Here is a 72089-nt window from a genome sequence, read left to right as displayed (position 1 = left end):
CTCTTTTCCTGCCTGAAAGTACGCCAGAAATATTGGGCATTACTTTCTTTTCAGTCTCTTACAATCGTTTTCACCTAGTGGATAGTACGCACAACGCCTTCCATTTGTGACTTTTTATTATCATGTCAAATCCACGTCGGTCTGGTTCGTATAAATAGGGAAAGAACGTTTGTATTCCCGGTACGGTCGCAAGTTGTCATCACCGATTTCTGTTTTTCCCAATGGGATCCTGCGTTGACACTGAGCAAGGGCTGCTAATGGCTTCACCACGCGAGAGCGCCCTCCGTTCTTTGCTGCCCTATGTATGTGCTTTTCTGGCGGAAGATAATCATGTACACTAATAGATGTAATATTGTTGCACAGTAACAGGAGATTGAGATGTAAACAACAAGCCCTCTGGTGGATCCTAAAGCGTAAAGTGGTTCAGCTTCTTTTTTTTTCACATGTTGATTTTCTTTGTGTAGGATTGAGGAGGGAAGGGCAGAGGTAGTTTATGCTAAATAATTTTGTAATGTGCACAGTCCCAGTATCAGTTTATCACTTCTTTTTCACTTTGTTTCTAATACGTAACATATACCGGGTCCTCAGATTACGAGAGACAAGCTGAAAAATTTTCCTACACGTTACAATAACACAGCCGATTTATCAACTCTTGCACTTCTCTTCACTAAGTGAGTTTTTTTATTGGTTTAGGTAGTAAGGTAAGCATCACTATTAGCCAAAACTCAAAGAGTTTCTCCCAATAAATTCTTCGATGGAGCTGTTTAGTTATTAGTTATTGCTCACATACTTGGTCATTTAAAATGGCTACTGTATATTCAGGTTTTTTTTATTTTCAAAGAATGCCTCGAAAGTCTTGAACAGGCGAAATTTCAAAAAGAGCGGAATCAGTCAATTTATTGGAAAATGACATTAGCGCCCTAAAGCAGTCAACAAACGAAATACGGATATTGCACTAAGACAGATTACCAAGTTGGTCGAATTCGCTCAATGCGCAAACGGATTTTCTGTACCTTTGCATGAGTTAGCTGAAGAGCTCTATAAAGAATGACAAAGAACCCTTGAGGCACTCTGAGTTCAAGGCTGTGGTGATGATTTCTTACTCGTCTTTGGATGATTTCTTAAATATGTTGTTTCCTTGTAGCCGCTTATCGTTTCAGTGATGACAGTATGAAAGAAGCCCCAATGTGTATGTTGATTGTCATAGTGATGCTTTTTGTCGTTATCACTTCAATAAATACAAGGACGTACTACCCCGTCTAAAAGAATATACTAAAGAACGCAATATCAGCGCAATGTTGCATGAATGAAGTGATTTAAACCCCTGGCAACTAACACAGCCCACTAACACGGCCAACGTAGACTTGGGCAATATGAGGTGCTTATAAAACTTCCGGATTCACTTCATTAAATGGCTGGCATACACCGATGCATACGAAATGGATGTGCCACTCGGCGTATGCGCTTCTCTTGGCAGTGTCAGTATTACTCCAATCACAGTAACGTTTAAGAAAGGTTACAACGGCAAGTAAATTATATTTTATAAGTTACCCGGCTGTTACAACAATTTCAATTTTGTATTTTTTTCATTTTCCTAGGTTACAATGAGACTAGCATTCCAATTTAAAAGGTAAAGCACCAAGCTGGGAATCGTAACCTTTATGTCGTAGCTATAAAAGCACGATGACTCATCCTTCAAGGGATGAGTCATGAAGGGTATGAGTCACTATGAAACGTAAGTTTATTGATCAGTGTTTCAAATCACGCTCTTTCTTGTTAAAGGATGACTTTAGTAATTGAACAGTAGATAATGTATATAACGTGTCTTGAGAGCACATAAGCAAATCACTGTTACAGCAACTTACGCTGTTACAATGATTTTACGGGAGACTGTGGCAAGTGATGGTGGGGCATACATTAAAAATGGAGTTGAATAAAATTAGCCCGCTTCCAAAATCCGTAAATAAAGAAGTGGCATATATTTTATAGAGACATGGGCTGCTACCCTTGTTCACAAGAACAAAACACCTTTTTATGTTAGCGAAGTACTTTTCAAAAACAACTCCTCAAGTTGCTCTCATATTCATTTTGCTTTCAGGCCGTTGGTCTATATTCGCCCTCGGGAAGCTTGGCTAATAACGGAGAAGATACGGCAGATGTGCAATGGTGACACGATAAAAAAATACTCTGATCACACAAAAACCAACAAATAGTAAACTAAGGATGCGATCGAAGAATCATTCTGTGGTGCAAGAAAATTACAGTACAAGACTCAAAATACAATTTATCCGAATTTCCTTGTAGTCTTGTGTAGCAGTTTTTTCGCGTGATACTTTGCTGGCCGTAAAGTACAGCTAACGTCACGCCATAGCATTGCACCGTACACGCCTAACCGTTATCAATTTGCCAACAGAGGAAAAAGTTGTTGCTGAGTTCACAAAATCCACTCCAGTAAATGCGCATATAGAGAGATGCGTGAAATTGCGGTGAGTCACAGATGAGGTGTCTTTCAACCCCACTTCGACTTATCGAAGGAGGGGTGGCATTATCTCTACAAGTCTTTACACAGCTTGAGGTGCATGCCGGGAGGAGAATTCGAATGCGAGGCTGTTGGTGTGGTGGTTGCAGTTGCGCTTAGGTGCTGCTTTTTGTTTCATTGATTTAAGCAGCTTTTACGCTACGTACGTACTTTATAGGCGTGCGTGGCCTAATCATCTTTTGTACGTGAGTTGTGTCACTGTTGACAGAGTAAGCAAAGACATCCGTGAAAGTGCCTCCGCAACCGAGCCACGAGACAATACAACGGGAACGTAATTCAGGAGGCTGCGCGGCCATTACAACGAGTGGTCTTGCTGATTCTTCACCTGTTTAAGAATCAATCGCAATTATCGAGCACCCCGCCGCGGTGGTCTAGTGGCTAAGGTACTCGGCTGCTGACCCGCAGGTCGCGGGATCAAATCCCTGCTGCGGCGGCTGCATTTCCGATGGAGGCGGAAATGTCGTAGGCCCGTGTACTCAGATTTGGGTGCACGTTAAAGAACCCCAGGTGGTCAAAATTTCCGGAGCCCTCCACTACGGCGTCTCTCATAATCATATGGTGGTTTTGGGACGTTAAACCCCACAAATCAATCAATTATTGAGCGTGTTGCATCTATCGTTACGTGTATCATTAGGGTGTGTCACGTGGTGTTTTTCTGCGCGTCTGCTAATATTTGCATGGCTTCTAACATGACTGAGATTACGCCCAAAACGGTAACTAACCGAAGCAGCTTGAAGCACACACGTGCCTGTGCGGTACGGTCTAGTCAACCTTCACAGAAATTTCATGAGTTTTTCCAATTTTGGCTGGTGTCTACACCAAACGTCGGCGGAGGACGACATCACCGCCAAAATTGACTGCTGTAGGGAGCACATAACAGCCTACGCTGCAAAAGTATTCCTTGAACCGCTTAGCGAAACATTTTACGCCTGCACCAGCTTTCCAAAATGTTTACTTCTGGCCCACAGTTTTCGTACCCAAAAGGTACGTTTTTTTAATAATATTTTTTAATCAAGGAACATCACTGATCTGGCTGCAAGAAAGCCTCTCGCATTTTTCTACGCGGGGAAGTCGTGTGAATGCGTCAAGAGGGGTTGGGGTGTCGCGTGAATGCTGCGTAATTTGACATGGTTTGGGAACGCCAAATTGTTATTTCGTCTTTATTATTCTGATTCGCTGAATGAAGGAGAAGCGTTGCCTTCCACGATTGGTGTTGGGCACGCTGATGTTGGGTTGCGCCCAACATCGGCGGCTGGCTAAAGCCGGATACTGTTGCTTCCCTCGCATCTACTTGAGTCAAGCAAAGCTTCAAGTCAAGTGAAAGCTAAGAAAATGCGCCCTTGACGGAAATCCGAACGCATTATCCAGTGCTTACATATACGGGGTGGCCAGTGAATGAGGATAGGCTGTCTGCGTCGGCTTTGCGAGGTGAGAGAGGGGAAAGAAGTGGCAGTTGGCACTAGACGCGAGACGGGGGCATCGGCAGTGGGGGTGTGGACGGCGCCACTGACGCGGGATCCGCGACCTTGTGCGACTAAGAAAGGCTCTGCTTTAAACAAAAATTTGAAAAATAAAACTGGTGCTTGTGTGAAGGCCTCCCCACGATTTCTTTGCTCTCAACTCAAGTGCTTTTAACCCTTGAACTCACTTAAAGTATAGGCTTCAAACGCAGTTCTGAAATGCGTCAGCTGTCCTTACGCTTTCGTAACTGACAAACAAATGGTGGGCGTTTGGTTTGTGTTCCACAGTCTCTGTCCTCAGCGGCATTGACGAAAGACTCGAGTGTGCTTCCGGTGAAAGGTTTGGGACTAAATAAAAAAAATCTGTGCAAGGTTGCTTGACCTTAGGAAACTTTGGAAATAAGGCATAAAAGCACCATTATCTATGGTACTATACGCAATGCCACTACTTATGAACACCACCCGCCAACAGCTGGTTTTGACGTCTGCGAAACATTAAAAGCGAAAGAAATAAACATTGAACATGTCGTCTTCACAGTGCCCGGCTTGGGTAAGCACATGCGGCATGCTTTCTCTCTTTGCGCGAGGTAAATAATGCTCAGATTTAGCATTTATTCTAGATGGCACCCGTTTCTTACCCTCTTGCTTTTCAAATGGTGCGAGTAAGGCGCACTTTCTTCCGTAAAATAGATCACTGATGCACTCTAGAAAATGAGAGAGTGCTGGGAACTCTTTGGCAGGGTACTTTTTCGTCCCAGATTTCCCCCTCTTTTCCAGAGTACATCACCTCTTGTTGAGGCAGAGTACAGTGATTCTCTCTCAACGGATCAAAGCATTCCCCCCTCAACAAAGTGACATAGCGGTGCCCGAAGCAGAGTAACATGACCCCATCGAAGAGAGTAGCAGTATACTTCACGCAAAAAAATAGAAGAACATGAGCCTAAATCAGGCTTGTTGACTGTTTTTTTACGGACTTCCTCACGCGCTCATGGTTAGGATGGCTAAATACGAGCAATACGACAAACAAAAGTGAAGGAAAGGGTTCAAAAAATGACCGAGTGTGAAATAAACCTTTGATCTATAGACGCACTTCACATTAAACCACTACACCACTTTGAAAGGCGGTACATTAGCGTATGATTCTTCTTGTCCTAAGAAATGTTTGTGATCTCTCTGCATTCTTTGTTTAGAAAAGCACATTTAAGTCTCTCAGCACTTCTCAAAACCAGCCTTACTAGGTAACGTGTTTATTGTGTTTTTTTGTGCTTCGTGAGATAAGACCGCGTATCTGGCGCGTTTTATGCAGTAGAAAAACGACTAGTGCAACCAATTATGTGAACGGACTTTTAGCCCCACCACGGTGGTCTAGTGGCTAAGGTACTCGGCTGCTGACCCGCAGGTCGCGGGATCAAATCCCGGCTGTGGCGGCTGCATTTCCGATGGAGGCGGAAATGTTGTAGGCCCGTGTACTCAGATTTGGGTGCACGTTAAAGAACCCCAGGTGGTCGAAATTTCCGGAGCCCTCCACTACGGCGTCTCTCATAATCAAATGGTGGTTTTGGGACGTTAAACCCCACAAATCAATCATCAAATCAACGGACTTTGAGCTGACTCGATAAGGGGTTAGTCTTTTATCCGTGCGAAATATTGCGCTTCTATAAATGTGCAAACAACAATATAGTTTTTTTTTCACCTTTTTAGGCATATTTTCTGTCATTCTTGTTCACGTTCCAGTTAACGTTCTTCGACTAAAGCCACAAAACTTTCCTATAACCATACCATACGTTAGGCTTCCAGCAGCATTCCCCGCGTGTGATGGTCGTAGCGAAACACATGGACTATATGGATAATGTCATAGCCGTTCGCGTTGAGTTTTGATTGTGATCGATTGAAGAAGATATAATTCACTTATTTCACTACACAGGTCTGAAGCTTTAAGCGTGGATATTAAGAGTTCCATGTGCTTTTCTGTGCGCTGAAATTCACTGGCACGCGCTGGACACGCTGTTCATTTTAGTAATGGTCTATAACGTCTCATCAAACTAATGCCGTATACGTCCACTGCATACAGGTGTGGTTATTGGTGATATATGTGTGGTTATATGTGTGCCAATCAGTGGTGGTGTGCCGACGCATCTAAGTGTAATGAAAAACAGGACTATATCCTCGTATCACTCTTTCATGCCTGAAGAGTATATGGGCATTCCACTCTCTCAGAGAGAGGTAGAGAAAAAGAAGTTACACTCTCTCATTTCATACAGAGGGAAAATGACTTTCAGTCTATCTGAGGCTTTGTGAGAGCGGAAGAACACTCTCAAGAGTAACTTGGCCTTTTTACTCTGGTGATACCCTCCACAGTTCTTAGAGTGTGGCAATGAAAATGTTGTAGACCATTACACGAATCAATTTTTGTTCCTCTGTTCACCATGTGCTAGCAGCAAATGCTGGTAGAATTAATACCAGTTTTTCATCTTCAAAAAAGAAACGTGAATAGATAGCTTTCCGCGACCGCGTGCATTCATTACTCATGTTTTTTTTTTTTTTATACAGACTCAGTCCTTGCATTTTTTTTTGTTGTAAGGTCTAACGCCCCTAAACCACCATATGATTGTGAGAGACGCCGTAGCGGAGGGCTCCAGAAATTTCGACCAACTGTGGTTCTTTAACGTATACCAAAATTTGACCACACGGGCCTCAAACATTTTCGCCTCAATCGAAACAAACCCGGTCATTCTGAAGATAAGCTCGGCACATTATTCTTCTCTGCTGCAATGCGTATGCGAATGCGAAAGAACGTGACCCCCAATTATATAGTTCTCTTGAGAGCTTGGAGCTCTTAGGCACTGGGGAGCTCACCTCTTCCAGCTTTTCCGCCGCCCGCAGATTGCCTCCCAGTATGAAGGCCCCCAACTCGCCGTAGCCGGAGTGGCTCTCTATATATAGTGGCTCAGGAGGAGAAATAATGCTTATTTCTGCAAGGAGGAGATAAGCGTTCACAAATGCGTTCCCCTCCCCTCCTCCCCATTTACGTGCGCTCACATCATGCAACCTCACCTGCCCATGCACTGTGGGGGCATGTGAGCGCGAGGAAGCTGTATACTTCTCGGCTTACTCTCGCGCCCACAGTGCACAGCACACGAGGCACGATAAGGCATAATCGCAGTTGTACTTTAAACAAATGTTCATGGCAAAATCCAAAATTAGAACGCTTTGTGACATGGTTCTTTAAATGTACTTAGCGATGCGACGTAACCGCAGGATCAAAACTTGCGGTTAATGTTCCCTTAATGGCAGATGGTCGATAATATTTCGCTAACTCAAATAGTATATAAAGATAGAAGTTACTATGAGAAATTTGAGTGCTCTAGCACACGTTTTGCCCGTTCTCTTTTATTTTTCCATCTTCTAAGGCAGTATGTATTTCTTCTTCCTAATGATGACAAAAGGAATGTCGAGTTATCTAAAATTTATGCATTAGATTCACTGCGCAAGCTGTTATAAGGACACAAAGTACTTTACACGCTTTCATAGTGCACGTGCGACAACATGCTTTGATCAGCGGTGGTTGACTTCAACATGTAGGTTAATAAGCAAATAAAGCTACGAACCTTACATAGTGTTGGTAATGCGTTGTCCTCGCTGGGTACTTAATAATGTTCTTTGCCTGCCTGCCTGTCCTCGATATTGTATTGCCGTTCGAGCAGTGACGAGTTGAGCGGACTTGCTTCGTCGAGAGTTGTTTCACGCGTTTTTTTTCTCCAGTTTTGCAATATCGACTGTGTTCGAATGTATGCCGACGGGATCCGTTCTCCTGCACCTGCTTTGTCGTCCCTGTATTTTCTTTTATCTTTACGGCTTCGCACGAATTTGCAGATGACAGCTGGTGGACATGCACAGCAGGGAGGCTACACTGGGAAAACGTTAATGAATCAGGGAAGCGTAAAAGTGTTCACTGCAGAATACTGCAAACGTGCTGCTTTAAATGCTTTTCATGGCGAGATAGCCGTGTTGACTCTACTGTCTGTCATCTATCTTTTTGGGCGAATCGGCCACGCTTGGATAAACTAGCGATGACCTTCAAACTCAGTCTTCACCGTGAGCGAAGATAACAATTACGGTCAGCCTGACAAATCCAGACGAGGCGTCAGGTGGAGCCTAAGGGCTGTAAACGATAGCGCAATGCGGCTTTCTTTCAATCTCTTTTTGCAACATCATCCGCCAATGGTTTTAGACCCAGCATCTATGCTTTTGTCTGTCTTTGCTAGTAAAATCTTTTATCGCAGCGATGTTTTACACTTCACTCTCTTCGAAGAAGCGCTGACGACGTTTGTGTGTGTTCCTGAATTTTTTATTTGGTCTTCATTGTTGCCTAAGACATTTGAAGGAACAGCTCTTTTCAGTGCTAAATGACGTAAAAAAAGTTCTCTGAGGGTGCGTTTTGTTCTCTATACTTTTTTAAAATAACTTTCTTAAAAGATCCATTTTGCTCGATGACGAGTAAGTGTAAGCGCCTTAGGATCAACGAAAAGCGATGTTCGCTGTACGCCTGCATGGCACTAACTTCTTTTTCTTCGTCTGTGAAATCATTGCCTAAAATGTTCAGCAACTGTTCATTTTTTGTTGCGAAACCCTGAGCGCCAGTCATCGTACGTATTCGACCATTGAAATAAACAGAGAGGGAAGTCGTAAAGAAATCCTCGGCTGCCATTTCAGCTTTATTACTTCAAAAGTGGCGCGACTTTGTTTTTTTTTAAGCAAACAACGTCACATAGGTAATCCACACAGTTTTTTCTGAAGCTGCTAGAAGGTGGGGGGAGGTAAATGCCCTATTACTGAAACCTATCAACCGCACCTAATTCGAAGAAACATGAGACCCATTTTTCTTGCCGGCTTCCGTCGACTTGTTTCTTCGTCCCCAACGGAAGAGAGCGCTCTGTTCGGTCGATCTTCCGCTTGGTCATCGGCAGACTTCAGTTTGTTTAGCGCCTCAATAGCACAAAAACAAGAAACAGTAGTCCAAGAAAAAAACAAGAAATACTACGCCATACCCGGCTCTCCAACGAGGCTAGAAACGAGAGTATACGCGTGGCGCCGCAAGAAACGCCGTAGACCGGAGACAAAGCAATAGCCAAACCTCCGCCGAGCCATGGTGAGAGGCTGAAGAAACGTCCGGGAGCGCTGATAAATGGTGCAGCAGCCGTCAGCCTGCTCGTGGTTATTGCTGCCGTTCATCCCGCTACGCGGGGCCCTGGTGCGTTCCAGCGGCTCTCCCGAGGACGATTCCCGACTCGGGATGAGCGGCCTCCATCGGACAGAAAGCATGGCATGGCGCGCTCGCAACCACAGCTGTTGTTCGAACGCTGGAGTGACAAAGTGGCGTACGAGAAACACCCGAGAGTTCTTCTCACTTGGCCTTGCCGGGACACCTTCGCGCAACGCACCCGTCCATATCTTCCAACTAGGGTCGAGCTATGCGTCGCCATATTTTAGACGTAATCACGCGTCTCAGCTATTGGTAGCCCTGCTAAATTGAGCTGTCGTTCGTAGCTCTATTCAGCTCACGTGCTACTGGCCTCGTAGCAAACCGAGTGTCGTTAACAAAATACTCGCCCTCTTAAGGCGAAAAAAAAATTAACAAATTCTCTGCGACCAACGACTCATGCAGCAGCGAAAACAAGGAAGGAAAACTGGATTGGCTGTTAGCGGTGCTTGCTACTGCATAGAGAACGCGAGAAATATACGGCGAGAAAGAGTGTGTAATAACTGCTTCAAGTGCCAGCTATGTGACCGATACCAAAATAAATGTGCACACACTTTCCTGTTAGATATCGCGTGAGAGTGGAGTTCTTAGGTCACCTCGCACATTTAGCCTATATGGTAGCCCTACGTATCTGGGATGTATGGTGTGTAAATCAGACCCCAAAATGCCCCATCAAAGCACAGTCAATTTAGGAGTATGTCCTTTTAGCATGCCCATTAAAGCTGGTTGTTGTCCGCGTCAGAGACAAGAGTTGAAAACATAAAGTGTAATCTCAGTTAAAGCAGCACCAACATCTCACCTTGTTAACAAGTACAAAAAACAGTGGACAAATAATGCTCCTGCCAATTTAGGCTTTTAGCGATTGTCTGAATTCTATGGAGGTACGCATCAAGGTCATCATTCGATTCTCTCATCAAACGTCACGAGTAGCTTGCTGGGGTTTCAAGGGGATTTATCATCCTCTGCCCTTTCAAGGCGCTCAACTCTAGCTTGGACAGCAGCTTCTATTCACTCTTGCAAATAGTCATTTGAATTCTATCTCGTGCTACCATCGCCTTTCTCTCTCAGCCATATCAGCTTTCATCTCTCTCTCCAGTGCCTATATATATTTCTCCCTTGGCTTTTGTTTTCCTCCTTTTTTGGACCACAAATTTTTGTAGTTGGGCTTCAGAAAGACCCATATTAACTAACTTATTGAGATCTCTAATGCCTGTCAAAGAAAACATAGCCGCGTGCCCAACAATCTCTGCCTAACTTTATTACTCCAAAATTATGAACCATCTCCCCGAAGGAAACCCTGAAGGAATGCGAAGCAGCAGCGGTGCGCATGGCATTGACCTGGTCGAAACGGGCATCGACGCGGGTGCTGAAAGAATGGTTTGAAACAAAATTCGATGTAGCGTTTACTCGAGCGAACATTTGTTGAAAACGCAATGACATGGGAGGCGGGTTGAGTTCTTTGTCAGTTTCGTCGCACAGAAAATCGGTTCGCTCGGTGTGCGCTCCAACTTTGTGAGCGGTGGAGAGGGTGAAGTGAGCGAGATTACACGCGGCGTGCGGCGACCATCCAGAGTGAGAGTGGCATCAACGCGCGCTCACTGCGAGCGAAGGCGTAACCTACTGGGTATCGTCCCAACACCTGCGGCCAGAGAAGCGTGGGGCGAACGGAGGGACAGGATTACACAGGCTAGTCGAAGAGCTGCTTTTGTTATAGTTTAACGTCATGTTAGAGTTTAACGTCTTAAAACAATTTCATTATGAGGGACACCATACTGGTTGATTCTGAAAATTTAGACCCCCTGGGCTTTTTTAGCGTGCGCCTAAATATAAGTATTTCTTACTCTAGCATTTTTCCTCTATTTAAATTCAGCTGGCATTGCCGGAATACGATCCTGCAACTTTCAGGTCAGCCGTCACGCGTCACAACCACTCCACCACCGCGGTGGGTTGCCTAGCTTTCACGATATATATGTCGTATGGTATTATCACAATACCATACGCACATAAGTTAGTGAGAATTGGGAGTGACACAGAAAATTGTTATGATGACAATGTAAATAAATTGAGGACCTTTCTCCCTAATTCTCCCTAATAACACCTTGCACTGAAAATGTTCTGTACGAGGACGCCAGAACATAGTCACAACCCTTTTAAAAGGGGTAATGGTTGGGCAAGATTCAAAAGCTCACGTATTGACTCCCCAAAAGGTACCAGGAAGGCACTCAAAAGCAAAAAAAACTTATAAGTAGGTCGCTTTGGCACATCAGCGAACACCGATTGCGGTCTAAAGACTGCGTCAAAGCCATGAGTTGAAAACACGAGATGTATATTCTCCATTAAAACAGCTCGAACATCCCACTTACATGCGCTTAGCTGCTAAACTCGGAATACGACTCAGATGGGTTTTAACACTAGGACATTAATTCGCGTGGTGCTCCAGTGAAAGACTCTCAAGAATTACTTTAATACTCACCGGGACCTTTCTAGCCCATGCCCAACCGTGGTGGTCTAGTGGCTAATGTACTCGGTTGCTGACCTCCATGCCTCGGGATCGAGTCCCGGCTGCGACGGCTGTATTTTCGATGGAGGCGATAATGCTGTAGGCCCGTGTGCTCAGATTATAGGTGCATGTTAAAGAACCCCAGGGGGTCGAAAGTTCCGGAGTCCTCCAATACGGCGTCTTTCATAATCATATGGTGGTTTTGGGATGTTAAACCCCACACTGTAAAAACGGGCCGTCATTTTGACAACCATCTATTCATCAATTTAGACGAGTCGTCAGCGTCAAACGCGAAATACGAGGGCTCCACCGTCACTTAGCGAGCGGAGAGAAGCAGGGATGAGAGACAGAAAGAAAGAAAAGCTTCCAGTGTGATTCGGTTGGCTACCACACGTCATGTGACACCTCACTCTCTCTCGCGCCCCTTTGAGGTCACCCCTCCACGAAACAGTGGAAAGGAGGCCACCGCTGCTGGGCCGAAGAGAGAGAGAGGGACAGCCGAGGTAGCCGGTGCGTGCCTTGACAACCTGTTCCTTTATTATTTATTTATTTATTACAAGTACCTACATCGCCCATTGGGCATTGTTGTAGGGGGGTTACAGTAGAAGATAGAATACAAAACAGCAAAATTTAAAGCAAATAAATCGTGCATTACAGTATACAGGAGAAATCAACACTTGTAGTACAGCATTAGAACAAAAGTACAAAACACAGGATTATACAACGAAATCAGTAAATATACAAATAAAAAACTCAACAACCAAGAGAAGTACAAAGGCAACGTTAAATATATGGGTTATTTCAGCAGCTCAAAATGCTGTTTCAATGGCTGTTAGAAAATTAGAATCAGAGATTATTGGTATTTTTAGCGCATTCCAGTCACTAATAGAATTTGGAAAGAAAGAGTATTTAAGGACATTCAATCGACAAGTATATTCTCTAATTTTATATAAGTGATCTTTCCGTTCGGACATATAACTAGGCGTCTTTAAATACCGCTCTTTATTTAGCCCAGTCTTACCGCGATATATATTATAGAGAAATTTAAGTCTTTGAACTTTCCTCGTCCACAAAGGGGTTCCTATTCCAAGGCCTGAAGAATTCCAAAAGACCTTATTCTAAAATCGTAGTTTCCTGTAACAAACCTAGCAGCCCTTTTTGCACCCTCTCCAACTTTTCTTTCAGTACATTCGTGAAAGGGTCTTAAGAAACACAAGCATACTCTAAAATTGGGCGCAAATTTGTAATATACAGGGTTTCCTTGAGTGTTTGCGGCTCGTCGCTGAAATTTCTTTGGAAAAAATGAATTCAGCGTGAAGCCTTGGCTGTGATTAGATCTACGTGACTGGTCCAATCTAGTGTTGCCGTGAATGTTACGCCGAGATACTTAACTTGATCTACCTTTTGTACTGCGCAGGAATTTAAGTAATAAGACCTGGATACTACCTTTTTTGTTATTAAACTGCACATGAAAACATTTCGTTAGGTTCAAACTCATTTGCCACTGAGCACACCAAAACACAATCTTATCGAGGTCAGACTGAAGTACTATGGTGTCATCAAAACACTTGAATGGGCAATATAAAACACAATCATCACCATAAAGCCTCACTGTTGATTTCAAACCCAGTGGAAAATCATTGATAAAAATCAAAAACAGAAGCGGCCCTAGGACCGACCCCTGTGGCACCCCGGACAGTACATCAGCTGTTGATGAAGACACACCATTTATCCCAACACATTGCTTGCGGCCGCTGAGATAATCCTTATTCCAGTCTATGAGGGTTTTAGGAATACCAAGAAACGACAACTTACAAAGCAAAAGACTGTGGGGGACGACATCAAAAGCTTTTTTGAAGTCCAAAAATGCAGCCTCCAATTGAATGGCCTGGTCGAATGATGAAGCGATGTCATGTGCGAATTCGGTTAGCTGTGTAACACACGAAAAGCCTGTGTGAAAGCCATGTTGAGACGCAGTGAAAAAATTATTATCTTGAAGGTGTTTTATAGGGCAAGAATAAATTATGTGTTCCAGTGTCTTGCAACAAACGGGGGTTAGCAATACCGGTCTTTAGTTAGATACATTATCACGGACGACGGATTTGTGCAAAGGCGTGATATTGGCTAACTTCTACTCTCTTGGCAATTTTCCACACCTTATCGATACTTCATACAAAGCAGCTAGAAATGGAGCTATATGATCAGCACATCGTTTTAGTATGTGGTTTGAAATACCGTCGGGACCATGCGCAGACTGGGTATTTAGCCTATTCAAATGTTTTCTTATACCTGATTCAGTTATTATGATATCATTCTTAGCTGGTAACGATCTGAGTGTCGTAACGGGAGATATCGGGCTTGGCGAAGAAAAAACGGATTGAAAATACGCATTGAAGCATTCTGCTTCACTCATATCATCTCTAAGTAGTTCGTCATTGTGCATGATAAAGGGAATTCCACTGATGTCTTTTTTGTTACTTTTAACGTAACGCCAGACTTCCTTTGGATTTGTTTTGATTTTGCTATTAACGGACGATAAATATTCGCCCTTCGCCAGCTTTATCTGTGTTTTCAGGCTAGAGCCTAATGCTTTAACTTTACCAAATAAATCAGCACTGCGCGTGCGACAATAATTTCTGTACACCCGAGCCTTACGCTTAATTGACGCACGTATATCTTTAGTAATCCAAGGTTTATCACCACGAAGATTGGCAGTTACAATTTTCGATGGGACCTAAATGTTTACCAGAAACAACAGTTTTTCTTTAAACAACCCCCACAATATTCCAATGTCATTCGACTGGCAGCATTGGATAAACATCGGAAGGTATGTATACAGTTCAAAATTGATGTCATCAAACCTGCCTCTATCATATGCGAAAACGTTTCGTGAACGAGGTCTACTGATTTCTATCTTTTTTCACTCTATGGTAGCCCCAACGACATCGTGGTCACTTATGCCTGGAATTAGAACAACCGACTTCATTAAATTGTTACGATTCATAAAAAGGTCCATGTTTCTTCGACCTTCGTGTGTCTTCTTTTTTTGGCGTCGGGAAGAAGCCTGCAGCTTGGTGCTCCAATTTGTCTTAATTCTTGTGTGGTGTACCGGAAAGACCGAGGGCCCGTGTGACGTGCGTTCTGCTCGACGCTCCAGCCTAAACCCAGGTGTAAGGTGAGTGTGCTTATATACTTCTTTCGTCTGCTTACATCCTTTGGCGGTCCATGGTTTTAACACGTCACTTAGTTTGTGAGTAGCCAAGAAGCGAGGGCTATTTCTCGCGGGTTGTGGAGTTGACTTCTTTCGCGCGTCTGTGCGAATTCTCTACTAGCGGTATGCATTGGAGCGACGTGCATGCACCGTTGGAGTTTGCCCGACACCGCCACCTTGCGAGGTGCTTTCGCGCCGAGGCTGAACCACGTGTAGCGATTTTCAGGCGCCAGCTTGTCTAATGATAAAAAAAGAAAAGTCCTCTTTTTGTGAAAAAAAATAAAAAGCAAACGTGAGCGTACCAGGAGCATTAGCGCGTGTTTATTGCACTTATCGCGCACTTTTGATCGCGATTGAAAGTGGTTAACCATGCAAAGACCGGAATCGATTGGTCGAGCACGTTATCACCTTATGTACCGCTGAATACATTGAGAGTACCTGATGAAGATGTTTCGTAAGCACTTTTTGTTGTTCCTTTTCATCTGTTCGTTATAATACCTGCGCTATAAGCTCATGATAATCATCACTTTTCTGAGGAACTAAATAATGTGGACGATATAGCCGCAAATTCGTAAAATTATACGTCAACCAGAAATAAGTTTTTTGTCTAATTTTTTGTCAATTTTGTTTTGTCTAAAAAGGACCAAGATGGGAAAAAACAGAGTGTGTTTTGACAAAACCTTGTACCAAGAGCAATCAAGCGCGTGGGCTGACTGAATTATTTAAGAGAAAAGTTGCTGCTTATGAAATCAGCAGATATCACTTCGTAAAACTTGACAAACTAGAGTTAAGTGCTGGGTTATCGACATGTGCATGCACTTAAAACGCAGTTGGTTAAGAACGACTCTAGGAGATGTGTCAAGTGCTTGCAAGTTTGTAGGCAAGTTACTGTATGCAACTCTCTAATACACATCATTCACTGACTGCTAATAGCTTCAATCGTCTCTGGTTCACAGGCCTGGTATGAAGGGTCAACAGACATCTTCTGGCATGGACGGGTCAACTTGAAGCCTATTGTCAAGGATGTCACTGCAACTTTCACACTGCCGAGCAAAGTATGTACTCAATTTCTCACAATTTTTTTATTTAGTCTACTTGTTATAACATTTCTGGTTACACGTGCATTTCATTTGTAAAGACAGATCAGACCCTAAATTATGTCTTCTAAACTAATACTTCAAATTTGATGTCTAGGCAAACTTTCCCCATGCACCCAAACCACAGTTGCTTGGCCTCATTGTGAAGGGGGCCTTTATGAAAGTCGAAATGTCATCTTCTTTTTGCCTTTTGTTTTGTCATGTATTTTTTCCCCTTTAACAATGTGTAGGCTTGTAATATAAATTGCAATCTCTGCTGCTCATGTTAAACAAAGCAAGGCGGCCCTTAGGAGTTTGGTTATGATGTGTAATTAGATAGGTATGTCTGGTTATTACAATTTTTCTCGTGAGTCTAACTGATTTTTTGTTGTGAATTCCTAGCATGCAGGTGAAGAGAGCCTGGAAAGGATGCCAGCAACACTTCATCTAGCTGTCATTGCTGAGTATGTCATATAGAATTTTTTTGCTCAAAACAAGACTTGTGTAGCTTAGCTAGTTATTCAAGGCAAGGCAAACGTTCTTGAAAAGATACAGATGGAAAATTCGAGAACGTGGAGCGTCACTGGAGCAAACGTTTTGACAAGTAAACTTGTCTTCTTCTAGGCTGCAGCCTTCAAGAAGACAAGTACGCTTGTGGAAAGGCCGTCTCAAGCGACAATCGATGATCATGAAGTTTTTAACCGAAATATTGTTTTTGTGTGGCCTGACTTGATCTGCAAACTCTGTTATACGCAGATGGTGAGAGGGACTTTGGGCAGTTCCAACCTGCTCTACTAATGGATGTATCATGGGTAGGATACACTTAAAATTTGAGAATGAGGCTACCTCAAAATGCTAAAGTTGAGTGTTTTCCAGTTCTATGAATAAGTAGGTTCACCAGCCACTTTAGGTCTAAAGACCCAGCTAGACAGATTTCTGTCGAATACGTTCACCTTTAAATTGTGCCATTTAACACATGAATGGCTTGTCTCATAGCATTGTGCCTATGCAAGCAAACTTGAACTATATTTTTCATTCCTATTTCCTTTCGTAATAAGGATGTCTTTTTTAGGAAGCATGTGGTAGTTTGTTGCTGCTCAACGTTGTCTTGTCATTTCTCGTGCAATATCAGTTTGCAAAGCTATTTCCACTTACAGGTGTTATGTGTATATCTAAGGGTAATACCTGGGTCATTCTAAGCCAAGTGTCCTAATCATTTTGGTGGCCATGTCAAATGTATTTGGTCATTTCATATCAAGCGTACCCGGTCAAGTTTCGATCATCTCCGATCATGGTAAAAAAATTGTGCAGGTATATGTGAATGTGAGTAGTAGTTATTCAGCCATTATAATTTGCAAAAAAATTTTGTGTTGCCTAGGTGGATGGCACTTCAAACTTTAGGCACCCAAGTGAAACTGTGTCACACTAATTAAATTATATAATATTGCTGGTTCAATCAATTATAATGATACAGTGTATTCGTTAATGTCAAGGTGCTACTATTTCAAGACTCTGTTAGGTTACTCATTTTATCTTTATTTTTTGCCTTGGCGAAAAGTTGCAATATGCTGCATGTTTAGTGTTTTTTTTATAAAAAGCACAACTTTTTCGCAATACTGTAATGTAATAATGTTTTCTGTTTTATATGTTCCCCTGTTTTCAGCATATGACAAAAACCATTAAAATTTCTTTGTGGTGTTCTTAAATTTCGTATTGCAGTGTCTGTATCACACAAGTTAGTGCAGTTGACACATTTCTGGCGTTTCACTTCTGAACCCTAAATATGTGATTGGCACAGTTTGTGGAGCATGGATTTATTTTCTCATTCTATTTTCGTTCCTACGTACAAGGGGCAGATCATCCCGTCTAAACGCTGTGCTAAAGGCATAGCCAGCGGAGTAGCTTGAAGGGTGCTCAGCCTTCTCAAAATACTTTGAAGAATGAATGTGCAAGTATTCACAAAAGCTTTCGCTGCATCTTTCATGCAGTGCTACCCATGTCGAATGACAGTGGCATAGCGACGTAGACTACACTACAATTCATAATGACACAGAATACACTTGTTCTCATGACCCATTATCGACAATGCTTTGAGAGCCTGCTGTCACCTTACAAAAAAAATCACTACATTTATGGTCTAATAATAGTTTTAATTGACAAAAGGACGTTAAACGACACTAATTAGTAATCACTTTTATCTAAAATTGACAACTTTTGACAGTCAAAATTAGTCAATCGGCAGTTCAGTTGTGTATGAAGTTCAGTAAAAATATGTCAATATGATCCAAAATACCGTCATTTGAAAATGACGACTTTTAGTTATTTTGACATAAATCTTACAAACTTGACGGTATGCTTGTATATTGAAATGACTAAAAACACATCAAAATGTTGAAATTGTGCCATCGTTTGAAAATGAGGGCCTGTCGTCATTTTGACAGCCATGGTCTAGGAAATAGAGCTGCTGGTATATTCACCGTCATTTTGACAAAATGTTTTTATAGTGCACATATCAATCAATCAATCGTCTTGCTGTTGGATCAACCGAAACACCATATTTGAAAGGAACGATAGTACGATCCTTATCGCCAGATGTGACTGTGCACACAATGCTCCCCCCTTTTTTTTGAAACTAAAGTTGCGAGCAACCATACTTGTATCGAAGTTGCCAATAAAACTTTTCCTGGAATGCTTTTTTTTTATAGGGCACTCTTGCTTTATAAAAGGGCATCTACTAGGCACTCTCGTGCCCCGCCGAAGTGGTCTAGTGGCTGAGGTACTCGGCTGCTAACCCGCAGGTCGCGGGTTCGAATCCCGGCTGTGGCAGCTGCATTTCCGATGGAGGCGGAAATGTTGTAGGCCCGTGTGCTCAGATTTGGGTGCACGTTAAAGAACCCCAGGTGGTCGAAATTTCCGGAGCCCTCCACTACGGCGTCTCTCATAATCATATGGTGGTTTTGGGACGTTAAACCCCACATATCAATCAATCAACTAGGCACTCTCGATATCAGTGCGCTCGAGAAAATCGCAGCGCCACGTTTCGCTACATTGCTGCTTCTGCAGCTGGTTCCATATGACAATATTTTTCCGTTGATAGCACAAGGAGCGTATGCAGTGGTAATCGCAGACGCATCGGCTTTGGCTGCTTTGATTCCAAGGTATTTAATTTGTAGGTGTTCTGTGGCAGAATCGAACGCAACGCCACGACAAGAACGAGAGTGGTCTAACCTTCTCGAATGGTCAACCGTGACAATATCAACTGAGAAAAGAAAGCGCTGCCAATCATTCCGGCGAAAAAATTGGGAAGATAAGGTACGAGCTCACCATTCTGTCCGAAAGAATGGATACAAAATGGTCTCCAGACGGCTTGGATCAGATTAAGACATACTCACTGGGCCCGTAGAATCAAAACACCCTGATTCGCATTCGGAATACGCCGATTTCACACTGAGAGTTTGCCAAACCAGCAACATAGTGGCAAAACAGCACGAGAAAAGAGACGCAGAATATATCCGACAGCGCTATGAATTATTTTCCTTAGTGCAGAGGCAAATAATATATATATAGAGAGGTGAATAGATATTGAACAATGACGAAAACACTATCGAGGGGGTCTTCCAGCTGGCGTTACTATAACTCATGGGAAGGATTTACAAGATGTGACAGAAGCAGATTTCGTGAAAACGTAAACACGAGCAGAAAATGACAAGAGGATCAGAAGTGTTGACGTACGTCTACAACCTTGTGATTGTAAATTAATCAGCAGTAGTGCTGATCCAGGACATTAAGGAGCTTTAGAATAGCGCACCGCGAGCCCTCGCGGTGCGGTCACTGCCACTGCGCATGCGTCGTACGCAAGTCAGCGTTGGCGTTCGCGGACCGCACGCAAAAATTCGAAATTGCGTGTGGTAATGGCGGCCCGCATGTGGCCCACAAGCGCTGGTTTGGAGGTTACGATGTCGCTGTGATCGCGCGTTACGAAGGGGTAGACACGGTATGCAGTGCGTGTGGAGAGGAAGGAGAAACTGCCGAACACTTGATAATGTTCTGTAAAAGTCTCCACGCTATAGTTCAGGATGATGGCGCAGAGTTTTTCAAAGCACTGGGGTTTAGGGACAAGGAGGGCAAAATAGACTTTAAGCGGGTAGAATTAACTAGAAGGAGGTTATCTGATTGGTGGCTAAAGTGAAGGCACGAGTGAAAGTTAAACCCTTCACTGCAAAGTACGAACCCTCAACCTTCCTATTTATAGGAAAAAAATAAATCTAGTTTTTGGTTCATTAGGTATAACGGCTTGGTGGCGCTAGCCGCCGCCCAGTCTAAAGGGTACAGCCATATTCATCCATCTATTCATCGCAGTAGGGCAAACGCTATTCTAAAGCTCATATGCCGCCCGCCACGCCCGCAACGCCCGCAGCGCTTGCAAACTGTAATCTGGAACTCCCTATTGACGTTATTTAGACCGCATTTGACTAAAATTTTCGAGGTTTGCAAACCACTAAATATACCGGTGCCAAATGACCTGATCTTGTATTTGTAGCTCGGACGTTTTGAAGATATCTGCTAAATTTATTTTCCACGGTATCAGAAGATATTACTTTCGCATTCTTCCGCGAAGTCTGAGCTATAGTTAAAAAAGCGAGGGCCTACTCCGCCATGAGAAGCACCCTCGTCCTATCATAACGCCACTTGACAGAAAGAAGTTTAAAGAATCAAGTGAAACGCTTGAGGAACGCTAGGTACCCTAGCACCATTTTGAGACCCAAAACTGGAAGGTTGCTCCTCGCACTTAGAACTACCACAAATGATAGGTCAAAGAAGCACACTCTCTATTGACTATCATTCCCTAAATTCACAGCATCTATCTATCTATCTATCTATCTATCTATCTATCTATCTATCTATCTATCTATCTATCTATCTATCTATCTATCTATCTATCTATCTATCTATCTGTCTATCTATCTATCTATCTATCTATCTATCTATCTATCTATCTATCTATCTATCTATCTATCTATCTATCTATCTATCTATCTAGCCGCACTCCTGGCGGTTTGAATAATGGTATCTGTACCAAAATTTGTGTGGAATAACATGAGTGTATGATGAGCATAATTGAATAGTCCTAACATGAAAATCATTATGTGTGCCATCAATTTATTAATATACATGTCATGGCCTTGCTGCTCTTGCAGTGCTTTCGTTCGCATGACAAATTTCAAAACTAGTATGGTATGACATGACTGGATAACGAACATAAGTGACAGGCCTTCACGTGGAAATCATGACATGTGTGTCATGTAAGAGCGTGATTACATGCCACGCTCATGATGCGCTCGTGGCCATTTCGCTAGGTCCACATATAACAAATTTGGTATTACGTGACGTGAATGCATGATGAAGGTATATGACTGGTGCTAGCATGATGATCATGGCATGTGTATCATGTAATAACATGACTACACGTCACGCTCATGATGCACTCGTGGTCGTTTCGCTAGCTCCACATATATACCAAATTTGGTATTGCGTGATGCGAACGGACGACGAAGGTAAATGATGCCTCCAAACATGATAATCATGACATGCGTGTCATGTAAAACTTGACTACATGCTACGCTCATATTGCGCTCGTGGCCATTACGTACTTCACATGTACCAAATTTTCTGTAAGGTGACGTGAGTGGAAGACGAAGGTATATGACTGGTGCAAATATCATAATCTAGACATGTCTGTCTCGTAAGAATAAGACTACAAACCACGCTGATGATGCGCTCGCGGCCGTTTCTCTTGATTCACACATACCAGATTTGGTATTACGTGACGTGAATAGACGACGAAGGCAAATGACACGTATGAATATGCTAATCTTGACATGATTAGCATGTTAAACATGACTACATGCCACGCTCGTAGCGCGCTCGCGGCTGCTTCCTTACCTTTATCTCTACCAAATTTGGTAACAATTGAAGTGAACCAACGACGAACACAAGTTCCGCACTCAAGCATGATCAGTACGTTGTGGTGATCTTACTTCGACGATTCAACCTTCGTCGTTTGTGCTTCGCATATCACCTATACCCACTGTGCATGTGATCTGTCTTTTTCTTTTCGTTGTATGTACACTGTGTGAACGCAATACTTTGCTTGACGATGAGGAAGTTCTGAAAATCATCAGCTCTTGAGCGCGAGGTTCAGGGTTCATTGTCAACAGTTGTTCATTGTAAGAAGCGAGCGAATAAGTGCGCTTTAATATCATGCCGGATTGCCTTGAGCCCCGCGGTGCTCTTCTTTAGCCGAGGCAGGCTTCATTTATTCATTCATTCATTTTATTATTTATTTGCACAAAAATGGTAGTCACAATTGGGGATTATACAGATACAGAGGAAGGTACCAGGGTCAAGAGACAGGGAATCTCCCATAAAGAATGAGTAACAAAAGTATGTACAACGCATTTATACATGAACACAAACTAAACACTGTAACAAACGAAGCATATTACTAACATGATTTGATTAAGAAAAGGGCTAAAAAGGGGTGTATTGAAATGATTATGCTTAATTGAAGTAAGACTAAAAGCTTAACTTCCATGTGTAGAAATTAGAGAGAATCTTAATGTGGCAAGGTAATGAGTTCCACAGTTGTGTAACTGAGAAGTCGGTAGTGAACTTCCCATAATTAGTTCTTTGTTTCGGTAAATAATAGCTATCGCTCGTAGAAAAACGGGTAGATAAGGAGTGAGGATACTGGCTTTTGGTGAATATGGGGAACGAAATCTTTCCATTGATAGATATGAGCTTTGGGACTGCAAGAGTGAATATTTGTAAAGATTTCCCAACGACAAAGTGCCATTAGAGATTAGCGATGGAGGTGCTTCTGATGTGCAGCTGCTATGTGCAGCTGCTGGACGCGGGACTCTTACAAACACGTCTCTCTCCTCCGAGGTCCGTGACCTAAACTGGCTCAGGGAATGGGGGGCTTTACCAACGGCTGACTGCCTTGCAGCGTGGGGCGTGGCGCCCTCCGCCACATGCCCGCAATGCGGTCGCATCGAAACACTGAACCATGTCTTCCATGAATGTATAGTAGCGCGCACCTTTTGGCGCGTGGTTACCAGGATGTTCCAAACAAGTATGCAGTGGAAGTCTAGCCACAGGGATAACTTTGTCGTGCTCTTAATGGCTATCGGAGCCTTCGTCTTATGGAAACGAAGGGTACTGGCCTGCCTGAGGGGATGCCCCAAGAGAGCCATATTTCCCCTACTACATCGGCTAAGAAACATAATGCTTATGCATCTTAACGCAGAACTAGTCATGCTGGGAAAGGAGGTGTTCCTCCAACGGTGGTCTACGCAATTTATTATCGTAAAAAACAACAGAGTGTCCATGCCTTTCCTCCCCTATTGAGGAGGTGGGCTAGAGCTTGTACCACTGTGACATTACAGTGTGTATTTTTCTTTTCTTCTTTAGAAACATGTCTTTTTGTACAAAATTGTTTTTGAGCGCGAGAGCAAATTGTCCTTACAGGTGAATGCTAAATATCACGCTACACTGTGAATGACCTCCCCTTGTTTGTTCATATAGCCTCACTGTTTATTTAAGTTTATTCATCTCGATTTCATGAATGTCCTGTCTTTGTTGTACAATTTTCGCATTGTACGTTACTGCATACGCTATAAGTTCTTTCGCTGTATATAACAGCTTGCATTGTACATGCGCATTGTTCACCATTGTCCATTTTTATGTGCGCACATAAGCTGTGTAAGATATATCCGGAAATAAAATTCTCTTAAACGCCAGTGTCGTGCTGTAATCTGGCTTTCCTTTTGTGTGGCCGCAAGTTTAGCCCAAATAAACAGTTTAATTTGCGACCTGCAGTCTGTTTCCTTCGTCAACGCCACGACACCGTGACAATGGTAGTATTGTCAGCGTAAAGAATACAGTTGGATAATTTTAGGAATTGTAGAAGATCGTTAATATATATGAAGAATAGGAGTGGACCAAATAATGATCCCTGCGGTACACAAATGTTACTTGTTTTAGGGTGCGAGCAAGTGCTAGATATTGATACATATTCTCTGTCTTCCAAATAGTTTCGTTCTTGCTTCAGTGCCGGGCGTGTTATACCAATGGAATCCAATTTAGCTAAAAATATGTTCTCAAGAAGTGAGTCGAGTGCTTTAGATAGATCTTTAAATAATGCCCCAACCACGTTTCTTGAATCAATTGGCTGCCAGATGCTGTCTGTCAAATATAATAATGCCAAATCTGTTGAAGGACCCTCTCTAAATCCCAATTTATTTGCTGATAGGATGCGAAATTTAGGTAAATAGGAAATCAAGTATGTTACGAGTAGTTTTTCGACAACATTACTGAAAAATGAAAGTGTAGCTGAAGGACAATAGTTAGATATGTGACGCTTATACCCCTTCTTGAAAACAGGAATTATTTTGGCCTTCTTTAATGAACGTGATAAAACTCCTGTGGTAAAAGTACGGTCTACTACTTGACAAAATGTTTCCGATATTGAACCTCACCGCATAAGCAGAAAAATAAAACTAGCAGGCTTTCTCATAATTTGCTCGAGATGACTCGAACGCGAAAGCCATCTTCTGTTTTTTTTTCTCTCTGTCAATCAATCAATCAATCAATCAGTTTATTTCAGTTTATTACAGTAAAAAAAAACTGAGGATGGCAAGAAAAAAGCAGTCAATAATGACTGCTTGACGAGCCTCGCCACCCCTACATGTCAGCATACGCAACAGCACTGTGCAATTTTAAGAAAAACAATTGTCACTATTTATAGGAAACAAAAACAGCACGAATAATTGCGGGCATTGGAATCATTTGTTCAAAACCAATATGTACACATCAGAAACAGTTGTTCGTACTAGCATATCACGAAATACAAGGCGAAGTAAAAATGGATACACTGGCTAAAGTCGCAGGTAAATAGTATAAAAACATTAAAAGCAAGAACAAGGCGCTTCGGCTTCAATACCGAAACTTTGTTTACAGACGGGCTTCCGCCTTCATACAATGTAAGGCACTTTACTTAGGAAGCAATGACAGTCAATTTTATACAAAAATGTATTCACACCTTATATTACAAAAGGTATTGCGAAGTACAGTAAATGACATGCGGGTCACAGTTTCATACAATGGCCTCCTGAGATAGGTTGGAAGAATGTGCGCTAACATACTGTACCCATAATTTGTTCTACACCTTGGTAAGACAAATTTTGTTTTTTTGTTTTGCGAGTTGGGTATGGATTGTGATGATGTGTGAGCGTTACAAAACTCGAAAAGGGGTCATTTCGGCTGACTGCTTTTTATAGAAGGCAGCAAATTTGTAGTCAAACATGCAGTCAATTTTCACAATTTTGTAGTGCTGGTACAAAGGAAAAGTTGGGGAATCATACGACACGTTTGCAACCACACGAAGTAGTTTCTTCTGTAGACTTACAAGTTTTTGCATATTTGTTATCGTGGTGTTCCGCCATACTAAGAAACAGTAACTAACATGGGAATAAAAAAGGCATAATAGAGATCCAACTTTGTTTTTGCAGGTAAGAGAGCTTTGTTGCGCCGAATCATTCCATTTAACCATGAAAGCGCGACACAGATTTTGCCTACGTGGGCATTCCACGACATTGTGTCATTAAACACTACGCGAAGTGACGTAAAATTGTCAACATATTCAATGGCAGTATTCTCTAAAAAAAGGAGAGGCGGGTTCAGGACATGTTTTCAATTTGGATGATATATTATAGCCTTAGTTTTTCCCCGATTTATTTTGAGGAATTAAGGAAAGACCGTTCTGTTAATGATGTCAATACCTTATTGGCCTCACCTGTTAGTTCAACAATATCACGGGAAGAAAGGAATATGCTGGTGTCATCAGCATAATTTATATATTTTACGGCCTTACTAATGTTGCAAATATCATTTATATACACGTAAAAAAGCAGGGGTCTTAAAAGGATTTCTAATCTTCAGGTTTTCTACACCATTTCTAATCTTCATGTTTTCAGAGGGACAATGGTTTAATACAACGTATAGGGAGCGGGAACTGAGGTATGATGTAATAAGTTTGAGGGCGTGCCCATGAACACCATAGTGCTCCAGTTTTTTCGAGAGGATCTCATGATTCAAACAATCAAATGCTTTACTGAAATCGATGAAAATGCCTAAGGTTAGCAACCACAATTCAAAATTTTTTAAGATGTACTCCTTTTGGTCAAGCAATTGCCTGCTTAGTAGACCTGTTTCTGGTGAAGCCATAATGGCAATCAACCAGTACAGAGTATTTTAAAAGGAAGTTATATAACTGTCGATAAATTAAGCGTTCGAGCCCCTTCGACAAAAATGGGAGCACAGATATTGGCCTATAATTTCCAGGTACATTTTTGTCGCCTTTTTTGTAAATTAGCGCTACTCTGGCACGTTGAAGTCTAACCGTAAATCGTCCCAACTTGAGTGCTAAGTTAAAAATGTGCAGAAGACAAGGCACAATGAAAGGCAGCACATACTTTACCGGCCGGCTTTGAACAATACATGAATCAAAGCTTTGGGTATCTTTCAGTCTACTGCACAGTGAAAAAAACTTCGACTTCATCGGTAGGTTCAAGAAGCAGAGATGGTCCCGCCCTGTCACCCAGAAAACGGTAAAAATTAGGGTTGTAGTTACCGTCACAAACTTCATAGAAACATTTATTGAAAACATTGGCGAGACAGGAACCTGTCAGTTCCCTGCCAACTGTTCAGACTTTTGATTTGCTGGGACAGTGTGTTTCTGTTTAGAAGTGCTGCTAGCCTCTTCCATTTTTTTTGGGGTTGCAAGCGAGGTTTTTATCAAACAGGTGCTGGTAGTAGGCAACCTTCGATACCCTAATTTCTTTGTTTAGCCGGTTTTGCACAGACTTGTATCGAGCTAAATCCTGCGGTTCTTTACTCTTCAGTAATTTATCCTGTTTTACCACGCACCGAAACTTTGCTTGCCTAATGCAGTTTCGCACTGCCTTCACAATCGGTCCACCCTCGACCGAGCAATGATGCTGTGTGCTGGCATCTCCTGACATCGTAATGACGGGACAATTTTCATCTCTACGTGACATTGACGCTGACGATTTTGACGCCTTTACATTACGAAGATTTGTTTCATCCCTCGTGGTGACGCTGGTGGTCAATTTTGCAATTTTTGCGGTTGATGAGACACCTAAAATTTTTGCCCTACACTAGCGGGCAGTTTTTATGGGTAATATAAAAGAAGCTATGAGGGAGGAGCTTCTGCATGTGTACATCTTTGTGAAGTAGTCCGGTTTGGTGCAGTCGCGGATCCAGAGGAATGGTGGTTAAGTAGATCGCGCCCGGCCCCCAATGCCTGTATCATATCACCCCTCCCCTCTTCTGTCCTTGCGGGCCACCTCCTATCACCGGCTAGGATTAATGATTATTAAACTGCTCAGCGCGAAAAACTTCCGACAAAAAACACAAGAGCCGAGGATGAGCGCAGATTTTCAACTGATTTATTACTACTAAGACGCACATATATATGTTAAATAAAAGAAGATAAGATCACTTGCTTAAGCAAAAGACAAAAACACACAACTCTAAAAAGTAAAAAGAGACTGCAAGAAACCACGTGCTCACCCCGGACTCTCACGTGCCGAATTTAAATACGCCAATTGTTTTTCAGATAAAGCTATTCATAGCTTGCTGATGCAGCAGTCTCGAGCGGTTGCTGCAACTTCGATTACAAGTCTTGTGCCTTCGTTAGGGTGGAACCCGAGAATCCTTGCTATTTCGAACAATGGCTGGCACCCACATTTGGAACAATGAGCGGCCACAAAATCATCTCTTCCTACACTTCTTACGTTCTGACAATGTTCTTGAAGTCTTACAATAAAGCATCTGCCTGACTGGCCTACGTACTTTAGTCCACAAGACAGAGGTAAACCATAAACAATCCTTGTTGCACAATCAACAAACTTTGTACGGTGCTTAATCTTGCAGTTGTTTGCGGTAGTTCCTACGGGACTAGCTGCAACAGATAACTGAGACAATTTATTCGGTGTGGAAAAAAAACCACGGAGACGCCCGCTCTTTGGCCTATTTTCTTCAGTTCATGCGAGATACCATGCAGATACGGTATCACCAACACCTCCTTGAGAGTTGTTTCTTGTAAAGCGTCCCCATCGTTACGTACTCTGTTTGCGCAGCTTCTCACAAACAGAAACTAGCAACGAATCAGGATAGCCCGCTGCCTCTAGGCGGAGAAACGCTTGCAACAACGCGGGCAAACGAATGGCGTGGCGGCCAAAACTGCTTCATCGTGCACATTGACGCTGACACTCCAGCAATCTTCTCGATGACTGCGGCACGGTGCATTTGCCGGAGCAGGAGGCCCTCGCTTGTGTGAACGCCCGCTTTTGGCGGAACTTTCTCAAGCGGCACTGCTTCGGCTGTGACGTCTGTGACCACCCGTAGTTCGAGAATAACCTCTGTGATTAACGCATTACACTCCTTCATGATTGATTGATTGAATGATATGTGGAGTTTAACGTCCCAAAACCACCATATGATTATGAGAGACGCCGTAGTGGAGAGCTCCGAAAATTTCGACCACCTGGGTTTCTTTAACGTGCACCCAAAACTCCTTCATGAGTCATGACCGTGAACCTACAAGGCACACTGTGTGGCAATTTCAATAAACGCTGTGGTAAACCCAAGCCAAATGTGTGTTGAACCTCATTAAGAAGCACGAACGTGTAACCAATAATTGTGAAAGGCTTCAGTGCAGCGTCGGGTTGAACCCAATGGTAAGTACTGGGGGCGCACGTTTGAGCTTTCGATGGTTAGAGGGCGCTTCGGTGGTGATTTTTTATTAGCTATCTTTTTCATTTGATGTATCTTTCCTCGCTCATTTATCTGTATTCATTCTACCAGAAGAAAGACTAACATTCATTGTTCAATGTTGGTGCTTTGTTGTGAGCGTATGCCATTGTTTATGTCCCGTCGATCAGAGGTGCTGCACGATTTAGTGGCAAAATTAAGAAACAAAATTTAAAAAAAAACATCTGTAAACTGAGATTTCGCCGCCGCTGTTGGAAGGATAATAACAAAAATCACAAAAGTCCAGCAGATCCTACATACCTGGGAATCAACGTTATGCGAAGCGTGCAGAGTGAAAGTGACCGCGTTGGAATTTTTTTACAGAACAAGACGTGATGAAATGACCCTAAATATATGTACAAACATTGCACGCACAGACATGTGTTGAACAGTTGCAGATATTCATATAACCAGTTGCTAGCACTTGCACAATGGTGCCAACTGTAACATGCTTATTAGCAACCCCTGAAGCTGATTTGAAACGCTGATGCTCGCGAGGATGCTGGCCCTGAATACTGCTACATAAATCAGCCTCAGCGCGTGGCAGCTAACCACAATTGACGTTAACCCGACATGATGGATGTATCAATGTAATGTTTATAAAATTGGGTAGACAGCACTGCAACCACTATTGACGTTTTATGAAGGTAAGCGTCCATTCGAAAAGCAGTTTCGAGACCCGTCGTAGCTGTGTGGTAAAATGCTTCATTGCCACGCAGAATGCTTGGGTTCGATTCCAGCCGGGACCCTGACATTTATTATTTGCATTTATTTGCATTCGTTTGGTCAATGCTACTGATGTCGGGTATTTCTTGACGATCGCACGTTAAAACTGCCCATGTGTGTTCTCGTCGTTTTGGGGTATATACTAAGTGTCAATGACCTGTGGCACAGATCCGCATACTAGCGGCATGTACCCGCCCACGAGTAAGTGCCACTGTCTGGCGAGAAGTGTTTGACGACGTATGCGACGAGATTGTGACATTTCTTATGTCTTGACCAGGGCGTCATACTCGTCAAACCATCTTACGCGCTCATGCTAAGTTTTGCTCATGCCAAGAGGGGTTGAGCACGAGAGCACCCAAACGTAAGAGGATAGATAGATAGTGCCACGAACTGTTCGCCACCGCTAAACAAGCGCAGCCAGTCTACGCTGCGCGCGCCTTCTGTTTTATCTCCCTCTTCCCCTTCCCTTACCTTTCGTTCTTATAAAAACCCAAGCCGGACAATAAACGCTCGCTTTTTGCCCTGGCCACTCTGTTCGTGCATTTCGGGGCGCGGCTCAGCCGCGGGGGCCGGTTATAACAGTGGCGACGAGGATTTCTACAAAGAACGAGACCCAGCTGCTTCCTGAAGGCGGGCAAGCAGCCACCACATCGACAGCCATGAGTCACCGCCTCCCGGAATTCAACGACGACACAGATAAGTGGCAAGCGTACCTCGTGAAGGTTGAGGCTTATTTTGAAGCAAACGAAGTCACTGATGATGCCAGGAAAAGAGCCCTGTTGGTAGCCGCACTTGGGTCGCGAACGATTGATGTACTATGCGGTAGAGTGGCACCGCAGAAGCCAAACGCACTCGGCTACGATGCGGTAGTGAAAGTTCTAAGCGAGTATTATGACCCACGACCAAACGAAATTTCAGAAAGCTTCTCAAGTTTTTCCACCGAAACCAGCAGGAAGGAGAGTCTGTTCACGCATTCATTGTGGAAATACGGCGCCTAGCGCATAACTGCAACTTCTCGTCCATGCTGGATAGGATGTTAAGAGACCGTATCGTGTGCGGGGTACGTTCAAGAAATTTGCAAAAGCAGCTGCTCGCGAAACCTGAGTTGACATTACAAGAAGCAGAGGCACTTGCGTTGGCGGCAGAAAGGGCAGAGTTAGATGCGGAGAACATAAATCGAAAAACGCCCCCGGTAACAGTGTCGGCAATGAAAGAGCAACGCTGGGTGTCGCGAGGCCAGAAGAAAAACGAAGACGGAAAGCCATGCGAGTGCTGCGGAAAGCAAAATCATAAGCGCGAGACCTGTTCCATGCGTGGGAGGCACTGTTACAAATGTGGAAAACAAGGGCACTTGGCACGCATGTGCCAAAGAATCAACAACGCGTTGAATGTAACAGCCCAAGCCACCGACAGTGATAGCAGTGCGTCGCAACTTTGGCCCGTAACATCGAAGAATTCATTGGTGCCACCGATTCAGGAAACGTTCACGTGGAACGGCGTAAAGCTGAAGATGGACGTGGATACCGGCTCGCCCGTATGCGTCATTCCTAGAGCAACCTACAAAGCCCACCGTCATCAATGGCCGAAGTTGCAGGAGCCGAAGATAAAGCTGGCGTGCTATTTGGGGAAGCTACGCGTACTCGGAGTACTGTCAATGCGTGTATGCCACAAATCGGCGGAGGTTGATTGCAACCTAATCGTCTTGGACTGCGAAGGTCCTCTCCTGTGCGGTCGTGATTTGCTGCAGAAACTACAAGAGCAGGGCGCAGCAGTACTCCACGTAGCTGCACCACCACTCGGGGCGAGCCCGGAGTCTCCGCCCACGCCTGCTGTGTTGGACCGCTACTTCGACCTGTGCACGGATGGCGTAGGACTCATGAAAGGCCCACCGGGGCGCCTTCACATCAAGCCTGGAGTGACGCCAAAGTTCTTAGAGGCAAGAAAGTTCTGCTTTACGCGCTCAGCAAAGACACAACCACACGAGACGCTAGCTAGCAAGGGACTGTTTATTGATGGCTGCCGCGCCGCGCGCGCGCCCTCTCTCAAGGTGGCCAGGTGAGGTGGGATCATCCCGATTTATTAAGCGGTGGCCCGCCTGGTACATCCTCCTTTTTCTTTAGGTGATGTAGTCGGCAAAGCGCGTCGGTGCTCTACGTGGCCTAGTTGATCTTCTGAGACTCGAGTCGGCTGCTTCTTGTGCCTGGCAAGTGACCTTATGCTGGGACGGGACCACGTCGGGGTCCCTTGATGGTTGACTTGCAATGGGTGGTGCACGTGCAGCTGACTGGTTCAGTAGAGCATCCGATGCAGGCGCCTGTTGTGACGGATGTCGTTCCTTTCGTGATGCGGATGCTGTTGTCAAATCGGGCGCTGTATCTGATGTTGAATGTTGTCTATGCTGTATAGGCGACGGGATTATCGGTGCGACATCCTTGTCATCCAGTGGGTCTAAGTGTTCGGGCGTCCTTTTTAGATGCTGACGATTCCTTCGATAACGCCGGCCTTCATCTGTACAGACTATGTAAGATCTAGGGCCAGCAAGTTTCTCTACTCGGGCTTTCGGAAACCACCCCTTGTCGTTTCTTATTCTGACGACGTCCCCTTCGGAGAGAGGTGTGAGAGGTATGCCTTTGCCGTGATCCTGTGGATGTTTCCGCACTGACGATGTCGAAGCCGATGAGAAGTCTGGAAGTCGTCCCCGAAGCATCCGTCCCATAAGGAGCTGACTTGGTGTGCGTCCGTCTATCAGGGGCGAGATTCGATAATTGAGCAGTGCAACCCAAAACTCCTCGCCAGCGTACTCACTTTTCTTCAAGAGGCGCTTTACGACCTGTACCCCTTTCTCAGCTAGACCATTGGCCCTGGGGAAGTGTGGACTGGATATGGTATGAGTAAAATCGTATTTTACTGCAAACTGTCTAAACTCTCGCGATGTGAACTGTGGTCCTCCATCGGTACAGACTTCAATGGGTATACCGTGGCGAGCAAACATGGTCCCTAGTGTGTCCACTACGACCTGACTTGTTGACTGAGGCAACTGTTCCACTTCTGGGTAGTTGGAGTAGGCACAGTACGCAACCAGGTAACGCTTGCCCCCATGGTCAAATAGGTCGACACCAATTCGCTGCCACGGCCGCGTTGGGATTTCCCTCGATAACAGTGGCTCTGAAGGTTGCCGGTAGGCAAAGTGCTGACATGTGGCACACTTGCTAATGAGTGACTTGATGTCAGCATTCATCCCAGGCCAGTACATCAGAAGGCGTGCTCTGGCTTTGCACTTGCTCATTCCCAAATGGCCTTCATGAAGACGTTGCAGCATGGATCGCCTCAGACTCTTTGGGATTACCACCCTGCTGCCCCGCAAAAGCACTCCATCAACATATGACAGTTCTGACAAACATGGAGCTAGTTCGCCTGAGACTGGTCGTCCTTCCTGGAGTGCCTCCACCACTTGCTTGAGGTATGGGTCCGCCAGGATTGCAGAGGTCAGTTCAGTCTTCGTGTTCTCACTTACGATGCTGGCTAGCACGCGAGTCGCATGGATGCATACGTCTTGTTCGCTTTCTCCGTCACTCGGTTGGGTTCCTGGAATTCGGGACAGTGTGTCCGCCACTAGCAGATGCTTCCCAGGAACATATTGCAATTTGATATCAAAAGGCATTAGCCTCAAGAAATAGCGCTGCAATCGTGGCGGCATTTCACTCAGGTTCTTTTGTGAAATAGCAAGCAAAGGTCGGTGGTCTGTTTCGACTGTCACTGATAACCCCAGTACGAACTCCCGGAAACGCTCACAAGCAAACGTCACGGCCAGCGCTTCCTTTTCAATTTGGGCATATTTTGTTTCAGCCTTTGAGAGCACCCTTGAAGCATAACCCACTGGGCGCCAATCTTGGTCATGGAGTTGAAGAAGAGCAGCACCTACTGCAAAGCTTGATGCATCAGCTGAGAGTTTCGTTTGCTTCAATGGGTCAAAAACTGCGATCACTGGAGCCGATGTCAAAGCCTTAATAAGATCTTTCCATTCTTTGTCATGGTGAACTTCCCATATGAATTCAACATCATTCTTTATCAATGACCTAAGGGCGTCAGTTCTTTTTGAGAGATTAGGTATGAATTTGCCAAAGTAATTCATAATACCTAAAAACCTTTGAACTTCCTGTTTACTCGACGGCTTTTGCATGTTGGCAACGCATTCAATGAGACTAGCATCGGGTTTTATTCCTTCTTTGCTGATACAATCTCCCAGGAATTTAACTTCGGCCTTCGCGAACAGACACTTTTCTTTGTTCAGTGTCAGGCCAGCCTTTCTCGCTGCCATCAGTGCTGCACGCAGGCGTTGATCATGCTGCTCTTTTGATGCACCCCAAATTAAAATATCATCGACATATACGCGTGTGCCCGGCAGGTTTTCAAACACTTCCGTCATTGCCTTCTGAAATACTTCGGGGGCGGACGCGATACCAAATGGCAGGCGCAAAAATCGGTATCTTCCGAACGGCGTGCTAAAGGTGCAGATCTTTGAAGTGTCTTCGTCTAAGGGGATCTGGTGAAACCCGCTATTGGCATCAAGCTTGGTGAACATCACCGCTCCTGCCAGCTCTGCTTCTATTTCTTCACGTGAGGGTAGCTGATAATGCTCGCGTTTAAGGCTTCGATTAATGTACCGCGGGTCTAGGCATATTCGCATGCGGCCATTCTTCTTCATAATAAGAACAAGTGGACTCACCCAGTCTGACGGCTCTTCCATTTTGCATATGATGCCCTGCGAGACCATCCGGGCCAACTCCTGCTTAAGTGGCGCTCGCAGTGCGTGTGGCACTTTCCTCGGCGGCATGATCGTGGGGCGCGCATCATCCTTCATTGCCAGCGAATATGGTCTACGGATGCAGCCCAGACCGTGGAATAACTCCGGGAACTCGGTGACCCAGTCGGTGCTAACGTCACTTCTTGAAGATACATCGTGAACGCGGGAAATCAGCCCGAAACGTTCTGCTGCATTCAATCCGAGTAGGACTTGCTTGCCTCTCTTGACCACAAAAAAACTGATATTCTCTTGCTGCTCTCCTAGACGTAGTGGCAGACTGATAACGCCCAAATGATGTATTTTGCTTCCTTCGTAGTTAGTAAGTACTGTGGTCGATGGCCGCACCATGGTCGGCAAACGCATCCTGCGAAAGTACGAGTACGGCAATATGTTCGCTTGCGCTCCTGTATCCACTTTCAGTTCTGTCGGGTGCCCGGCAAGGTCCCCTGCCACCGTCCAATCCTGATTTTTGGACACGTTTCTGATTTGTACCGTGAGAACTTGAATGTCTTCATCGGTAGCGTCCGAGGACTCCTCCAGTGCATCTTCTGTTGCAGCGACGCCTAACTCATGAACGCCGCGTCTACTCCTGCAGCAAGCTGCAAAATGGTTTCTTTTGTTGCACAGCGTGCACGTTTTTCCAAACGCTGGGCAGCGTCTTGGTCCGTGAATCTTGCCACAGTAGCCACAGCGTCGACGTTGTCCGCTCGTACGAGACTGTCCGGCAGCGTTTGCCATTTTTTCGACTCTCTGCACTTTCGCTTCGCTTTCAAGAGCCCGGTTCTGCGTTGCTGCCAGTTCCGCGGCTTTGCAGATTTCTACAGCTGATTCTAGGGTTAAGTCCTTCTCCTGAAGCAGGCGTGCACGTAGCTTCTTGTCGACGATACCGCACACTATCTGGTCCCTCACCATCGAGTCCCTAAGTTCGCCAAAATTACAAGTCTGTGCTTTCAACTGAATATCGCGCAAAAACTGTTCGAAAGGTTCACCATCCTGTTGTTGCCGACTGCGCAGAACGTACCTCTCGAATGTCTCGTTGCACCGAGGCGTGCAGTAGTCTTCGAAGGCTTTGACGATCGAGTCATAGTCCTCTCGTTGTTCTGCTGATAGAGGTAGGGTGTTAAACACTTCAATTGCCTCTGGGCCCGCGACGTGTAGAAAGATGGCAGCCTTCTGTGCTGGCGTCCGTTTCTTGTTGGTCTCAGTAGCTTTGAAGTAGAGTTCGATTCGTTGGCGGAACTTTTTCCAGTTGTCGGCCGGAGTATTTGTCAGTACAAGTGGCTCGGGTGGTGGTAGGCAGTCCATCTTCAGCGCAGGGTTCGACTGTTACACTTCTGACACCATGTTCTGCTTTACGCGCTCAGCAAAGACACAACCACACGAGACGCTAGCTAGCAAGGGACTGTTTATTGATGGCTGCCGCGCCGCGCGCGCGCCCTCTCTCAAGGTGGCCAGGTGAGGTGGGATCATCCCGATTTATTAAGCGGTGGCCCGCCTGGTACAGTACCCTGCGCTCTGTTGGATAAAGTTTCAGAGGCATTAGATCGACTCGTGGCAGCTGGCATTATATCACCAGTGACGCACTCGGAATGGGCTACACCCATTGTTCCAGTCTTAAAGAAAGACGGCACAGTTCGCATTTGCGGTGACTTCAAGGTTACTTTGAACTTAGTATGCAAGCTGGAACAATACCCGCTGCCTCTTATCGAGGATATTTTTGCGCAATTAGGTGGGGGGGGAGCGGTTCAGCATTTTGAATTTGCGCGACGCCTACAACCAGATCCCGCTAGACGAAGAGTCTCGCAAATTGGCCGTGATAAACACCCACAAGGGCCTCTTTTGCTTCAACTGCCTCCCGTTTGGGATTGCTTCGGCACCGGCGATATTTCAAAGGCAAATTGAATCAATCCTACAGGGCTTGCCTGGGGTGCAAGCGTACCTAGATGACGTGTTGATAGCGGAAGAGGGTGACAGCGAAAACCGCAATCTGATGGCTGTGCTCGAGCGCTTCCGTGAACATGGCATTAAGCTTCGTGCTGATAAGTGCCGCGTTTGCGAGCCCTCTGTTACATATCTAGGTCACCGTATTGACGCGAACGGACTGCATCCCATGGAAAAGAACGTGGATGCTATCAGGCTAGCCCCCTCTTCACAGAACGTCTGCGAGCTACGCTCATTTCTGGGCATGGTAACCTTTTATAACAAGTTTATGCCCGACTTGTCTACCATTCTAGCGCCGTTGTACAAACTGCTGAAAAAGGGCGCTAAGTGGACTTGGAGCACCAACGAAAAGAAAGCCTTTGTCCAGGTGAAAAATGCGTTGTGCGCGGCACCCATACTCAATCATTTTGATCCGAACCGTGAGCTCTTCTTAGAGTGTGATGCGTCCCCATACGGAGTTGGTGCTGCACATTTTCATCACACCGAAGGCGAGAAGCGACCCGTAGGCTTTTGATCGAGAACGCTGACAACTGCCGAAAAAAAGTACTCTCAGATCGAGCGCGAGGCGTTAGCCTTGATATTTGGTGTTACTAAGTTTAGGGACTACCTGTTGGGCCGAGAGTTCACTCTGGTTACGGATCACCAGCCGTTGCTGGGCCTGTTAAGGCACGACCGTCAGACCCCCGTCATGGCGGCAGCCAGAATACAAAGATGGGCGCTACTACTTGGTGCATACAAGTATAAACTGCAGTACAAGCCGGGAAAATTTATGCTCAACGCGGATGCATTGAGCCGGTTACCCCAACCTCTTGAACAGGAGCTGCAGGACGACGAGGATGCGGCCGAGTACGTCCTCGTCGTGGACCAGTGGGACGAGCCGGCGGTGCCCATGAAAGAGCTTCAAGCCCTCACGCAGTCAGACGGCGTACTGTCAAGTGTGTGCAGATACGTCATCCAAGGTTGGCCACAAAGCACTGCGGAGGAAGGCACAGAGATGCGGGAGTATCACAAAAGGCGGAACGAGCTGTCCGTGCAGCATAACTTGCTTCACTGGGGTCATCGTGTTGTGGTTCCGGCGGAAGCCAGGGAGAAGCTACTGAAGGTATTACATGGAGCTCATCAAGGAGTTTCTGCAATTAAGGCAGTTGCACGGTCAAAATTTTGGTGGCCTGGCTTGGACCACGATATTGAGCGCTTAGCCGCTGTGTGTCAGCACTGCGTACAGGCGTTGCCCATGCCACCCACGCAAGCACCCATTCGCTGGCCAGAGACGCAGGAAAGATGGTCGCGATTGCATGTCGACTTCGCGGGTCCGATCCAAAACAAGATGCTTTTTGTCGTCGTGGACTCTCGCAGTAAATGAATTGAGGCCATTCCCCTGGCTCACGCGACCTCGCGCAACACAGTCGATGCCCTGCGAACGCTGTTCAGTAGATTCGGTCTGCCACACACAGTAGTGTCTGATAATGGCACGCCATTCACCTGATGGGAGTTCAAGGAGTTCTTGCAACAGAACGGGGTAGCTCACGTGCGGGCACCCCCGTACCATCCACAGAGTAATGGACTCGCCGAACGTGCGGTGCGAACCATCAAAGACGGACTAAAGAAGTGTGGGGACGCAGACTTGTCAAGGGCGCTGGCTAGAACATTGTGCCGCTATAGAAACACGCCGCTTCCGTCCGGGCGCTCACCATCGGAAATGTTGTTGGGTTACCAGCTCCGCACCCGATTAGACATGTGTTTTCCTCCCAGGAGCCGAGCAACAGGGGATGTCCACTCTGCTGACAGCGCTGAGTGGAACTTCGCACCGGGAGATCCTGTGTACCTTCGCAATTACGGCCTTGGTGACAAGTGGACACCTGGGAAGGTCCGGTCAACCTCTGGTGCACGCATCGTGTCTGTCGACACGGAGAACGGGCTTGTTCACCGGCACATGGACCAGCTCAGGCGGAGAAGAATCGAAGAACCGTCGAGTCCAGAGGCTCTCATTAGTCCCCAGATAAGCCTGGAACCTCCAGTACAAGACTGCGAAGCTCCTGCGGCTACTGGCCCCGGTCTTCCGGGCCACCCGCCCCCAGAGCTAAGACGTTCCACACGTATCAAGAAGGCAGTGGAGCGTTATGGATTCTAAGGGAGAAGAAATGCCACGAATTGTTCGCCACCGCTAAACAAGCGCTGCCAGTCTACGCTGCGCGCGCCTTCTATCTTATCTCCCTCTTCCCCTTCCCTTACTTTTCGTTCTTATAAAAACCCAAGCCGGACAATAAACGCTCGTTTTTTGCCCTGGCCACTCTGTTCGTGCATTTCGGGGCGCGGCTCAGCCGTGGGGGCCGGTTATAACGGATATAGATAGATAGATAGATAGATAGATATATTCGAAGTCACGAAAGTTCGCTAAGAAATGCTTCGCATTTAAAAACAAGAATAAAACGTAAACAACAAAAACTCAAATGACGGTGCCCATGGTGGTGGTAACCGCACCGAACACCATTGAAAGGAGCATATATTGTGATTAATGAATGGCTGGCACCGTGAGAGTTATTCTGTGCAGGTTGCCTAAATTTCTCCAGAAGAACGCCTTCTTTATCTTTGTTTGCACAACTACAGCCAAACGTACTTCGTCCAATGCATGCGTGCTCTTCAGCTTCAGCGCGGACATCACTTCATGAATGTAGTTAGCATCATCTCGGCAATGACATGCCTCAGCCTACATAACTACTCATCATGGGACGGTATGGCTCTGGAACATTTATAGCGTGAGGCTACGCACTGTGACCTCGGGGACCGCAGGCATTTGCTTCCGCCTCAGCCTTGCGGTGCTAGTGCCAGCGGGAGGTTCAGTCTCGGGAACTATTCAATTCCTGCTTTTCCCGGGGACAACATCCAGCTTTCAGTGGCTGCCCTGGTGACGGGGCCCGCACGCGACGTTAAAAATGCAACGCTTCAGTTAAGTGTGTGACCCAGTGTCTGTCGGTCATAAACATATTTGATAAGTTCTCGCAGATATTCCGCTTAATCATCCCCTGTCCCATTGGTCGTAAACACATCAGGGTGAAAAATGACTCTGCTGCACATCAAAAATCGCGCGTGCCTTGGCTGTATCTTAACGACCATTTAGCAAGTTTACTGAGTGTCAAATCTAGCACCACTTTTAACAAAATATGAGCGGCGTTATTACACTTTACATAAATATCTGGTGTAGACCGAATATCTCATGTTTAGATGGGTGCGATCGTATCCTGTGACCCACCTGGAAGACCTGCATCCTGCGGGGGGTACATCGAGGTATTTTGCGTGGTGTTTTCTACGCCAAATATTATTATCATAAAGAGAAGGTGCCTGATATGTGCAGCTCACGGCACGCTCACAGCAAGACCAATTACACCAATACCATACAATTGTGCCCCAGAGCACGCATAAATAAATGTAGTGTACTTAGTTTTTCCCGGTTTAATTGCACATGGAAACACGTCTTTAAAATAACAATAAAGGCCAACTGCAGCGAATCGACACAAAAAAGCGTCGACATATATGAGCTGGGAACATACTGTGCGTGTTTAAATAACAACAAATCGGGAAATGTAGTTCTAACGTTGGGACTTAAGCCTCGACATGGAGAAGTGGTAGTATACTCTCTGCACATTGGAATAATTATCCGACATGCGGTATAGAGGTCAAGTGATAAAGGCTATATGTCATTTGTTCTTTAGGTCAAAGCAACTGTTGGTCTTGGATAGGCTCACCACCTAACCCGTACACCACAAAGATTTCCCTGTTAACTGAAAGTCGACGTTATTCAAACCTATAATGCAATCGCACTGCACACATACTGTTTCTTATGATTTCCCCTTAGTATATAGAAACAACTATAACCTGTTATTTATTGTATTGTCGCTGTGAAGGTGATTATTAGCGATCAGCTGCCCAATAATATTTTTAAGAAGGACTAAAACAATGCCTTGTTGAAACAACACTTCGAAATCTTCTATACAAACCTAAGTAACTGCAATAGCGAAACCTATATGTACTTCACGATCAGCCAATATGACAAAACTATTGTTCCATCTGCTTATCTGCACACTAACCAAACTGGTAATCAAAATGCATAATAGAAAGGTAAAAATATACTTAAAATACTGCGTCCGAACTGGATTAGCATGTGTTTTGTGCTTTGTCGAAACTTTAGTCAGATTTAGAAAACAACTTGCCGCAATAAAACACCCGTTTAAAGGAATTTACATAGAAGTGTTAAATACATTTAAAATAAAAAACTGGTATTTTAAAACTATCACTTATGTTGTTACGTTCCCGATAATAGGCAGCACCGGGAATCGAGCCAGTGTTCGCCGCCTTAAAGGCACACTGTCAAGTCACTCACTCAACGACGGCTTCGGTTATTCATACACGCCTTACATTGTAGTGCATAAACAGACAAGAGAGCAAGCGCAAGAACATTCAGCTCCATGAAAAAGCGCCACATGACGAAGAAGTTGGTAGCACCATCATTTATCACCGAAGAGACCAACCATCATTTACGGAAAATGCGGAAAGCATTGCCCCAAGCTGACATGCCTTATAGGATACAAATGTTGGATATAAATAAGAGGGATGAAAGCGCAATATACGTTGGCTTTTTGCAAATGCAATGAGAGCATGCAAACTTATGTAGCCGCAACGTGCAAAAAAAGTTCGATGCGTCTCGGGGGCTGCTGTACTGTGTCTGGCGATTCGATCGAACCGTAGATGAGATCACACAGCTTTCCCGATAACTTATTCCAGCCGCCTCCAATAGATGATAGCATTCTGAAGCTATAAGCAGAGCTTCATGCCGCTATTGATTGGTGCACAAAAAGCGTCTATCTTGAATGTAGAATGTGGCCTCTAATGTGTTGCTGCACTATCGAGTGAAATTTTATGCATCCGAAATCAGTCCTTACGCAGCTCTGTAGAAGTACGTGTGGTGAAAATAAATCGCACCCACATAGTTTTTGTTTATAATTGAGTGGCGGTTGGCGCATGCGTAAATAAACATTCCCCACACAACCATCATTGCTAAGGATGAGAATGGCGTACGAGATACATTGTGCTGAAAACATAAATGAATATTACACAAGTGGTGCTAGGTAAGTGACATCACAGTCGCCTTCCTACGTATTTATAGCGTCGACGTCAGCATAAGTTGCTTTTTTAGCTTATTCACTGGAATTCTATTTTTTGTATCACGCCAGATAGAAAATTATTGTTTTCACGAAAGAAATTCATGCATATTCACGAAGTTAATCATCACGAGTGCGTGAATCACAGGTGAGTTGAGATGTGCGGTCATTGGCACGTGTAATTGAGGGACAACGTATCTGTACAGTATGTACAAAGTTTTATTGGTCGCAAATCGTATGTTCTGTTAAGTTGTGCATTCGTTTTCGCCTTCAGTATTACTGCTTTGTTCTGCGTGAAATGGACAGCCAATGGTTGTTCGATGAGATTCTAGCCTGAAGTTGTCTAAGACAAGGTATATGCCCTTGCAGAGTGTGACGTTGGGCGAGTTGGTGCACAGAAGCCTCCTAAGGTAAAAGGCCGTGCTGCAGTTTTGTGTAGAGAACTAAATTTGGGCCAGCTACCAAAAACTATTGGCGAGTGCAAAGGTATTACCCTTGTCAGGCAGTTTATTGTCACTAGACCTACACGGGCTACATTGAAGATGTGTTGCATCTATGCAACCGCATCAACTCTACCATGCCTGAGGAAGAAAAAATCCGGCACATATTGAAAGGCATTGACGACGGTGCCTTTCAGATGTTGCTCGCGAGAAATCCCCCCACAATTGCTGTCCTCGTTTCCCTCTGTCAAAGCTTCGATGAATTGCGTAGGCAGCGCGCAATTGCTCGTCAAGCCCTCACGACGCCAGACACGCTCGCAAGCTTGCACCTAGCTGCCCATCCTACCGATCAGCAGCCGCTGCTTTCGACAATCAAGGACTTCGTCCGCGAAGAGGTAGCGCGCCAGCTGTCACTGCTGCCACTGACACATGAGCCCACGCAAGCTTTGGCACCAGACCTCCAACACGTCATTCGTACCCAAGTCGCTGAAGCCCTTCCGCCGGTGCATCAGCAACCACCAGTCACTACGCCTCTCACGTACGCCGCCGTCGCTGCTCGTCCTACGCAACAGCGTATGCCATATGCTCAACCGGCCACGCCACCCTATGTCTTGCCTACAACCCCAGTTGCTGCGCCGTATCCCTACGCGAGATCTTCAGCTCTATTTTACCGTCGCTCAGACGCTTGGAGGACGACGGATAATAGGCCCATCTGTTTCGCCTGCGGTATCGCTGGACACGTCGCCCGCCACTGTCGCCGAGATTCCCCTCCAGTCGACACCGTGGGCAGGTCAATGGCGTCGTCGTCTAGGACGCCATCAAGGTACACCACTGACGGTCCTCGACCCTACGCAAACCATCGGTCACGATCGCCCCGACGACGCTCCCTGTCACCTATGTGTCGCCGATCTGCTACGGAAGAGGGAAACTGATCGCTGCAGCTCCGGAGGCAACAGCTACATACAATTCGAACTGCTTAAGGCCTCCATCTTTCTCGCCGCAAAACGTTATTGACGTCAATGTTGAGGGGACCACCACACAATCGCTAATCGACACAGGGGCCACCGTTTCCATAATCTGTGAGACCTTATGCCGCAAGTTGAAAAACGTGACGACGCCTCTTTCGGACCTGATGCTCGACACGGCCAACTCGCAGTGCATAGAACCTACAGCTGTGTGCACTGCACGTGTCATTATCCAAGGTGAACTTTATGCCATTGAATTTTTTGCGCTGGCATCATGCTCCCACGAAGTCATTCTTGGATGGGACTTTCTTTCGCGTGATCGGGCCATCATAGATTGCTCACGTGCAAAAGTTGCCCTTACACCTCTGCCAACCTCTTGTTTGGTGGATTCTCTTCCTGAATCTTACAAACTTGTCGTTGTTGCAGACACGGAAATAGCACCGAGAACATCCACCCTTGTAGCCCTGACCTGTACGGCCTCTCCGGTCGGAACTGTTTTGTTCACCCCGTCTGACGTATTTACCCGCCGCCGTAGCCTACACCTGCCCTTTGCCGTACTCACCATGGAATCCAGTGCTACCGCCATGCTCGTCGCGAACTCGCTATCGTCGCCAGTTACCTTACTTCGCGGAGAATGTTTGGGTAACATACAAGACGTTGACCTCTTGCGCCCTCTAGAGTTCGCCGAACACGCGCCTCACCTCCAGCTTAATGCTATGACGCCACCTGTGGCCACACTACCCAGCACCTCCACCAGATGTCACGCAGTTTATTTAAGTACAGACCTACTGGAAGACCGAGGAACGCCAGAAGAGCGAGGAATGCCAACAGGCCGAAAATACAAAACAAACGCAAGCTCGGGTCGCGCACGTGCACCAACGCTGTGGCTTGCCGTTTCATGCTGCTTCGTCGTCGTTCGCATAGTTCCCTACACCCTTGAAGTTTTTTTTCTCGGTTAAAATACACAAGCCTGAAAGGCCATTCAGGTCTATTGTCACGGAAAGGGGCACATGGCAACTTCAGGTCAGTCGCTTCTTGTTTCAGCACCTAAGTGAGCTTTGCCTTGATGACCTATTCGCCACGAAATATCCAGCCGTGGTAACTGATTTAGTAGTAGAAGTTCTTTTTGATACGTCTTTAGTAGCGATGTCGACGATTTATTTTATTCTGTGCCTCACGTTGAACTTCTTCACTGTGTTAAAGAATGCGTTGATGCCAATGGTAGCACTGACTTTATGAACTCTTGCGGTTTATCGGTGGATAATTTCTTGTCCCCGCTGGAATTTCGTTTGAGTAGCACATTAATTTTTTAATGACTCTATCTATATAGAGTGTCAATTTTTATGAAAGAGAACATGGCAACGCGCAGCCTGCGTGCTCCAGAGGCTGCTAGCAGCGCGTTCAAGCGGAAATGATAGAAAATCACAGTCTCTTTTCGCGTGATCTTGTGGCGAGCAAAACAACCATTCGTTGCAAATATAGAACGGCAATCTTGTAACCCCTCCCCGCTCAAGGCGATTACCAGCTCTCGCGTAATCGCCTTGAAAGGGGAAGGAGTCGCAATCTTGCTGCTGGTTCCATATCAGCAACGAATGGTTGTTTTGCTCGCCGCGAGAGGACGCGAAAAGAGACTGGTTTTTTATCGCTTCGGCTTGCACGTTTTTCTAGCTGCCGCCGAAGCGCGCAGGCCACGCGCTCCCATGTTCCCTTTAATAAAAATTGACACTCTACAACGCTAATGCATTCTCAATGGTTCATGTGCAGCTCCTGTCTTATGCAGGATATTTCTTTCATTTATTGACAAGGCACCTGCTGGAAATCTTGACTCGAAACTTTATCTCAAGATTTTTAGATACGTTAACGATTTCCTTGTATTTTAAACACCCCTGACACTTTGACCACTTCTGATGATCTAAAGAATATTTTATCAGTTTTTATTCAGCAGGGAGAAGGCTTTACGTTTACTCACGAGCTACTTCAAGACAATCATTTGCAGTTTTTAAACATCAACCTTTCAATAAACACTACACATTCGTGCTGGATGTAGAGCCCCGTGCACGCAAAGACCTCCTGCCTTACGAATCTGCACACTCTAAAACCGTAAAAAAAGCCATTGCGACAATGTGTCTCTGGTCCACGTTGTTGAAGTTATACGAGCACACCATGGACGACAATTTTCGTGTGCAGATTTTAAGTCTGGATGCAGCCGATTTCCTTTCAGCGGTTTTAACCAGTGTATCCAAATTTCTGCACCGGAAGCTTAAAAGATGCAGCAAGCCGACCGGGGCCGGACGAAAAAAGAAACCATTGGTTCTGTTTTACAAGCACAAAATTGTCGAAGTTTTGTGCCCTCATTTCTTCGCAAAAAGCTACCCTTTCATGAGAAAAGAACTACGTTCGACCAGTTCTGCGTTGCGTAGTGAGCATTGTTTATAGAATTATCTTGAGCTGTGGGAAGTCGTGCATAGGCCAAACAGGACAGTGGGTTAAAGATCGCCTTTGATAGCATATAATATTAATTAGAAATGACATGAGTTCCCACCTGATATTACATTGTACTTTGTGCGGCTGCACATCACTCTTCCGAGAAACTCGTGTGTTAGGAAGAAGCAGGGATACGTTAGCACTTCAAGTACTGGAAACATACCACATGCAAAGGAATGGGAATTCCAATGGGCCTCTCTCCCGTCGATCACTTTGTAAAAGAAGGAATACCTGTTTCTAGACTGAACTGTGCGATAGCTTTCTTCTATTTTTGTTTTCGTGTGTGCAATGTGATATCCGCTTGTGCTGCGCCCCCTCTTTGTGTGCATTCTGGAGCCATATATATTTCGATGATGTGAGGAAAATAACCGAGTTGAAAGTCTGGCGCCCTATCCTGTCTCTTTTTTTTTTTCACAGCGAAAGCTGTTATAGATCAAAACTTAGGTCACGCGTGGCGCCGTATAGTTGTCCGCCGCTGCCACCGCCACCGGTGTCCATATGCACTATCACAAAATAAGAAAACAATCTAGTACCAAGGACACAGGGGGGCTCGAAGCCAGGTCCGCTGCGTGCCAGCCCAGTATTCTACGACTGAGCCAGACCGGTGGTTGGAACTTGTTCGCAAATTCGCCTTAGGCAGGCTTGATGTCGGGAAAAGAATCTAGGTAATATGAGTAATAAAGCGTTTTAGAACACCAAAAGAACAACGAGATGTCACACGATGCAAATAGCGTAATGATGGGGTCGTCTAATGCTCGAAACTATTAAAAAGCTTGTTTTTGATCACCTCATAACTGTGGCGCATTCCCACTTCCGCCATAATTCCTGATCGTCCTCAGGCACTGCATGAACAATTTGCACACAAAATACCTTGCAAGTGTTTAGTGGATACAATGCTTCTCAGAAGAGTGACGAAAATTCACATAGCAAATGCTGGTCTATTACTCAGAAAATGTTATTATTAAAGCCGTAGTGGGTACCGAGCAAGTGTACTTGCAAAAGTTGCACAATGAGTGTTTAGAAAAGCCTCTGAAAGGCTGCTCATCAAGCTTTCGCTTTGACTGTGCGGCGCCTTCCACGCAGGCCTCGCGTTTTTTTTTTCTTGCTTGTATCAGTTGTGCATAAATATTTTATTGAGATATATGCACATTTTTATAGCTCCACAGCGGTGGGCTAGTGGCTAAGATACTCAGCTGATGACCCGCAGGTCGTGGGATCTAATCCCGGTGGCGATGTCTGCATTTGGATGGAGGCGAAAATGCTGTAGGCCTTTGTGCTCAGATTTGGGTGCACGTTGAAGAACCCCAGATTGTCAAAATTTCCGGAGCCCTCCACTATGGCGTCTCTTGTAATCATATGGTAGTTTTGGGACGCTAAACCCCACATATCAATGAATCATGCGCATTTTCTTTATTTTAAGATATTTGTAGAAGGGTTAGTCTCCCAGATACACCCTAAAAAAGCAGAGTATGCATGACTTTTTTGGAGGGTTCTGGCTTGCCACGTACACGACTCTCTTTAGAGAGACATGATGCATTTGTTGGTGAATCAGAGTCGGCGCGCTTTATAGGAGGGTTCTCTGACCTTCTTAGGACGAGCGAAATGACTCCTTTGCGAAGGATTACATTACCACTTCTTAGACAGTCAGGCGACTCTGGCCGGTGATGCACCGACGTGGGTCAAGTGACTTTGTGGCTATTTTAAGCTACTCAATTGACTCATGCGCAACTACTGCAGGAAATAGTGAAGTATTCACTCAAAGCAACACCAATTATACTTGCCGTTGTACCCAGCAACTGCAAAACAGATTTCAAAATTAAGATTATTTTACTAAAAGTTGTCAAGACTTCACACTACTTCAAGAAGAGTAAAAAGAAACGGGAAAAATGGTCTGTGAATTTCAATGAGGGAGATGAGATATTTCTCATTTGCATACTTCTATGAGTACAGCAAACTAAAATACGGGTGACGTACAGAGTGTGAAATCGTGCAAAATAAACTAGAGGTATTAGCATTGCGTTTCCATATTTATTCCTTGTCATGGTGAATAAATCATTAAGTCGTGATGGCGGGAGGAATCACACTTGTGGCTTGCTATGCTGTCGCTCCCGTTCAGCGTTAGTAGCCATGAAAAATGGAGCCTGGAAAGAAGAACTTGAAATAAGGTTGACAAAATGATATTTAGAAAGTTTGCAAAACCTACGCGATAAGATTTACATGGACATAAAGAATGCTCACAACAATTGCAAACATGCACAGTTAGCAACCATGCATTATGCTGTTATCGTGCAAGACGCAACTTCCAAATAGCAGATTTTGTAACATGTGACTTGGTGACAAACGTGCAGCACAAGATGACGTGAGCTTCTTTTACCCAAGACTGACAAACAGACAAAGAACTTTATTGGGTCCTGAGAAACGCTGCTCCTTTACAGCAACGTCGCGGGCCGCTCTTACGTAGGAACGGAAAGGCCTAGCTTCATCGCCGCATCGTGGGCTCTCTGGACAGCCCATAGTTGTGGTAGCAACTTTGAAATTCGTAAGGCAGAGTCCCAGTCTTTTTCTGTGAGCCGACTTGGGCCCCGTAACGAGGGGCACTGCCAGAGCATAAGTGCTAAGTCACTAACCTCACCACAATCAGGACAAGTAGAGCCAAAAGCTTCTGAGGAGACTATGCTGAGGAAAAATAGGCTTGGATAGGACCTGGTCTCGAGCATACTAAACGTGATGGCCTGAGGTCTTGACAACTTGTTGTGTGGAGGAGCAAATGACGGCCTACTCAACTGGAAGTGTTTAGCCACTTCCCTGAATGTAAGTAAAGCGTCCCTGAACATCTCACTGCCAACCTGCGGACCTACGTCCTCCTCAGCGCAGAGGGTTAGTGCGCGCACCCGGGAGTGAGCGGTGTCATTCAGGTTTACATGAGAGTCCAGTAGGAGTTCGAGATGTGCAGGAAACCAGGTAATGGCATGGGGAGAAAGTGTCCTATTTTCAAGTAGTTTAAATACTTCAGTACTGACGGAACCAGAGGCGAAAGCCTTGACCACTGACCGTGAGTCGGTGAAGATTTGTGATCTACTGTCATCCAAAAGGGCAAGGGCTACAGTCAACTCTTCGGCTCTTGCGGGAGTTGAGCCCCTAACTGACGCAGCATTGATAATAAAACCCATTCAGTGTGTTTTGTTGATGCCTCTCAGTACGGTCGCTCAGATAATTTTTCTGTTTTTTACCCAAGAAACGCAATTGTATTGGCTCCTTTGCTTAGGTGCCACTCACCTCTTTTACTACGTCGTCTTGCCCAACCAAAGGAAATGTAGGACCGACTGCCTCGTTGACACGACGAATGGCGCTGTTGATTTTCCCATCTCTACAGGTGAGGCATCAAACCATGAAGACACTTTAGTTTCCTCGAGCGTGGCTGTCAACTGGAGTGAATATGTTGGAGAAGATATCCGGTATTCTGAGATTAGCCAACACACAAGCACGCACAGAGTGGATAATATTATTTCAACTGTAATTTTATTTCAACTACCCTTTTTCAACACACCGTTACTGTACACACGCACCTGACATAGGTGTTTTGTTTGAAATAATTTTGCAACAAAAACATATTTTCACCAACAAGAAGGCGGGGATCTCGTTTAGCAATAGGCCAGGCCAGTAACCAGGGAGAAAAGCCTAACCGTTCCTTATAATTCAGATGAAGCTGGTTGTTTTGCCTATAATAAATAACAAAAATATCAATTTTTCAATGTTCAAAAACTAGTGCACTCTTCCCCCAGAAAAATTTCCTGTCGCCTGAAATAGGTACACGGGCTTAAACGTAAGAAAGCACTCTTTTCTGTTAAATTGAACTGAACTTTGTTTGTTTCAGAATAAGCCTTCGGCATATTCCGACAACCAATCCCATCCTCTGGCAATCAGGAGAGACCATGAGCGGTTATTGAACGCAGATTTTACAAACGTAACTCATACTCGTAACACATAAACGTAACTCATAAACACATGTGAGTACGAGCGCTTGAATGACACCAATGCGCGCGGACGCCGTCTACAATGACATCATCGTTTGCTCATGATAAAACGACCGCACATAGCTCCCACAATCTCGTTTGCTTGCTTGATTCGGTTATAAAGCCGTACATCATTGCAGATAGAATAAAAGCACGAAAACAGCAAACATAAACGAGAGAAAACATCACACGGTAGTGGCTGCAACAATATGCACCGTCGAAAGTCAAAAGCTTTTCCGGTGACCGGCGAGGCATGTCCTAAACATTTTAAGGCTACCATGTACGTACTAGAAGCATCGCACCATATCTGCTTCTCAAGCTACCTTCTTTAAGGTTTATTTTAAACAGTGCGTCTCTGTACACAGGTGGATTTTTTTAGAGGCGAAGCTCCTTTTAGTTCAACCTTGTCATGCGTCACGCGTAACCGAACGAAGAAGAGACAAGAAAGAAAAGATGGCAGTATCTCCCGAACAGTGTAATAGACGGCCCTACTTCATAGAAGCACATGCAAACTGCAGCTGAGTGCGGATATTCTAGATGGCGCAGTACTGCTACTTTCTGATTGGCTGCTGCGCGGGCTGTGCCTGGGTACGCGGAGAACAAGTGCTTTTCTCAGTCTCCTGAATAGTCGCCGTGCGTGGCGGATTGTTGGTTGGGCATGGATGAAAAAGAGCTGTGGCCGCGTTGAAGACGCTTGTGCTCGATTTCCTTGGCTCGCATCCCATCGGTTCTACCCACGCGCCGTCTGCATTCTCGAATATTACGGACGTATGGACGCATGCACGGATAGACAGACACACGGACGGATGAACGGATGGACGCTTCCCCCACTCATTATCATTCACTTCATGGATATGCTGTTTAATTACGTTTCCAGCTGGAGAAGTACGCTGCACACTCGAGCATCGATGGAAATGTCATTATGAAGTTGTATAAAGCGCATATCAAAACGAAATCAAGCACTTTCAGCAGTGCAGACACAATGTGCGATCAGCAACTAATCACCCATGATAAGTGATTGCCTCACTCATTCAATGAGTAATGCAATCGCTTACACAACAACGCGCATAGCGTTGTTAACTCGTTAAGTGACAGTTTTTATTGGGCATCTGCAACAGCCCCACAGACATAGCTACTGTTGGAAAAGGCTGGCTGCCTACTTCCGAAGAACTGCAGCAGACTCCCAGCTAGCACTGTGTAATTGGTATCTACGAAAACAGCACACTCAACGTTACCAGGCGCACGTTGTCTGTGTGCGCAGCTTCATGAATATTCCTGTCATCAAGTGTCACCTCGAGCACAGAGTCTGGCATGACTGCCATCAAAGATGTTCATGTTCGCTTGAACTCACAGCTACTAAGCCACGCGTCCAGCTAACAACGCCGCGCATTCGAAAGACGGAGGAGACAGGCAGAGAGAGAATGCGGGTGCAGTAGAGGCATTGGCGGTGGTGCCGCACCAGCGGTGACACTCGACGCACCATCGCCGGGCTGTGAGGAAAACCGGCCACAACAACGACACTGAACGTCAAACACGCAATATTGACGTATGACTATGCCTAGGTGGTGCTGCGAAAAACGTCGTTACCAGTTCCCTCAGCGCCGTGCTCAGACAACTGGGCAGTGCAAAGAGATCCGTCCGCAAGCGAACGTGCATGGGCCCTTCTTTTACGTTAGAGTTGAGGCGCGGTTTCCTGAAAAGCAAGAACACTGCAAGCGCCGTCCGTGAATCCAACCTCGTTTCACAAAAGTATGAAGCTCATCATAGCGAAATGCACGTGCAATGCAAAACATGTTTCAAATATTTGGGCGTGATGCAACTCGCAATTGTAGTGGAAGCAAGTATGACATGACGTCGAGTTCAAGGCAAGCACTTGGACGTGCGTTCTGTAACGCCAAAATGCGTAAATTTGGGCATACACATGTTGTCAAAACGATGAAGTGCATACTGCATCAATGTATATATGTTAAGATCACTGGTACGAATGTCGCCTTATCCGGCACGAATTTCTCCGGTCATTTTGGCTGATGCAGCTGTGCTCTCGTTCTATCTCTCGCTTCCCGTGCGTATAGCTGTTTTATTAAGCACACTAGAATGTTTTGTTGAAGACCAGTCTTCCGTTTTGTCTATACTGGAAATCTACAAATCAGGATATATATATATATATATATATATATATTTCCTCTTTCTCGGTGTACACAACTGAAGTCTCCGAGATAGCTCCAGCAATCACGGAGACCAACAGCAAGAAAATCCCGATTGTGGTCACCACCAACATTTTTAGGAGCGAAGCTCTTTAAGGCGTGGGCTGTGCGTCCCCTGTATGTAGCCACCTCTCGTTCAGTTCTAAGAATTACGCTAGCCACCGCCCGATCTAAAGGGTACAGCCATATCCATCCGTTCATCCCTCCATCCATCCATCCATCCATCCATCCATCCATCCATCCATCCATCCATCCATCCATCCATCCATCCATCCGTCCATCCGTCCGTCCGTCCATCTATCCGTCCATCCATCCGTCCGTCCGTCCGTCCATCCGTCCGTCCGTCCAAAAGATGCAAGATGTTATAAACTAGACGGCGGTACGTGTAGTTGATTATGAAAGATGCGAGGTGTTATAAAATAGGAATGATGCCACATATGGCGCGTGTCATCGTTCGATATAGTGCGGCGACGTACGCTAGGGGGAGCATTGCAATAAAATCGAGTGGGCAAAATGTACGGAGGATTCATGGTTTACCAGGTTTACCTCCGGAGCTTCGCCCACTCATCATCATTCACTTCGTGGATATGGCAGCATTTTTTTTCACTTACCTGCCAGAAGAGCATGCTAGCATTTGCTAGCGTAAGCCGCAACTTGGAGCCTTCGAAGCCTATTTGTGGGATGTGTGGTGGCGAGCACTTCAGAGTACCTACCGATGGTCGCGGCGTGCACGATGTTTCTTGCGAGCGTCACCAGCCCGCGTTTAACACGGCGCGCATTGCGGTCAGAGAGAGAGACATTTATTTAAGCATCCGGCGTGCAGGCAGTCAGCTCTGCTCAGCTTCATATTCAAAGTTACCAAAGACTCCGTCAAGGCTACTCCATACAATAACAGGAGACCTAAACTACCACACTTTTTCATACGACCGGCTGCGGAGAACGCCACTGATTCGCTTACCCAACACGTTCGTTCGCAACGACCCGTATCCAGCACTCTCGCCATTCTGTTTCGAGACAGCTACTTAAAACGGTAAAATTGAAGTCCTTTCCGTCCGTGGCAATTCGCGACGCAACAGTGGCGTCGCCTGAGATCTTTCTTTGTAGAGCGTGGAACTGTTCGTATGCTCTTGCTTTCGCTGTAATTCTGGTGAGTGAACCAGCAAGCACTTCAGGGCGGTTTAGTGACGCCTTCGACTAGCGGAGAGAAATTCATACCTCTTTTTTTTCTGATTGTCCAATTCACAAATTCATTTAATAATTACCTCAATCATTGTTTCCCACGCGCTAGTTGTGCCTTGTTGAGCAGCCAACCGTGCAAGGCAGTCAGGCCTTGCACTACCCAAAACTGCGTCGACAAGTGGCGCAATGCATGTGAAATTCCCGTCTCTGACAATGTGCGGTGCATATGGTGAAAACTTCGACACGGAAGGCAATCGAAATGCACTTTACGAGAGTTCTATGGCTCATTAGAAATGGCAACTCTGTTTTTCTGCGTCTACCTTCCAAACGCGGTGAAGTGAGTAAGAAGAATTCGCGTCAGAACCCTCTTTGGACTCTCTATTTCTTAGTGTACTTACACCACGCGTTAATGTTTCGTTTCTTCCCTAGGTCATACTTGTAAGGGAGCTCACTTGTCCGCTTTCTCATTATGTGCACGTAGATGACTGTATCGTCGGGTACGTTTCCAAGAAGGCACCGAACAGCTTTCCAACTTCTCTCAGGACTTTGACCACTTCACCTGCGATTAAATACTGCCGAATGCCGTGCATATCAAACAGCTGATGCTCCTGAAGCGAAGCCGCGGGTCGATTAGTTGCTGCCTCCTTAGCTCTCGCCTCCGAAGCAGCTTGCTGTCTGCGTAAACCTTGCGTAGCCGCATGCCACGCTCGTCTCCGGAGTAGCAGCTTCGTGTCGGCCTTGCTGCTTTGCCGCTCCTCCCAAACTCTCACCTCCGGGTTAGCTTGTTTTAAATGTGAATGCATTTCTTAGTCGGGCTATGTCAGGCGTCCGTCGGGATCCGTCTACCGCCCTCTCCCATAGCAACAGCTGTGGGCGCGCGTGTCCCTAGCAGCCGGAGCCCCCACCATGTCACGCTTCGGCGTCGGCAGCTATCAGCAACAGCTGCGGGCACGCGCGCTTATCCTCGCTCTTAGGAAACGGAGTCCCCACCTTCTTGACTTGAACGTGACTTGCCACCGCCTCAATTCAGTGTGTTTAAAAAGCGTTCGTTGCGTTTGTGCTGTCAGCGTTTGTGTAGCGTTTGTGTTGATAAAACGCACACATTATGGCCGTTAAATACAATGACAAGCGCCGTGCTCCGCCGCACCTTCTCTCGCCGTTCACTCTCTCTCCTCCCTGCGCCCCACTTTCCCGCTTGCTCGCGCCTCACTCTCGACCATTCACTGGCTGGGTGCCTCTCTCGAACATCCGAAAATGTGTGCTCGAGACGCCGCTGTGAAAAGCCAATGCCAAGCCGAGAACGCTGTTTGTTTTGTTCGCTTCATAGTATTTTCAATCGTGCGTGATAGCTACTAGAATTCTAAACGCATACTACGTTTCTCGCGACAGAAAAACGCCACGTGTGGCGAACGGCGCTATTGGCAGCACGGTGTAGAGAAAAATTTACACCTTTGCCGCAAAACTGAAGCAACAAATTGGAAGGTCACACGCAAAATGGCAAGCAGATCGAAACATGTCCCGCGTTTCTCTAGCCGAAATAACGCACAAAATGTAGCCACAGGTACAAGCGAATGCGAATAAGCATCTTCGTTGTTATTTTGCTGTGTCTAAAAAGCGCGCTTTTTTCTCAAACGGAGACTGTGCAACGATTGAAATGACCTTTGCGCGCCGATAACTACAACAGAATTGTTCCGGTGAAAGTAAAAGGCCAGCCAAGACGTACGATCCTCCCCACCGCGAGATAAGGGTGCACGTATTAGCATTTTAAGCTTCCTCTCGGCGGGACAAAGTATGCGTGGGAGATGAGAGCGCGTGCCGCCGCGTTGGGATGCAGTTACGGCGCGTGCTTATTGCGTCATATTGTTGGTGATGCTGAAAAAACGATAGTTTCTCCCTAAGATTCCCGTCACTAGCGGTAAGTGGTAGATATAAATAGCTTTCCATTTCAACGGTGAAGGCAATGCTCTTCTTTGGCTCAGCGGTTAACGCCTTGCACTCACGTTTCAGTTGTCCCACGTTCAATTCCATGTGCCGAAGTCTTCTTTTATAGATTTTTTTCCTTTCTAATATATATATATATATATATATATATATATATATATTTATATATATATACGTGTACATATACGGTGAGTGAGGGTGACGCCGACGTCGACGTCCACACCGACGGCAAAATCCAGCCGTGAGTGTCCATCTAATGGCTATTGCGATAAAAAAAAACATTATTCTTCTAACAATGGTTTCTCGCGTTCGAAACGCCGTTACGTTCGCTACGCAATGCATTTGCACTTCCTTATGGTTACCACCGGGGAGGTGGGGGCAGTTTTTTTTTTCCTTTGGCATTGCCTATCTCGGGCGACAGCGAGTTCAAGTTCGCTTACGTTCATAGCACAATGTAGGCAGAAAGAGTATATGTAGCGTAGAACGCTCGCACTTTCTACGAAATGGAGGGGCGTTCTCTCCCTTTAGGGAGCAACGGTGATCTAACTAACAAGTTGAGAAACGGTTTTTCAACTTGTTACTCGAAGAAGGCGCAGCATGCAGGCCAGTCTTGGTCTCCTTCATCGTATCGACCTCGTTTAGTTGTCTCGCGTTAACGTTTGCTTATATTCTATTTACGTGCTTACCACAAGTGTGATCGTTACCCATGGATACAGTACACCGCTAGCCTTTTAAAAGCAATATTATTGATGCGGTAACGACCCTCTCAATGGTGTGTGCGTACGTTAAAATGTCGGTCGTGCGAGGGAAATAAGAGATGACCTCGCACCCGACGGTGTGTGTTCTTTCGTGAGCAATTGCAGTGGCTGTTGCCATCGTGACAGCTCGATCACTTGAGTGGAAGAACTAGCGATACAATGCGCGAATTTGCTATAACAATATAGCATGCTGCTTCTACATAATTCGCTGCTTCAGATGCGTCTCACGATTCGCCTCGCGTGTCGACTTCCGGTCATTGTGCGTGCCACAATTGTGTTGTTAGCGTGTGGCTGTGGTGGTTACTATTACTCTGGGTTTGGTATACACTTTTCACAAAGGTGAGTGAGAGTATCAGTACTTGCCTGCTGTGCACAGCTGTTGCTCGAAATGCATTTTGTGTTGAGTTTCGCACGACAGAGGAGAATCATGTGGACGAGAGAGGCACACTGCTCGCGTGCATAAATCCGTCCTAACTCGATCTCTGTGCTGGCATGGGCAATTCAAAACACATGCGGCTGAGAGTTTGGTTTAATGGACAGAAGCCATTGGTTTACTTTTCAGAAAAGTGTAGTTATGACGATGTTTAAAACGTTTCTGATGATTTTAACCTAGTCTGGCAAATAAACGCTCGCGGAAACTCTGCAGCCTGTTTTCCTTTGTGCTTCCACCTGCCGTGATAGCATAGACTCATTGGGTGTCGTGCGACTTTGCTGTAGAGCGCAGGTTCGACTCCCGGCCACGGCGGCCATATTTCGATGGGGGGGGGGGAGGCAAAGAACACCCATGTGCTAATGTTTAGATTTACAACAATAAACTTCAGAGGGTCGAAATTTATCCGCAGAACCCGACCATGGCAAGAATGATAATTATATGGTTGTAGTGGCACGTGTAACTCCAGCAATTGAAAACGATCGTGCTTTCACGCATGCCTATGCGGTTGCCTACTTGCTGTAGTTTCAGTTTGCAAACGTGCTTCCTTTTAGCATGAATCCGCCTATCGCATGTCTTTCAGGTAATAGTTTGTAGTACTATATACACGAGTAAAATATTTCAAAGTGACGAGACCACGGAGTATCGGCGAATTGCCATAATCCACTCTTGACGTCTTTGCTTCTCGCACTGCTTTCATTGGAAACGGTAGACCTTGACTGTCAGTTATCAGGTCTTTGTCATGTTTAAACTTTTGTAGCAGCTAACAATGCAGCAGTAGTTCGAGCCGGCTTTTAGGATGACGAAGGATTGGCGCTGATAGCGCGCAAATTGCGATATAAGCACCCAAAAGAATGCGTTTTATGTGCGTGCAATGGGAAAACCCAGCAAGCGCGGCCCGTCCGAGTGACCTGCGCCTTGTCCTTTTTCCGCTAGGGCGGCTAATGGTGCTGCGCAAACTTGAGCCGGTCCTTCTTATTACCACGTTTTTTTCCTCAATTTTTCTTATCACCCCGTTACGCTGCCACGCGATTATCAGCGCGAACCGCGCCTACTGTGTTGGAGAAGCTTCACGACTGCAGTAGATAATTTTGTTGAGATGATGCCCACTTCATGAGCATTTCAGATTATTCTGGAATCTACGTCACTGTAGAATGTTCGATGGCGAGTGTATAAATGCTGTCACCATTCGCCTATTGTCAGTTGATCGACGGCCGACGCTGCATTCGCCGCTGTCAGTGCAAGTGTGCTACTGTAACCTGGCTTTCCGTTTACTTGGCACAGGTTCCCCCAAATTGTTTGATCTGACCATTCAGGGTCCTGCTTTCAGCCACGTCATGACCCCGCGACAATATATCGGCTGCGTTAAGATACAGACCGTGCTGTAGTGGAATCTATTTACGTTAAAACTGCTATATAAAGCAGACACATGCTTTCCTTCCAATATTGTATGTTCTACGTATGTTTTTGAATTTTAAGTTCAAATGTATTTCCACTTGACACTGGAAAAGACAGAAGGAACGCGAAAGTTCGCCGAATTGGTTGCAACTACTGATAAATACTTATTGGGACAAGTAGATTTATGTTTTTTGCTTGCTTGCTTTCTTGATTTGTGGTTTCAAATAACTCTATTTTTTTCTCAGAACGAGCAGAAAAATCTCCGGCACGTGTGAACCGAAACGTAAAAACCAGATAAGTCACCAACCCTCGTTCTAATGACGAGCCCATAATTGGGCTGCCCTGACCTTCGCCGCTGATTCGAAGCATGCGATTAATTAGTCTGTATCAGTTAAGCGCAGTTGACAGCTTGCTGAGCAACGCTGCCTCCCCGCACAAAAAACCAATGAGACAAGAGCCAGTAATATAGAAAAGCAATGCGTGGACAGCAGCGATACGCCTTTCGGTATGTAGGCACTATAGGTCAACTTTCTGCAACTTTTTTGCCGCCTGGAGAACCTGAGGTCCCTACTTGATGCCCGTTTGCGAGTACCACATCGTATTTGCTTCGTTCGCGCTAGCCACTCACTTGGATTAGTCAGCCTTGTCTTCTTAGCGATATACTCTCACACACAGCATGAGTTGCAATATGGCCGCACACGGCCGAAAGGGCTCCAATGTTGCGCATGGCTTCCAATTACGCTTACTTCCACAACGAAGTGCTGTTCTCTCATTTTGGGATGACCATGAAAGACATAACAGCGTTTCTTCTCGAAAGTAAGCACAAATGGAAGGCATGCACACTCTTGGAGCTGGTTCAGCCAAGTTCTGCCGAGTTGCAACTTCTTTTAGCGTGATAGTACATATCAATAGCAAAGAATGCAGTAAGTGCCAAGCGGGATCGGCCATGTTCACTTCCAGTTGAAATAGTACATAAAGCATGCTAAAATACTGATGATGTACATACACTTGAGGTCCAAGACACTAACAAAGAATAACATATACAGCATGGCAAATATATTTACCTTCGTCATGTATTCACGCCACGTGATACCACATTTTGTATATGTGGAGCTAGCCAAATGGTCGTGAGCACGCTATGGAGGGTAGCATGTATTCCTGTTATACATGACACGCTTATTATGATTATCATGTTTAGACGTGTCAGTTACCGACGTCGTCTATTCACGTAACATGGTACGAAATTTGGTACATTTGGAGCTAGCGATACGACCACGAGCGCACTATAGAGTAGTATGTACTCATGTTTTACATGACACTCATATCATGATTATCATGTTTGGACGTGTCATTTACCTTCGTCATCTATTCACGTCACGGGATACCAAATTTGGTATACGTGGAGCAGGCCAAACGATCGTGAACGCCCTATGAGCGTAGCATGTAGAAATGTTTTACATGACACGCATATCACGATCATCATGTTTACACATGCCATTTACCTTCGTCGTCTATTCTTGTCACGTAATACCAAATGTGGTATATTTAAAGCCAGCGAAACGATCACGAGCGCACAATGAGAGTAGTATGTACACATGTTATACATGGTGCGCACATCATGATGATTACGTCTGGACGTGCCATTTACTTTCGTCCTATACTCACGTCACGTGATACCAAATTTCGTATATTTGAAGCTCGCGAAACGACCACGAGCACTCTATGAGCGTAGTAGGTAGTAATGTTTCACATGACACGCATATTATGATAATTAGGTTTAGACTTGTCATTTAAGTTTGTCGTCTATTCATGTCACGTGATACCAAATTTTGTATATTTGGAGCAAGTGAAACGACCACGAGCGCACTATGAGCGTATCATGTAGTCATGTAAGTCTTACATTGCACGCATATCATGGATATTATGTTGGGACGTGCCATTTACCTTTATCGTCCGTTCGCATCACGTAATGCCAAATTTGGTAGTGTGAAGCTAGCGAAACGACAGCGAGCACACCATGAGCGTGGCATGTAGTCTTGACTTTTACAAGCATGTCATGATTTTCACGTCAGTGTCTGTCACTTATGTTCGCCGTTCAATCATGTCATACCATACCAGTTCCGCAATATGTCATGTGAACGAAACCACCGCAAGAGCAGCAAGACCATGAAAAGTAAATCATAACATTCATCACATACATGTCATAATTTTCATGTCCTGACTAGTCACTTATGTTCGTCGTACAGTCATGTCATTCCTTACCGATTTTGGTACTGATACCAATATTGAAACAGCCAGAAGAGCAAAAAATCGTAGCCGACTAGACTGATAGATAGATAGATACCCTCAAAATCACCGTAGCTCGCTAATAAATGCTTCGCATTAAAAGGTAGAAAGAGAGTGAAAATAATAGACAGAGAGAGAAAGTTACTGACAAGCACAGACACAAAACAACATTTGTAACAATCAAGTGGAAAGGGGTAGCCGTCACCAACTAACAGTGACAAAAACTCCTTCGTTTGTTTTCTACTTCAATAACAAATCAAGTATATTATGGTATAGTATAAGATAGTAAGGAGAGGGGAAAAAGAAGTGTGGTTTGGTATAGTATAGAATAGTAAGGAGAAGGGAAAAAAGAGAAATGAGAACGTAAATGCCCACCAGATATGCAGTGAGACTTGCGCGACCTAATGCAAGCTGAGGTAATTCTTTAACGTAAGGCGTTTTTGTGAAAGAAGGCTTGGTTTGTAATAGCCATATGAAGGCAGCATGTTGTTGCCGAGAAATCGACGAGACCACTTGTCTAAAGTTTGGCTGTGCAGCGACACCTCATGATCAAGAATCTTCCCTCTCTTCGAGCCTCCATCTTCACCTGAACCTCTTAAATGTTTATTCTGTCATTTCTGAGTTTTGGTGCCCATTTTTTTACAATCACAAAACCACTTGTAGCATTTTATCTGCAATCGTTTATTCTTGTTGGCTTGTTCGCACGGGACATTTTATAGGCGATGATACAGAGTTTGTTGCCCAGTGTGTCGAATGCCTTATTTTACTTCAAGAGTTTTACATAAAAGCACCAGCTGGTGGAACTGCTAATAATAATATGCATGCACCTGCTGGTTTAGTTGCAAATATTATTATACATGCAGGAAGATAGTAATGTGCGTATATATGCATTCTGAAACTAGCTGTTTATTACTGAATGGGAAAAAGCTCTTTTTGTATGAACGCCAAATCGTTGCTATTGCAACACTAATGTTTTTCTTGTTTTCACTTGCATGGAATTACATGAAAGCTTACGTGCCTTCTATACTTTTCTTTGCAAAATGTACTTCATTGTATACTGTAAAAAATATAGGCACACCAAAGGGCATTACTACAATATAGAGATATACGTTTTCAGTTTGCCCCGCCGAAGTAGTCAGGTGGCTAAGGTACTCACCTGCTGACCCGCAGGTCGCGGGTTCAAATCCCGGCTGCGGCGGCTGCATTTCTGATGGAGGCGGAAACGTTGGAGGCCCGTGGGCTCAGATTTGGGTGCACGTTAAAGAATCCCAGGTGGTCGAAATTTCAGAAGCCTTCCACTACGGCGTCTCTCATTACCATATTGTGGTTTTTGGACGTTAAACCCCCATATCAATCAATCGATTTTTCACATTCATTTATTCTGTAGCATTGGACAGTAATTTTTACCGAAAGACGTCCTTCATTTATCAGCTTTGGCTATTTTGCCAACCAACGTGGTTGAACCTGTATTTGCCATGACCTACTGCATTTCTGACCTGTCCTGCCAGCGGAGCGCCAGTACGCCTAAACTAGTGAATGCGTGCCACTTGAACACCGTGGCTCTGGTATTTACTTTATTCGCACCAGCATGGTGTCTTGTGCTCGCACGAAGCCGAGACAAAACAGCAGTTTTTATGCATACGGACACCCTGGAAAATCTAAGAGATCAAGAGTGTCTAAAAAAAGTATCCAGTTATGTTTCTGCTAGTTAAGTTGCCCATGACTAGAAATGAAAACCCCATCTTAGCCCAAAATAGTGCGCCATTTGAGTATTTGTGGCAGCATGAAAATGCGAATGAGGCGGTGTTTTCAACAGATATTCGGACTCGTTTTTCGTATATCCCCACATTATATGATGCTAATATGTCTTGAACAAGTGATTGATAGGCGCTGTCTCAATTTAAAACGGTTGCAGTGTGTCTGTCAGCGCTTTTATTTGTACCTGCAATCTAGTTGCCACTTCGAACGATTATATTTACCTGCAAAATACTGTATTTGTTTTTGGTTGTTTTCTATGTGCGCTAGATGAAGCTGCCACTGTGAAATGTCAAGGTCCATGCCCTTTCTTGCCTAGATGGTAAGCAAGCGAGCTTAGCTACCACGGCTCTAGAAGTCTACCGTTGGCGCAGAAAAGCCTTGGAAGTTTGATATATATATATATATATATATATATATATATATATATATATATATATATATATATATATATGTATATATATATATATATATATATATATATATATATATATATATATATAACGTAAGTAGGTATTGACTGAAGGTAGAGGCTGAGGAAGAAGTCAGAGTGGAATAAACATGGGGTATGAGCCAGGTCACGTCTGCCATTAATCGTAGCGTCACACGAGTCGACAGGATGAAAACCTCCAAGCCATTTCATCAGTTTCTCATCGTCAACACAGTTCTCCACAAGACGCCCTGACCATACATCTACTACGGATTCATCTCCTGACCGCACACAGCGACCAGCACCATGCGAGAATCATCGACTGACCTTCCCATCCCCAAGTACACTGGAGCATCGGACTGTGGACCTGTACAGGAATGGTTCAACTTGTTAGAGCACCACGCAACCGCTGCATTATGATCGCAACGGGAGTTGGTCGCCAACTTTACCGACTACGTCTCTGGTGAGGCCTTCAAATTCTACCTCACCCACATATTTCAAACCGACGAGTCATGGGAAAAGATAAAACAAGAAATGATCGTTTGGTTTAAAGAATACGATGACGACTACGACGAAGACTTGCTTGTAACCCACCATCCACAGACAACTGCACTCAATCGTCAATTTTACAGGCAGTCTTCAACCATTCGAACGCGCAACAAGATTCGACCTCTGAAAAAAGACGAAGTGGCACACGAGTTCAGTGGCAGACGACAATGCGTATTTTGGGAAAAACACAGCCATCGAGCACGCCTCCCTTCTTCACGAAAGTCGGCATTTGCGAAGTCATCGCTTCAGCATATGACCCGAGACGTTGCCCAACCACCTGATGCCATTCACCTTTCGTCTCGCATACGTGATCCACCACCTGGGTTTTCATCATGCGGTTCTTCAAGCGCTCCTAACGCTCACCATTTGCTTTATAAGGACGCCGTATTTATGGTAGATGACCTGGCGCGTCGGGAAAATACCCTGTCGAGCCATGCTCCTTCCGCACGGGTTCATGCATCGCCATCCAGTGCATACACACTCGACAGTGGAAGCAACACCGAAGGCTCCGACGCATCGAACGTCGCACGCTGCAATGCGCAAGAGCCTCTCGTAGTGAACAGGGTAGAAGAAGCTTCTGAAGAACTTTCTACCAACACTGAAGCATTATCTTCATTGCCCGAAGTGCATGACAACAGCCCACAAACTACCAGCTGCCGACTGGGCACCACATCAAGTTGTGAAGAAAACCAGCGCGATGTTCAAGAAGGGATCTCACCGCAATGCGTTCCACAGCAACATAAGCAACGCCAGCAAAAACAAGTTCAAGAATTGCAGACAGTCCAATGGATACACCGACAAGGAGGACGACGAACAGTAAGCCTCTTAAAACAAATTCAAGACATCAGGCATTTTCGCATAAGGAATCGGCGCCAGAAACGCATTTCGGCGCCAGATCGGCACCAGAAACGCAAAAACGCCAGAAACGCAGACTGCGCCTACGATTATAGCTCCAAAACAGCAGAAAACGACGAAAGAGACGAGAAGGCACCATCTGTACAACGCAGAGACATCATTCTGATTTCATCAGCTGCAACCATCGCACATGCAAACTAGAAGCACACCGTCTGTTCCCGTCACGAGACGCAACTCGACGACTTCAACATCCGAACTTCAAATGCTACAGGGACTCCCACTCTTGTCCGTTCCTCGCAAGAACTCAACCCATGTCACCACCAGTGCAGATCTCCAGGGTGTGGTTATGTCATCCAGAATGCAACAGTCAGCCTCGCCCACCAGAACTCCTGCGTTAACCGAACAGCTGCACTCTTCAATGAAGTCTTCGAAAGTTTACGGAACTCCTCTGGAGCATAGAAGCAATTGTGACTTTTGATATTTGTGACTTTTTAACCTCTCCTTGATTACTTTTTCTTGTTCATAATTCATGCCTTCAATCGGGGGGGGGGGGAATCGTGTAACGTAAGTAGGTATTGACTGAACGTGGAAGCTGAGAAAGAAGAAGTCAGAGTAGAATAAACATGGGGTATCAGCCAGGCCACGTCTGCAGTTCATCGTAGCAGCGTCATATATATATATATATATATATATATATATATATATATATATATATATATATATATATTTATTTATATATATATTGTGGGCAATTGTTAACTCGTCCTCATCCGTGCATGATCACAATCACCTTCATCCGCTTGTCTCTTTGTCTTCATTGCCACTCTGGGTCATCATCATCGTCATCGTCTGTGGACTGGCTCTGCCCGTTTGTTTTGCGAGGTCTTTCCACAATTAAACGCTGTCGCAACCAAGAATACCAAGACTTCATACGTGGTGGAGGTGGAGTTTCGGTCTTTTAACCTCCCGCTGCCCGCTCTACCACCTGGAGCTTCGCTGAGGCTGCCGATTGCACCCACTGTCAAGCAGCATGTCGCAGACCGAGCCTACCGGCGCTGATGTCATCAACCACGCACCGACGCAAGCTGCCCCTCCTATATACATACACGGACATCAGCAGGAACCTCCGCTGTTTGCTGGTCTTCGTGGAGAAGACGTAGAAGACTGGCTCGACGACTACGCCCGCGTAAGTGTCGCTAATCGGTGGGACGAGGCCGCTAAACTGCGTTACGTCCCTTTTTATCTGGCCGGAGTCGCAAAGACATGGTAATTTAACGACATCATTGACTTACCCGACTGGGCTACTTTCCAGCAGCAGCTGTGACACGTTTTTGGGACCCCGGACATTCTATCCGCCGTCGCGAAGAGGACACTTGTTACTCGCCGACAACATCCCGGTGAATCGTACACTTCATACATCGAGGACGTCCTCGCACTGTGCCGGCGTGTCAATCAATCCATGCCGGAATCGGACAAAGTGCGCCACATATTAAAAGGCATTGGGCCTGTTGCCTTTAAGGCACTTGCTGTGCAAAACCCCGCTACCATCGCTGATGTCGTGACGACATGCCAGTGCCTTGATACGCTGGACTCTGTTCGCCTCCAACCGGACATTGACGACCACCACTCTACGTCTCATGGCCACCTGCGTGACCTCATCCGGGACATTATACGGGAAGAATTGCGGTCTATGGGCTTCACACCTCCTACACCGCGTCCTACACAGTCTTCGGGAGTGCCCTCGCGTGACATGGTCAGGGAGGAACTTACATCGCTGACCGGCGCTGCGCCCGTACAGCCACCTGCTTCAGGCCCCATACCCACGTACCCTGAAGTTGCTGCCGTGTCTCCCAGCGACGCCCACGTGACATTGCCGCGTCCATCCTACGCATCAGTTGCTGCCGCTCCCCCGGTAACCTACCATTCCGTGCCCCCTGACCCTTCGGCCCACCTGACCGCGCTATCTCCAGGTGCCCCGAATGCCTTCTATTCCCCACCGTGGCGCTCGTCTCGCCCTGTATGCTACTACTGTGGCTATCGCGGCCACATATCTCGTTTCTGCCGAAAGTGCCAGCAAGATGAGCGTCGGAACGATGTGCGCGAACGGGATTTGTACCCTGGGGCGTCTTATCAAAGTCGACGTTTTTCGTCTCCCCCGCACCGGTCTCCATCTTCTCCGGCATCGACTGCACCGCGAAACAACCGAAACAGGGGATGCCGCTCGCCTTCGCACTTCCGTTGTTCCACTTCTCCACTTCGGCCCGCCTCATTCTCATGTGATATTCATTCGGGAAACTAAGTGATGCAGTTTATGGAGGAAAACCTGCATTTGGAATTAGAACTGAAATTCCTCCATGAGGCCCGTGTAACACGCTTTCTGTGGAAGTGGAAGGAGTGTGAGTCGATGCTTTGGTGGACACAGGTGCGACATTGTCTGTGATGCGTGATAATTTGTGGGAACATTTAGGGAAAGTAATGACGCCTTTGATGGCCCCACGTTAGTTGCTGCGCAGGGGAACGTCATTCGCCCTTCCGCGTTTTGTACTGTGCGTGTTTTTATTGACGGCATCCACCATCATGTCCAGTTTGCTCTCCTGTCTCGCTGCTCTCACCAACTAATTTTAAGATGGGATTTTCTATCATCTGCTTCCGCGGCGATTTTTAGTGTACAACGCGTCGTTCACCTTGCTGACACCAACTACATGCTTGACGACGACAATCAGAAGCCACTTCGTCTGGTCGCTGCGAAAGACATGGAACTGCCGCCACTAGAAGAGCAAATTGTCAGAATTACGTCCAACGACATCTATCACGGTGATGTATTGGTCTCACCATCACTACTTTGCGTTCGTAAAGGTATAGTTCTTCCATCCGGTGTCGTTCGTTTTTGCAATGGCTCTGCACTTGTCACCGCTGTCAACTCTACACCGGAGAAGATCTTACTGCCACAGGGCACTACTGTGGCCCGTGTTGCCGACTTCGAGCCTGTATTTGTCACGCCACTTCAGGCCATCGCATCCAAAGAACCTTCCCTCGGTGAGAATGTTTCTTCCTCCGCCTTTACCACCGCTATCAGCAGCGAATTGACATATTCACAGAGGCAGCAGCTGCTCGCATTGTTACAGAAACATGCAAACTCTTTCGATATTTGCTCGTCTAAGCTGGGCCGCACTAATAATACAGCACATCGAATTCAAACTGTTGGGACATCTATCGTACACCGCAGACCCTACCGCGTGTCTCTAGCTCAAAGACAAATTATAGAAGAAAACGTTGCGGACATATGCTTAAACGGGAAGTCATCCGTCCCTCATCTAGCCCTTGGTCGTCTCCTATTGTTTTGGTCCGTAAAAAGGATGGCTCTGTGCGTTTTTGCGTGGACTACCGGGCACTCAATAAGATCACACGCAAGGACGTGTACCCTATGCCACACATTGACGACGCCCTTGATTCCCTACAAGGCGTGGAATTCTTTTCGAGCATCGACTTGCGTTCTGGGTACTGGCAGATCCCCATTCATGAAGACGATAAGGAGAAAACGGCGTTCGCAACCCCCGACGGGCTATATGAAATCAACGTGATGCCTTTCGGGCTCTGCAACGCACCCGCGACTTTTGAGCGCATGATAGATACCGTGCTGCACGGCCTGAAATGGAAAAGCTGCCTTTGCTACCTGGACGGCATTATTATCTTTTCGTCAATGTTTCCTGAGCACCCAGAACAATTGGATCAAGTTCTGACGTGCCTTGCCGGCGCTGGGCTTCAAATAAACACTAATAAATGCTCTTTCGCTAGCAAATTTATCAAGGTCTTAGGACACGTCATTACCAAAGATGGCATCCGGCCCGACCCTGACAATATATCTGCAGTCCTTCACTTTCCGTGTCCCGAAAAACCAAAGGAGCTTCGCAGTTTCCTTGGCCTCGCTTCCCATTTTCGCCGGTTTATCGAGAACTTCGCTTCTATTGCTGCTCGATTACACCAACTACTCGCTTCCAACGTCCGTCCCCTTTCTGTGGTCTCAAGAATGCCAAACGGCATTCGAGCTGTTGAAGCGGGCACTCACGTCTGAACCTCTGCGCTGCCACTTTGACGAAGCCGCCCCGACTATCGTTCATACCGACGCTAGCGGCCTTGGTATAGGAGCCGTTTTTCTACAACGCGACAAGTCTTCCCTAGAGAAAGTTGTTGCATATATGCAACAACTTTCAAATTCAGAATTTGTTTAGTGTGTATGCCAGTCGCGTACTCACCCCTGCCGAAAAGAACTGTACGATAACTGAGCAAGAGTGTTTGGCTGTGGTTTGGTGATCCAGAAGTTCCGTCCCTATCTCCACGGCCGTCACTTCACAATCGTTACGGATGCCTTATGCTGGCTTTCTACACTGAAGAACTTGTCCGGACGCTTGGGTCGGTGGATACTACGCTTGCAAGAGTACGAATTTGACATAACTTACAAGTCAGGCAGAAAACATCAAGACGCCAATGCTTTATCTCGTTGCCCGCTTCCAACTACCCTTATCAGCGTTGGTGAAAACTCAACCGCCACATCTACCAATGTTCATACGCTCGCATCAATAAGGCAACCCTTTTCGGACGACGAGCCAACATTTATCTCCCGCCAGCGGTGCAATTCATACTGCAGCCGCATGATGGACCACCTTTCGGGAGTTTCTCATCCACCAAACGCGCGACTCCGTCGTCAACTCCTGCACTTTAAGCTGGACAATGAGGTTCTCTACCACGACGTCTACCACCCTGATGGTCTGTGCTGGGTTCCTGTACAGACACGCTCTCTTCGACTTCAGGTGCTCGAAGCCTTCCACGACGACTTGACTGCTGGTCATCTTGGTTTTAAAAAAACTCTTGACCGCATTCGATGTCGTTATTACTAGCCTGGCCTTTCTTCTAGTGTAGCGCGGTACGTCGGTTCCTGCTACCCATGCCAGCGTCGTACACTCCCCACGTGTGTACCTGCTGGACCTCTACAGCCACTTCCGTGCCCTTCAATGCCTTTTGAGGTTGTAGGTGTTGACCTTTACGGGCCTCTCCCCATCACATCTGCTGGCAAACGATGGATAGTGACCGCCATGGACCACCTGACACGCTACGCTGAGACTTCCTCTGTTATTACAGGCTCAGCTGTGGAAGTTGCAGACATTATTCTTCTAGCCATAATCCTGCGTCATGGGTCTCCGAGTGTACTGCTTAGTGATCGTGGCAAGGTGTTCCTGTCACAAATGGTAAATGAAGTACTGCGCGCTTCTGGAACTACTCACAAGACAGCTTCAAGCTACCACCCTCAGACAAATGGTCTCACAGAAAGATTTCACCGAACCCTTGCAGACATGAGAGCCGTTTACGTCCAACCCGACCACAAAAACTAGGATACTCTTTTACCATTCCTGACATTCGCTTACAACACCGCCGTTCAGCGAACAACTTGCTACTCCCCGTTTTACCTCGTATACGGACGCACCCTGACTACCTTTCTCAACGTCTTCTTCTTTAACAGCCATGGAAATTCATGTCAGTCTTCTAGCGAAGAATACAATTCCCGCCTGGCCCAGTCTCGCCATCAGGCTCGCATCAATACTGAAGCGAGACAGCAGGAGCGGAAGATAATCTATGACGAATCCCACCGCGTTGTGTCTTTCCAACCTGGTGACGAGGTGCTGCTTTTGACACCTTTTCGCACTCCTGGTCTCTGTGACAAATTCCAACCATGCTTCATCGGGCTCTACATTGTTTTAGAACAGACTTCACCGGTTAATTATCGTGTGACACCACTCGTCACCCCAACAGACCGCCGCTACCGCAGCACAGAGATGTCCACGTTTGTCGCATGAAACCTTTCACGCGACGTTCCCCGTAAATTTGACTTACGGCGGCCAGGGTGTCCGCTTCCAAGTGGGGGGGAATTAGTGTGGGAATTTGTTACTTACATTGTCCTCATTTCTGTATGATCACAATCACCATCATCCGCTTGTCTCTTTGTTCTCATTGCCACTCTAGGTCATCATCATCGTCATCATCTGTGGACTGGCTCTGCCCGTTCGTTTTGCGAGGTCTTTCCTCAATTAAACACTGTCGCAACCAAGATTACCAGGACTACATTATATATATATATATATATATATATATATATATTGTTGCGAATGTATTTACTACTTTAGAGTAGAAAAGTACTCCAGCAGTCAAGATGGCAGCCGTTGTGTATTTCGAACAGCCCAAAAACGTCGTCGTCTTCTTCTTCGCACCGCCCGCATAGCTGCATAGCCGCGAACCCGCAACATCGACCTCCGGCGGCGAAAAGCGCCGACCCGGCGCTTGTTAGCAGGTGTTGGACGAGATGTACGGCTTGAGGCGAGCGACGTGGACGATGTCGGAAGATGTGGAAGGTATCGAAGGGTTTAGAGGTGCTATTTCATAGGTAACATCAGTTACCTGCCGTAGCACACGATAAGGTCCGGAATACTTGGGTAGAAGCTTTTCAGCCAGACCAACATGTCGCGACGGAGTCCACAGAAGAACGAGGTCACCTGGACTAAAGTGGACGTCCCGATGGTGGGTGTCATAGCTACGTTTCTGACGGAGCTGCGAGTCCGAAAGGCGCTGGTGGGCAATCTGACGGGCTTTCTCCGCGGTGCTAATAGCGCGGCGAGCATATGCTGTGGACAGGTCGGTAGGGTTGGGTACAAGCGTGTCGAACGGCAATGTCGGGTCTCTTCCATACAAAAGGTAAAAGGGAGAATATCCAGCAGTGTCGTGGCGTGAGCTATTGTAAGCGAAAGTGACAAAGGGTAGCGCAATGTCCCAGTCACGATGATCCGTCGACACGTACATGGCGAGCATGTCAGTGAGTGTGCGATTCAGACGTTCTGTGAGGCCGTTTGTTTGAGGATGGTAGGCCGTCGTAAGCTTGTGCTTGGTTGCACAAGAACGAAGTAGATCGTCAATTACCTTAGATAAAAAGTAGCGACCGCGATCGGTGACCAGTTGACGAGGAGCACCATGATGTAAGATGACGTCTTGAATCAAAAAGTCGGCGACATCTGTAGCGCAGCTGCTTGGAAGAGGTCTCGTAATTGCGAAACGGGTCGAGTAATCTATGGCGACGGCGACCCACCTGTTACCGTCGGTAGAAAGAGGGAAAGGGCCCAGCAGGTCGAGGCCGACACGATAGAAAGGCTCGGCAGGTACGTCGATCGGTTGAAGGAGCCCGGCGGGGTGTACCGCTGGCCTTTTGCGGCGTTGGCACGACTCACAAGACCTAACATAACGTTGTACAGAACGGTAGAGGCCGGGCCAGAAAAAGCGTCGGCGGACACGGTCGTACGTTCTGGCAACACCAAGGTGGCCAGCCGTTGGTACATCATGTAGTTGCTGAAGTACGGTCGAGTGCAAATGAGTGGGTATTACGAGTAGTAGTTCGTTTCCCACATGGTGCATGTTGCGGCGGTATAAAATGCCGTCTATGACAACGAACATGCGAAGCGAACTGTCTGTACAGCCTGTGTTCAGGCGGTCGATTAGCTCGCGTAGGGACGCGTCACGCCGTTGCTCACATCCCATGTTGCCGAAAGCAGAGAGCGAGGAAATACAGATGGACGCGTCGTCGGTTACTAGATCTGGAGCGTCAACGGGGTACCGAGAGAGGCAGTCGGCGTCTTGGTGTAAACGGCCAGACTTGTAAACCACTGTGTATGTGAATTCCTGGAGGCGCAGAGCCCAACGAGCAAGGCGCCCCGTTGGATCTTTGAGGGCTGAAAGCCAGCATAGAGCGTGATGGTCAGTGGTAACTGTGAAAGGCCGGCCATATAAATAGGGGCGGAATTTACCAACTGCCCATACAAGCGCCAGGCACTCGCGTTCCGTAATAGAGTAATTGCGTTCGGCAGGAGAAAGGAGCCGGCTGGCATACGCAAGAACTCGATCGTGACCGGATTGACGCTGGGCTAAAACCGCGCCAATACCGTAGCCACTAGCATCAGTGCGGACCTCGGTTGGAGCAGACGGGTCGAAGTGGGCGAGAATCGGTGGCGTGGTCAGAAGTGTTATGAGCTGGGAAAAGGCCGTGCCTTGATCAGGACCCCACTCAAATGGTACATCTTTCTTCAAAAGATCAGTGAGGGGGCGTGCGACCTCTGCGAAGTTTCTGACAAATCGTCGGAAATATGAGCATAGGCCCACAAAACTTCGAACGTCCTTGACACAAGTCGGTACAGGAAAATCCAGGACAGCTCGGACTTTGTCGGGATCGGGGCGGATGCCGGAGGAGTCAACGAGATGCCCTAGAATAGTAACTTGGCGATGCCCAAAATGGCATTTCGAGGAATTAAGTTGGAGCCCAGCCTCTCGAAATACTGAAAGAATTGAGGAAAGGCGCTCGAGGTGAGACTTAAAGGTTGGGGCAAACACAATCACGTCGTCCAGATAACACAGGCAGATAGACCATTTAAAGCTGCGCAAAAGCGTGTCCATCATCCGCTCGAACGTTGCCGGCGCATTGCACAAGCCAAACGGCATTACCTTGAATTGGTAGAGACCGTCAGGCGTTACAAAGGCGGTCTTCTCCCGGTCGAGGTCGTCCACGGCGATCTGCCAGTAACCGGAGCGTAAGTCTATCGAAGAAAAATAGGTTGCGCCATGAAGGCAGTCCAGGGCATCATCAATACGAGGAAGCGGGTAGACATCCCTTTTGGTGACCTTGTTTAAATGCCGATAGTCCACGCAGAAACGCCAGGTATTGTCCTTCTTTTTAACTAAGACTACAGGGGACGCCCACGGACTCGATGAGGGCTCTATGATGCCTTTTGTGAGCATCTTATT

General features: G+C 45.9%; 1 protein-coding gene across 1 annotated transcript; it reads left to right on the top strand.

Moving 5' to 3' along the window:
- Nucleotides 1-37102: 37102 nt before the first annotated feature.
- Nucleotides 37103-38545, top strand: LOC119176966 (uncharacterized). The gene is made up of 2 exons (XM_075876494.1): nt 37103-37516; nt 37907-38545. Exons 1-2 carry the CDS (start codon nt 37103-37105, stop codon nt 38543-38545), a joined length of 1053 nt encoding a protein of 350 aa, XP_075732609.1.
- Nucleotides 38546-72089: the final 33544 nt, after the last annotated feature.

Source organism: Rhipicephalus microplus, chromosome X (genome assembly GCF_043290135.1).
Source record: "Rhipicephalus microplus isolate Deutch F79 chromosome X, USDA_Rmic, whole genome shotgun sequence".
Lineage (NCBI taxonomy): Eukaryota > Metazoa > Arthropoda > Arachnida > Ixodida > Ixodidae > Rhipicephalus > Rhipicephalus microplus.
Note: the sequence above shows the minus strand (reverse complement) of the source record. Positions and strands in the feature narration are given on the sequence as shown.

What these genes read in the sequence shown, in the direction of transcription:
- LOC119176966 (XM_075876494.1), top strand. Translation starts at nt 37,103, where the DNA reads ATGGCGGCAGCCAGAATACAAAGATGGGCGCTACTACTTGGTGCATAC. An exon ending in CCAGGGAGAAGCTACTGAAG is followed by an intron (nt 37,517 to 37,906) that starts GTATTACATGGA and finishes ACCTGATGGGAG; the next exon opens with TTCAAGGAGTTCTTGCAACA.